The sequence below is a fragment of the Orcinus orca genome, chromosome 2 (assembly GCF_937001465.1).
Source record: "Orcinus orca chromosome 2, mOrcOrc1.1, whole genome shotgun sequence".
NCBI lineage: Eukaryota > Metazoa > Chordata > Mammalia > Artiodactyla > Delphinidae > Orcinus > Orcinus orca.
In genome coordinates, this window is record NC_064560.1 from 27,971,931 (window position 1) to 28,044,019 (window position 72,089).

A 72,089-nucleotide genomic window follows, 5' to 3' on the forward strand; every position below is an offset into this window, starting at 1 on the left:
ATGCTTGATTGAATGGTAGCTCAATATCTACCTTTCCAAGGCACCTCATTTGTGTTTTCATTACTGGCTCTTACCATGTCCCACTTTGAAGCGAGGGTACACATTTCTCCACAACCCCTTCAGCATTTTTGCTTTGCAGAAGTCTTGCTGGTGGCCATTCTGACTAGTGTGAGCTGATAGGTTTTTGTAATTGGGTTTGTATGTCTTTAAAAATACCAAAAATTCATCATTTTACACGCCTTTTTCTTTTCTGTTAAAAATAAAATGTGAGTACAATATATCCCTTGAAATTGTCTTCTTGGAAGGTTGCCCTCTTTTGAATTTTTGGTCAATATTTGACCCCAGGAATTTTTTGGAGGTCAGGTCTCATTACAGAACTGCAGCTGTGGTGCATATTTAGTGGCCATTAGCACTGGGTTTAAAGCTGCTGTTGTAGGAAATGGCCAAAAGGAGGCAGCATTTCTCCATTCCCAAATCTGGTTACTAGGGCAGCACAGCCTATCTGGAAGTCGTGCTCCCAGGTTGTAAATTAGAATGGAATGTGCCAGGAAAAAAACCTGTAAGTTTATATCCCATTATTTCCTGTTCGTTTTGTTAAATTATTTTTAAACCGGGGTAATGATTAGAATATTGTTTGTCCTAGGTGTATACAATCTGGTTCATTTGTACATTACATATATATATATATATACACATAATTATATATACATAAATATATATATACTTATATATATAAATATAAATATGTAATATATTCATGTACAGAAACTCTTCCCATGTAAATTATTGCAGAGTGTTCTGTTGACCTCCCTTGCTATATGGTCAGTCTTTTTGATATATGTATTTAACAGGTATTTGTACACGTATGGTAAACCTTATCTTAATATTCCATTCCCCCCCACCTTTCCTTTTACATAAGAATAGTTTGTTTTCTAACTCTGTGAGTATTTTTCTCTGTGAAAATACAATCATCTGTGTAAGTTGTTAGGGTTAAGGTTAGGGGACGTTTTAGGCTACAGCTTAGGGTACGACAATGGTTTAGCGTTAGCCTACATGTTAGGGTACGGGTTACTGTTAGAGTACGGGTTAGGAATAGGGGACGGGTTACGGTAAGGATTCGGGTAAGGGTTAGGGTTAGGGAACGGGGATGGTTTAGGGTACAGGTTAGGGTATGACAATGGTTTAGGGTTAGCGTAAGTGTTACACTACGTAAGTGTTACACTACGCAAAAGACATTGTTTCATCATTTCCATGGCTAATATTCGATTGTGTACATGTACCAATTCTTTGCCCATTCATCTGTTTTTGAACATTTTGCTTGCATCCATGTCTGGCTATTGTAAGTATCACTGAAGAGCATTTTTGGGTACCTGGGTATTTCTGAATTCTGGTGTTCTTGGGTTACAGGCCCATTAGTGTTTTGGCAGGATCACATAGTAGCTCAATTGATACCTTTTAAAGCCACCTTCATTCTGTTCTGATTAGTGGCTGTTACCAGTTTACATCCCAGCAACAGCATATGAGTGTATCCATTCTCAGAAACCCATTCAGCATTTGTTGTTTGCAGACATTTTTCTCTGATGTGAGCTATTGTGAGCTGATACCTTTTTGTAGTTTAAATTTGCATGTCCCTAATAATTCTTGATGTTGAACATTTTTTCATGTCCCTAAAAAAAACACTGTGAGGAAATTTACCTCTTGAAATTGTCTTCTCCAGATTTTCTACTGTTCTGCATATTAATGTCCATTCCTGACCGTAAGATATTTTTTGAGGGCAGGTGTCATTTAAAGCCCTGAAGTCCTTGTGAATATTAAGTGACCAATAGCACTGGGATTAAAGCTGCTGTTGCGGGAATTGACCACAAGGCGGCAGATTTCTACATTCCCAACTTTGGTTACAAGGACAGGAGAGCCTTCCTGGAAGTTGTGTTCCTAGGTTGCAAATTGCAGTGGAATGTCCCAGGACAAACTCCCAAAAGCTTATGTCTCCTACTTATGTTTGTTTTCTAAATTTATTTTATATTTCTTATTGGAGTAAATTTTTTTTAAACTAGATCCTTCCTCGATCTACAATTTCCCCTTTCTTCTTTGCCTTTAATATTTATTTATTTATTTTTGGCTGTGTTGAGTCTTCGTTTCTGTGCGAGGGCTTCCTCTAGTTGCGGCAAGCGGGGACCACTCTTCATCGAGGTGCGTGGGCCTCTCACTATTGCGGCCTCTCTTGTTGTGGAGCACAGGCTGCATACGTGCAGGCTCAGTAGTTGTGGCTCATGGGCCTAGTTGCTCCGCGACATGTGGGATCCTCCCAGACCAGGGCTCGAACCCATGTCCCCTGCATTGGCAGGCAGATTCTCAACCACTGTGCCACTAGGGAAGCCCCTATTGGAGTAAATTTTATTAGAGTGTTGTGATTCTCTGGATGTACCAATTAGGATCAATTTTTCATACATATATCTGTTCATCATTGGATCCTGTTACCATGTAGGTCATTACAGAGTGTTGAGTAGAGCTCCCTTGGTATTTGGTAGGTGTTTGTATAATTTATATACATTAATGATTATATAATTTGTATATTTTATATATTATAAGTTTATATACTTATAACATATATTAGTGTATGTATGTTAACCCCATAATCCTAATTTACCCATCCTCCCACCTTTCATTTTGGTTAACCATTAGTTTGTTTTATACGTCTCTGAGTGTCTTTTCCTTTGGAAATATGTTCATTGGTAGGAATCTTAAGATAACATCTATAAATTATATCATAGGATATATATCATACACTTTTGACTTCACATAATATGATTATTTCTAGACTCACCTGTAGTCATGAAAAGGACATTGTTCATTTTTTTTGAAAGCTAATCTTCCATTAGGTACATGTACCACTTCTTCTTTGTCCATTCATCTGTTAACTGACATTTTTGATGCTTCCATGTCCTGGCTGTTTTCAGTATTACTTCAGTACAGGTTTGTCAGTGTGTGTCTTCTCGATTCGGTGCTTAGGTGATAGGCCCAGTGGTGGGCGTGTTGGATTGAATGACATCTCAATTTTTACTTTTAAACGCAGCTCCTTTCTGTTCTCATTACCGGATCTTACCACTTTACATCTCACAAGCAGCTAGAGGATACACAGTTCTCTAAAACACCTTCAGCGTTTATTGTTTGTAGACTTTTGGCTGATGGTAGTTGACTTGCGTGAGTTGAAACCTTTTTGTAGGCTAGATTTGCATGAGTCTAATAATTCCTGATGTTGAGCTTTTATCCATTTTCTTTTTTTTTGAAAAATAGTGAGTAAAACTTACCTCTTCATACTATCTCCTTGAAAAATTTGTCAGATTTGAATTTTTTTGGCCATTCCATACCTAAGCACAAGTTTTGATGGCAGGTGTGCTTTACAGCCCAGAGTCCTTGTGAATGTTAAGTGACGGTTACCTGTGGTTTTAAAGCCACTCTTGTGGGAAATGGCACAAGGCGACAGCATTCCTACGTTTCCAATTCTGGGTTTTTGGGCAACAGATCTTTCCTGGAAATCGTGTTTGTAGGCTGCAAATTAGAGTGGAATGTGTCAGGGCAAACGCCCAAGAGCTTATATCTCCATAATTCTTGTTTGTTTTTTTAAATTTAATTTTTATTAATTATAAGAGCAAATTTGAAAAAATTGTTGTGTGTGTTCTCGGTGTACAGAATCTGCCTCATTATATCTATGTATAGATCTATTCATCTTTGGATCCTTTCCCGTGTAGGTTATTACAGAGTGTTGAGTAGACCTCTCTTGGTATTCCATAGCTATTTTGTGATTATATATTTCATATATATTAGTACATGTCTGTTAACCCCCATATCCTAATTCATACATTCCTTATACCTTTCCCTTTGGTTAAACATAATTTGGTTTTCTGAATCTATGAGTGTCCTTCTCTTGGAAATTATTTCATGGGTATCAATTTTTATGTAACACCTATAAGTGATGTAACAGGATATCTGTCTTTTGGTATCTTTCTTACTTCAAGTTGGGTGATTATCTCTAGGTCCTTCTATGGTGGTGTCAACGGCACTGTTCCATGCTTTTCCATGGCTAATATTCCATTGTGTACATGGACGACTTCTTCTTGGTGCCTATTTCTGTTGATGGACATTTTGGCTTCTTCCAGCTCTTGGCTCTGGTACATGTTGCTGCAGTGAAGGATTGCCAGCCTGTGTCTTTTTGATTCAGGTCTACTCAGCTGATAGGCCCATCAGTGGGCCTACCAGATCACATAGTAGCTCAATTTTTACCTTTAAACACACCTCCATTCTGTTCTCAGTACTGGCTGTCACCAGGTTACATCCCATCAGCAGCTAGAGGGTACACAGTTCTCTAAAACCCTTTCAGCATTTATACTATGTAGACTTTTTTGCTGATGATCCTTCTGACGGCTGTGAGGTGAACGTGTTTCTAGACTGGATTTGCATGGCTTTATTAATTCCTGACGTTGAGCATTTCTCCAGGCCTTTTTCTATAAAAAAAAAAGAAACAGAATATAAAATGTGCATAAAATATGCCTCTTGAAATTGTCGTTTTGAAATATGGACGTCTTTTGAGATTTTTGCTCGATTTACGACCCAAGGATTTGTTTTGAGGGCAGGTGTCATTTACAGGCCTGCAATTATTTTGACTATCAAGTAACCATTAGCGCTGCGTTTAGAGCTGCTGTTGTGTAAAACGGCCACAAGGCGACAGCAGTTCTCATTAACCAAATCTGGTTACTAGGGCAACAGAGCCTCAATGGAAGTCCTGTTCTAGGTTGTAAATTAGAATGGAATGGGCCAGGAAAAAGGCCCTTAAGTTTATATCCCACTAAATATTGTTCGTTTCTTAAATTTAATTTTCATTTTTTATCACAGCAAGTGTGATTGCAATGTTTTGCTTGTTCTAGATGTGCAAGATGTGGTTGTTTTCCACATATACATATCTCTTTTCTTCTTTGGATCCTTTTTCCATTTTAGGTTATGACACAAAGTTGAGTAGTCTTCTCTTGGTATTCCGTAGGTCTTCGGTGATTATATACTTCACCTGTGTTTGTATACTCTGTTAACTCTGACATCGTAATGTATCCAATCCTCACACCTTTCCATTGGTGAACCATAAGTTTGTTTAATGAATCTGTGATTGCCTTTCTCTGTGGAAATATCTTCACTGGTATCAATTTTTAGGTAACACCTATAAGTGATATCATAGGATATGTGTCTTTCGCTTTCTGACTTACTACAAGTTGCGTGATTACTTCTAGACCCATCTATGGTGATGCAAATGGCATTCTGTCATTTTTTTCTTGGCTAATATTCCATCTGTACATGGACCAGTTTTTCTTTGTCCACTCACCTGTTGGTGGACTTTTTGGTTGCTTCCCTGTCTTGGCTATTGTAACACTGCTGAAATGCACATTTGCCTGCCTGTGTCTTTCAATTATGTCTTCTTTGGTTATAGGCCCAGGAGAGGGCCTGTTGGATCATATGGTAGCAAAATGTTTACCTTGTAAAGGCGTCTCCATTCTGTTCTCATTAGTGGCTATTACCAGGTTACGTTCCACTTAAATTTGAGGGTATGCCCTTGTCCACAACCCCTTCAGCATTTACTGTTTGTAGTTTTTCTGCTGATGTTTATTCTGACAGGTGTGAGCTGACACCTCTTTGAGGTTGGATTTGCATGCACCTCATAATCCCTTGAAATTGAACTTTCAGGCATGTCCTTTTTTTTTTTCAAGCTGTGAGTAGCGCTTACCTCTTCAAATGGTTTTCTTGAAGTATGTGCCACATTTTGAAATATTTTGTCCATTACCTCCCTGAAGATATTTTGAGGGCAGCTTTCATTTACAGCCCTCCAGTACTTGTGCATATGAAGTGACCATTAGCACAGGTTTTAAAGCTGCTGTGGCAGGTAACGGCCATTGGGCGGCAGTATTTCTCCTTTCCCCATTCTGGGAATTAGGGAAAGAGTCCTTCCTGCCAGTGGTGTTCCTCGGTTATATATTAGAGAGGAATGTGCCTGGATAAACCCCCAAAAGCTGATGTCTCCTTACTTACGTTTGGTTTCTAAATTGAAATTATATATATTTTTTATTGGAGTAATATTCCATTGTGTACATGCACAACTGCTTCTTTGTGCCTTCCTCTGTTGATGGACATTTTTGTTGCTTCCAAGTGTTGGCTGTGGTAAATATTGCAGGAGTGCAGGATTGCCAGCCTGTGTCTTTTTGATTCTCATCCTCTCAGGCGATAGGCCCAGCAGTGGGTATGCTTGATTGAATGGTAGCTCAATATTTACCTTATCAAGGCACCTCCTTTGTCTTTTCATTACTGGTTCTTACCATGTTCCCACTTTGAAACGAGGGTGCGCATTTCTCCACAACCCCTTCAGCATTTATTGTTTGCAGAATTTTTGCTGATGGCCATTCTGACTGGTGTGAGCTGATAGGTTTTTTTAATTTGGATTTGCATGTCTTTACTAATTGCTAATGTTCAGCATTTTCCCATGCCTTGTTTTATTTCTGTTAAACAAAAACAGAAAAAAACTGTGAGTACAATAAATCTCTTGAAGTTGTCTTCTTCTGTCCTCTTTGAATTTTTTGGTCGATTTTTAACCCCAGGATTTTTTTTGAGAGCAGGTATCATTTACAGGCTTGCAACTTGTGTGAATATTTAGTGACCATTACTACTGGCTTTAAAGGTGCTGTTCTGGGAAACGGCCACAAGGTAGCAGCATTTCTCCATTCCCAAATCTGGTTATTAGGGCAGCACATCCTTTCTGGAAGTCGTGTTCCCAGGTGATAAATTAGAATGGAATGTGCCAGGGAAAAACCCCATAAGTTTATATCCCATTATTTCTTGTTCGTTTTTTAAAATTTTTTAAATCGGGGTAATGATTAGAATATTGTTTGTCCTAGGTGTATACAATCTGGTTCATTTGTACATTACATATATATATATATATATATGTATATATGTGTATACATATATACATATATATATATATATATATATACAGATACTCTTCCTATGTAACTTATTGCAGAGTTATCCGTTGACCTCCCTTGCTATATGGTGGGTGTTTTTGATATATGTATTTAATAGGTATTTGTACACGTATGTTAACCTTAATCTTAATTTTCCATACCACCCACCTTTCCATTTAGATAAGAATAGTTTGTTTTCTAAGTCTGTGAGTTTCTTTCCTGTGAAAATACTCTCATTTGTGTCAGTTGTTAGATAACGCCTATAAGTGATATCATACTATATGTCTGTTGCTTTCCGACTTACCTCATGTTCTGTGATTATCTCTAGACTCATCTATGGTACCTAAAAGAGCAGTGTTTCACTGTTTTCCATTGCTAATATTCCATTGTATACATGGACCAATTCTTAATCCATTCATCCATTGATGGACATTTTAGTTGCTTTCGTGTCTTGGGTATTGTGAAAACTCCTGCGGTGAAGCTGTTGCAGCCTGTGCCTTCTCGACTCTGGTCTTCTCAGGTAAGAGGCTCAGCAGTGGGCCTGCTGAATGGAATGCTGGCTCAATTTTTACTTTTAAACGCAGCTCCTTTCTGTTCTCATTATTGGCTCTTACCACTTTACATCTCACCAGCAGCTGGAGGGTACACGGTTCCCTAAAACCCCTTCAGCATTTATTGTTTGTAGACTTTTGATTGATGGTAGTTGACTTACGTGAGTTGAAACCTTTTTGTAGGCTAGATTTGCATGAGTCTAATAATTCTTGATGTTGAGCTTTTATCCATTTTCCTTTTTTAAAAAAAAAGTAGTGAGTAAAACTTACCTCTTCATACTATCTGCTTGAAAAATTTGCCAGTTTTGAATTATTTTGGCCGTTCCATACCTCTGCACAATTTTTGAGGACAGTTGTCCTTTACTGTCCTGAGTCCTTGTGAATGTTAAGTGACCGTTTGCTGTGGTTTGAAAGCCGTTCTTGCGGGAAACGGCCACAAGGCGGCAGCCTTTCTACATTTCCAACTCTGGGTTTTTGGGCAACAGAGCTTTCCTGGAAATCGTGTTTGTAGGCTGCAAATTAGAGTGGAATGTGCCAGGGCAAACCCCCAGGAGCTAATATCTCCTTTTTGTTTGTTTTTTAAAGTTAATTTTTATTATTTATCAGAGAATATTTGAGAAAAATGTGTGTGTTCTAGGTGTACAGAATCTGGTTCATTATACCTATGTATCGATCTATCCATCTTTGGATCCTTTCCCGTGTAGGTTATTACAGAGTGTTGAGTAGACCTCTCTTGGTATTCCATAGGTATTTTTTGATTATATATTTCATATATATTAGTACGTGTCTGTAAACCACCATATCCTAGTTTATACATTCCTTACACTTTTCCATTTGGTTAAACGTAATTTGGTTTTCTGAATCTATGAGTGTCCTTCTCTTGGAAATTATTTCATGGGTATCAATTTTTATGTAACACCTATAAGTGATGTAACAAGATATCTGTCTTTCGGTATCTTTCTTACTTCAAGTTGGGTGATTATCTCTAGATCCTTCTATGGTGGTGCCAATGGCACTGTTCCATGCTTTTCCATGGCTAATATTCCATTGTGTACATGGACGACTTCTTCTTGGTGCCTATTTCTGTTGACGGACATTTTGGTTTCTTCCAGCTCTTGGCTCTGGTACATGTTGCTGCAGTGCAGGATCGCCAGCCTGTGTCTTTTTGATTCAGGTCTACTCAGGTGACAGGCCCATCAGTGGGCCTACCAGATCACATAATAGCTCAATTTTTACCTTTAAACACACCTCCATTCTGTTCTCAGTACTGGCTGTTACCATGTTACACCCCACCAGCTGCTAGAGGGTACACAGTTCTCTAAAACCCCTTCAGCATTTATATTTTGTAGACTTATTTTGCTGATGATCATTCTGACGGCTGTGAGGTGAACGTTTTTGTAGACTGGATTGGCATGGCTTTATTAATTCCTGATGTTGAGCATTCCTCCATGCGCTTTTTTGTATAACAAAAGTAAATACATAAAGAAAAAGAGAATACAAAATGTGCGTAAAATATGGCTCTTGAAATTTTCGTTTTGATATATGCACATCTTTGAGATTTTTGCTCGATTTACGACCCAAGGATTTGTTTTGAGGGCAGGTGTCATTTACAGGCCTGCAATTATTTTGACTATCAAGTAACCATTAGCGCTGGGTTTAGAGCTGCTGTTGTGCGAAACGGCCACAAGGCGGCAGCAGTTCTGCTTTACCTATTCTGGTTACTAGAGCAACAGTGCCTCAGTGGAAGTCATGTTCTAGGTTCTAAATTAGAATGGAATGTGCCAGGAAAAAAACCCTTAAGTTTATATCTGACTACTTCTTGTTCGTTTTTTAAATTTAATTTTCATTTTTTATCACAGCAAGGGTGATTACAATTTTTTGCTTGTTCTAGGTGTGCAAGACGTTGTTGTTTTACATATATACATATATCTATTGTTCTTTGGATCCTTTTCCCATTGTAGGTTATGACACAATGTTGAGTAGTCTTCTCGTGGTATTCCGTAGGTCTATGGTGATTTTTTTTTTCTTCTGTACGCGGGCCTCGCACTGTTGCGGCCTCTCCCGTTGCGGAGCACAGGCTCCGGACGCACAGGCCCAGCGGCCATGGCTCACGGGCCCAGCCGCTCCGCCGCATGTGGGATCTTCCCAGACCGGGGCACGAACCCGTGTCCCCTGCATCGGCAGGCGGACTCTCAACCGCTGCGCCACCAGGGAAGCCCCTATGGTGATTTTATACTTCACCTGTGTTTGTATATCTCTGTTTAACCCAGCATCCTAATGTATCCAATCCTCACACCTTTCCATTGGTGAACCATAAGTTTGTTTAATGAATCTATGATTGCCTTTCTCTGTGGAAATATCTTCACTGGTATCAATTTTTAGGTAACGCCTATAAGTGGTATCGTAGGATACGTGTCTTTCGCTTTCTGACTTACTACAAGTTGCGTGATTACTTCTGGACTCATCTACTGTGCTGCAAATGGCATTGTGTCATTTTCTTCCTTGGCTAATATTCCATCTGTACGTGTACCAGTTCTTCTTTGTCCACTCATCTGTTGGTGGACTTTTTGGTTGCTTCCATGTCTTGGCTATTGTAGTACTGCTGCAATGCACATTTGCCTGCCTGTGTCTTTCCAATTCTGTCTTCTTCGGTTATACGTGCAGGAATGGGCCTGCTGGATCATATGGCAGACAGACGTTTACCTTGTAAAGGCACCTCCATTCTGTTCTCATTAGTGGCTTTTACCAGGTTACGTCCCACTTAAAGATGAGGATATGCACTTTTCCACAACCCATTCAGCATTTATTGTTTGTAGTTTTTCTGCTTATGTTCATTCTGACTGGTGTGAGCTGATACCTCTTTGTGGTTGGATTTGCATGCGTCTCATAATCCCTTGAAATTGAGCTTTCAGGCATGTCCTGTTTTTCTTCAAACTGTGAGTACAGCTTACCTCTTCAAATGGTTTTCTTGAAGTATTTGCCTCATTTTGAAATATTTTGGCCATTACCTCCCTGAAGACATTTTGAGGGCAGGTTTCATTTACAGCCCTCCAGTACTTGTGCATAGGAAGTGATCATAAGCACAGGTTTTAAAGCTGCTGTGGCAGGTAACGGCCATTGGGTGGCAGCATTTCTCTTCTCCCCACTCTGGTAACAAGGGAAACAGACCTTTCTGCCAGTGGTGTTCCTCGGTTATACATTAGAGTGGAATGTGCCCAGATAACTCCGCAAAAGTTGATTTTTCCTTACTTATGTTTGGTTTCTAAATTGAATTTATATTCTTTTTATTGGAGTAATATTCCATTGTGTACACGGACCACTACTTCTTTGTGCATTCCTCTGTTGGCGGACATTTTTGTTGCTTCCAAGTGTTGGCTGCGGTAAATATTCCTGGAGTGCAGGATTGCTAGCATGTGTCTTTTTGATTCATAACCTTTCAGGTGATAGGCAGAGCAGTGGGTATGCTTGATTGAATGGTAGCTCAATATCTACCTTTCCAAGGCACCTCATTTGTGTTTTCATTACTGGCTCTTACCATGTCCCACTTTGAAGCGAGGGTACACATTTCTCCACAACCCCTTCAGCATTTTTGCTTTGCAGAAGTCTTGCTGGTGGCCATTCTGACTAGTGTGAGCTGATAGGTTTTTGTAATTGGGTTTGTATGTCTTTAAAAATACCAAAAATTCATCATTTTACACGCCTTTTTCTTTTCTGTTAAAAATAAAATGTGAGTACAATATATCCCTTGAAATTGTCTTCTTGGAAGGTTGCCCTCTTTTGAATTTTTGGTCAATATTTGACCCCAGGAATTTTTTGGAGGTCAGGTCTCATTACAGAACTGCAGCTGTGGTGCATATTTAGTGGCCATTAGCACTGGGTTTAAAGCTGCTGTTGTAGGAAATGGCCAAAAGGAGGCAGCATTTCTCCATTCCCAAATCTGGTTACTAGGGCAGCACAGCCTATCTGGAAGTCGTGCTCCCAGGTTGTAAATTAGAATGGAATGTGCCAGGAAAAAAACCTGTAAGTTTATATCCCATTATTTCCTGTTCGTTTTGTTAAATTATTTTTAAACCGGGGTAATGATTAGAATATTGTTTGTCCTAGGTGTATACAATCTGGTTCATTTGTACATTACATATATATATATATATACACATAATTATATATACATAAATATATATATACTTATATATATAAATATATATATGTAATATATTCATGTACAGAAACTCTTCCCATGTAAATTATTGCAGAGTGTTCTGTTGACCTCCCTTGCTATATGGTCAGTCTTTTTGATATATGTATTTAACAGGTATTTGTACACGTATGGTAAACCTTATCTTAATATTCCATTCCCCCCCACCTTTCCTTTTACATAAGAATAGTTTGTTTTCTAACTCTGTGAGTATTTTTCTCTGTGAAAATACAATCATCTGTGTAAGTTGTTAGGGTTAAGGTTAGGGGACGTTTTAGGCTACAGCTTAGGGTACGACAATGGTTTAGCGTTAGCCTACATGTTAGGGTACGGGTTACTGTTAGAGTACGGGTTAGGAATAGGGGACGGGTTACGGTAAGGATTCGGGTAAGGGTTAGGGTTAGGGAACGGGGATGGTTTAGGGTACAGGTTAGGGTATGACAATGGTTTAGGGTTAGCGTAAGTGTTACACTACGTAAGTGTTACACTACGCAAAAGACATTGTTTCATCATTTCCATGGCTAATATTCGATTGTGTACATGTACCAATTCTTTGCCCATTCATCTGTTTTTGAACATTTTGCTTGCATCCATGTCTGGCTATTGTAAGTATCACTGAAGAGCATTTTTGGGTACCTGGGTATTTCTGAATTCTGGTGTTCTTGGGTTACAGGCCCATTAGTGTTTTGGCAGGATCACATAGTAGCTCAATTGATACCTTTTAAAGCCACCTTCATTCTGTTCTGATTAGTGGCTGTTACCAGTTTACATCCCAGCAACAGCATATGAGTGTATCCATTCTCAGAAACCCATTCAGCATTTGTTGTTTGCAGACATTTTTCTCTGATGTGAGCTATTGTGAGCTGATACCTTTTTGTAGTTTAAATTTGCATGTCCCTAATAATTCTTGATGTTGAACATTTTTTCATGTCCCTAAAAAAAACACTGTGAGGAAATTTACCTCTTGAAATTGTCTTCTCCAGATTTTCTACTGTTCTGCATATTAATGTCCATTCCTGACCGTAAGATATTTTTTGAGGGCAGGTGTCATTTAAAGCCCTGAAGTCCTTGTGAATATTAAGTGACCAATAGCACTGGGATTAAAGCTGCTGTTGCGGGAATTGACCACAAGGCGGCAGATTTCTACATTCCCAACTTTGGTTACAAGGACAGGAGAGCCTTCCTGGAAGTTGTGTTCCTAGGTTGCAAATTGCAGTGGAATGTCCCAGGACAAACTCCCAAAAGCTTATGTCTCCTACTTATGTTTGTTTTCTAAATTTATTTTATATTTCTTATTGGAGTAAATTTTTTTTAAACTAGATCCTTCCTCGATCTACAATTTCCCCTTTCTTCTTTGCCTTTAATATTTATTTATTTATTTTTGGCTGTGTTGAGTCTTCGTTTCTGTGCGAGGGCTTCCTCTAGTTGCGGCAAGCGGGGACCACTCTTCATCGAGGTGCGTGGGCCTCTCACTATTGCGGCCTCTCTTGTTGTGGAGCACAGGCTGCATACGTGCAGGCTCAGTAGTTGTGGCTCATGGGCCTAGTTGCTCCGCGACATGTGGGATCCTCCCAGACCAGGGCTCGAACCCATGTCCCCTGCATTGGCAGGCAGATTCTCAACCACTGTGCCACTAGGGAAGCCCCTATTGGAGTAAATTTTATTAGAGTGTTGTGATTCTCTGGATGTACCAATTAGGATCAATTTTTCATACATATATCTGTTCATCATTGGATCCTGTTACCATGTAGGTCATTACAGAGTGTTGAGTAGAGCTCCCTTGGTATTTGGTAGGTGTTTGTATAATTTATATACATTAATGATTATATAATTTGTATATTTTATATATTATAAGTTTATATACTTATAACATATATTAGTGTATGTATGTTAACCCCATAATCCTAATTTACCCATCCTCCCACCTTTCATTTTGGTTAACCATTAGTTTGTTTTATACGTCTCTGAGTGTCTTTTCCTTTGGAAATATGTTCATTGGTAGGAATCTTAAGATAACATCTATAAATTATATCATAGGATATATATCATACACTTTTGACTTCACATAATATGATTATTTCTAGACTCACCTGTAGTCATGAAAAGGACATTGTTCATTTTTTTTGAAAGCTAATCTTCCATTAGGTACATGTACCACTTCTTCTTTGTCCATTCATCTGTTAACTGACATTTTTGATGCTTCCATGTCCTGGCTGTTTTCAGTATTACTTCAGTACAGGTTTGTCAGTGTGTGTCTTCTCGATTCGGTGCTTAGGTGATAGGCCCAGTGGTGGGCGTGTTGGATTGAATGACATCTCAATTTTTACTTTTAAACGCAGCTCCTTTCTGTTCTCATTACCGGATCTTACCACTTTACATCTCACAAGCAGCTAGAGGATACACAGTTCTCTAAAACACCTTCAGCGTTTATTGTTTGTAGACTTTTGGCTGATGGTAGTTGACTTGCGTGAGTTGAAACCTTTTTGTAGGCTAGATTTGCATGAGTCTAATAATTCCTGATGTTGAGCTTTTATCCATTTTCTTTTTTTTTGAAAAATAGTGAGTAAAACTTACCTCTTCATACTATCTCCTTGAAAAATTTGTCAGATTTGAATTTTTTTGGCCATTCCATACCTAAGCACAAGTTTTGATGGCAGGTGTGCTTTACAGCCCAGAGTCCTTGTGAATGTTAAGTGACGGTTACCTGTGGTTTTAAAGCCACTCTTGTGGGAAATGGCACAAGGCGACAGCATTCCTACGTTTCCAATTCTGGGTTTTTGGGCAACAGATCTTTCCTGGAAATCGTGTTTGTAGGCTGCAAATTAGAGTGGAATGTGTCAGGGCAAACGCCCAAGAGCTTATATCTCCATAATTCTTGTTTGTTTTTTTAAATTTAATTTTTATTAATTATAAGAGCAAATTTGAAAAAATTGTTGTGTGTGTTCTCGGTGTACAGAATCTGCCTCATTATATCTATGTATAGATCTATTCATCTTTGGATCCTTTCCCGTGTAGGTTATTACAGAGTGTTGAGTAGACCTCTCTTGGTATTCCATAGCTATTTTGTGATTATATATTTCATATATATTAGTACATGTCTGTTAACCCCCATATCCTAATTCATACATTCCTTATACCTTTCCCTTTGGTTAAACATAATTTGGTTTTCTGAATCTATGAGTGTCCTTCTCTTGGAAATTATTTCATGGGTATCAATTTTTATGTAACACCTATAAGTGATGTAACAGGATATCTGTCTTTTGGTATCTTTCTTACTTCAAGTTGGGTGATTATCTCTAGGTCCTTCTATGGTGGTGTCAACGGCACTGTTCCATGCTTTTCCATGGCTAATATTCCATTGTGTACATGGACGACTTCTTCTTGGTGCCTATTTCTGTTGATGGACATTTTGGCTTCTTCCAGCTCTTGGCTCTGGTACATGTTGCTGCAGTGAAGGATTGCCAGCCTGTGTCTTTTTGATTCAGGTCTACTCAGCTGATAGGCCCATCAGTGGGCCTACCAGATCACATAGTAGCTCAATTTTTACCTTTAAACACACCTCCATTCTGTTCTCAGTACTGGCTGTCACCAGGTTACATCCCATCAGCAGCTAGAGGGTACACAGTTCTCTAAAACCCTTTCAGCATTTATACTATGTAGACTTTTTTGCTGATGATCCTTCTGACGGCTGTGAGGTGAACGTGTTTCTAGACTGGATTTGCATGGCTTTATTAATTCCTGACGTTGAGCATTTCTCCAGGCCTTTTTCTATAAAAAAAAAAGAAACAGAATATAAAATGTGCATAAAATATGCCTCTTGAAATTGTCGTTTTGAAATATGGACGTCTTTTGAGATTTTTGCTCGATTTACGACCCAAGGATTTGTTTTGAGGGCAGGTGTCATTTACAGGCCTGCAATTATTTTGACTATCAAGTAACCATTAGCGCTGCGTTTAGAGCTGCTGTTGTGTAAAACGGCCACAAGGCGACAGCAGTTCTCATTAACCAAATCTGGTTACTAGGGCAACAGAGCCTCAATGGAAGTCCTGTTCTAGGTTGTAAATTAGAATGGAATGGGCCAGGAAAAAGGCCCTTAAGTTTATATCCCACTAAATATTGTTCGTTTCTTAAATTTAATTTTCATTTTTTATCACAGCAAGTGTGATTGCAATGTTTTGCTTGTTCTAGGTGTGCAAGATGTGGTTGTTTTCCACATATACATATCTCTTTTCTTCTTTGGATCCTTTTTCCATTTTAGGTTATGACACAAAGTTGAGTAGTCTTCTCTTGGTATTCCGTAGGTCTTCGGTGATTATATACTTCACCTGTGTTTGTATACTCTGTTAACTCTGACATCGTAATGTATCCAATCCTCACACCTTTCCATTGGTGAACCATAAGTTTGTTTAATGAATCTGTGATTGCCTTTCTCTGTGGAAATATCTTCACTGGTATCAATTTTTAGGTAACACCTATAAGTGATATCATAGGATATGTGTCTTTCGCTTTCTGACTTACTACAAGTTGCGTGATTACTTCTAGACCCATCTATGGTGATGCAAATGGCATTCTGTCATTTTTTTCTTGGCTAATATTCCATCTGTACATGGACCAGTTTTTCTTTGTCCACTCACCTGTTGGTGGACTTTTTGGTTGCTTCCCTGTCTTGGCTATTGTAACACTGCTGAAATGCACATTTGCCTGCCTGTGTCTTTCAATTATGTCTTCTTTGGTTATAGGCCCAGGAGAGGGCCTGTTGGATCATATGGTAGCAAAATGTTTACCTTGTAAAGGCGTCTCCATTCTGTTCTCATTAGTGGCTATTACCAGGTTACGTTCCACTTAAATTTGAGGGTATGCCCTTGTCCACAACCCCTTCAGCATTTACTGTTTGTAGTTTTTCTGCTGATGTTTATTCTGACAGGTGTGAGCTGACACCTCTTTGAGGTTGGATTTGCATGCACCTCATAATCCCTTGAAATTGAACTTTCAGGCATGTCCTTTTTTTTTTCAAGCTGTGAGTAGCGCTTACCTCTTCAAATGGTTTTCTTGAAGTATGTGCCACATTTTGAAATATTTTGTCCATTACCTCCCTGAAGATATTTTGAGGGCAGCTTTCATTTACAGCCCTCCAGTACTTGTGCATATGAAGTGACCATTAGCACAGGTTTTAAAGCTGCTGTGGCAGGTAACGGCCATTGGGTGGCAGTATTTCTCCTTTCCCCATTCTGGGAATTAGGGAAAGAGTCCTTCCTGCCAGTGGTGTTCCTCGGTTATATATTAGAGAGGAATGTGCCTGGATAAACCCCCAAAAGCTGATGTCTCCTTACTTACGTTTGGTTTCTAAATTGAAATTATATATATTTTTTATTGGAGTAATATTCCATTGTGTACATGCACAACTGCTTCTTTGTGCCTTCCTCTGTTGATGGACATTTTTGTTGCTTCCAAGTGTTGGCTGTGGTAAATATTGCAGGAGTGCAGGATTGCCAGCCTGTGTCTTTTTGATTCTCATCCTCTCAGGCGATAGGCCCAGCAGTGGGTATGCTTGATTGAATGGTAGCTCAATATTTACCTTATCAAGGCACCTCCTTTGTCTTTTCATTACTGGTTCTTACCATGTTCCCACTTTGAAACGAGGGTGCGCATTTCTCCACAACCCCTTCAGCATTTATTGTTTGCAGAATTTTTGCTGATGGCCATTCTGACTGGTGTGAGCTGATAGGTTTTTTTAATTTGGATTTGCATGTCTTTACTAATTGCTAATGTTCAGCATTTTCCCATGCCTTGTTTTATTTCTGTTAAACAAAAACAGAAAAAAACTGTGAGTACAATAAATCTCTTGAAGTTGTCTTCTTCTGTCCTCTTTGAATTTTTTGGTCGATTTTTAACCCCAGGATTTTTTTTGAGAGCAGGTATCATTTACAGGCTTGCAACTTGTGTGAATATTTAGTGACCATTACTACTGGCTTTAAAGGTGCTGTTCTGGGAAACGGCCACAAGGTAGCAGCATTTCTCCATTCCCAAATCTGGTTATTAGGGCAGCACATCCTTTCTGGAAGTCGTGTTCCCAGGTGATAAATTAGAATGGAATGTGCCAGGGAAAAACCCCATAAGTTTATATCCCATTATTTCTTGTTCGTTTTTTAAAATTTTTTAAATCGGGGTAATGATTAGAATATTGTTTGTCCTAGGTGTATACAATCTGGTTCATTTGTACATTACATATATATATATATATATGTATATATGTGTATACATATATACATATATATATATATATATATACAGATACTCTTCCTATGTAACTTATTGCAGAGTTATCCGTTGACCTCCCTTGCTATATGGTGGGTGTTTTTGATATATGTATTTAATAGGTATTTGTACACGTATGTTAACCTTAATCTTAATTTTCCATACCACCCACCTTTCCATTTAGATAAGAATAGTTTGTTTTCTAAGTCTGTGAGTTTCTTTCCTGTGAAAATACTCTCATTTGTGTCAGTTGTTAGATAACGCCTATAAGTGATATCATACTATATGTCTGTTGCTTTCCGACTTACCTCATGTTCTGTGATTATCTCTAGACTCATCTATGGTACCTAAAAGAGCAGTGTTTCACTGTTTTCCATTGCTAATATTCCATTGTATACATGGACCAATTCTTAATCCATTCATCCATTGATGGACATTTTAGTTGCTTTCGTGTCTTGGGTATTGTGAAAACTCCTGCGGTGAAGCTGTTGCAGCCTGTGCCTTCTCGACTCTGGTCTTCTCAGGTAAGAGGCTCAGCAGTGGGCCTGCTGAATGGAATGCTGGCTCAATTTTTACTTTTAAACGCAGCTCCTTTCTGTTCTCATTATTGGCTCTTACCACTTTACATCTCACCAGCAGCTGGAGGGTACACGGTTCCCTAAAACCCCTTCAGCATTTATTGTTTGTAGACTTTTGATTGATGGTAGTTGACTTGCGTGAGTTGAAACCTTTTTGTAGGCTAGATTTGCATGAGTCTAATAATTCTTGATGTTGAGCTTTTATCCATTTTCCTTTTTTAAAAAAAAAGTAGTGAGTAAAACTTACCTCTTCATACTATCTGCTTGAAAAATTTGCCAGTTTTGAATTATTTTGGCCGTTCCATACCTCTGCACAATTTTTGAGAACAGTTGTCCTTTACTGTCCTGAGTCCTTGTGAATGTTAAGTGACCGTTTGCTGTGGTTTGAAAGCCGTTCTTGCGGGAAACGGCCACAAGGCGGCAGCCTTTCTACATTTCCAACTCTGGGTTTTTGGGCAACAGAGCTTTCCTGGAAATCGTGTTTGTAGGCTGCAAATTAGAGTGGAATGTGCCAGGGCAAACCCCCAGGAGCTAATATCTCCTTACTTCTTGTTTGTTTTTTAAAGTTAATTTTTATTATTTATCAGAGAATATTTGAGAAAAATGTGTGTGTTCTAGGTGTACAGAATCTGGTTCATTATACCTATGTATCGATCTATCCATCTTTGGATCCTTTCCCGTGTAGGTTATTACAGAGTGTTGAGTAGACCTCTCTTGGTATTCCATAGGTATTTTTTGATTATATATTTCATATATATTAGTACGTGTCTGTAAACCACCATATCCTAGTTTATACATTCCTTACACTTTTCCATTTGGTTAAACGTAATTTGGTTTTCTGAATCTATGAGTGTCCTTCTCTTGGAAATTATTTCATGGGTATCAATTTTTATGTAACACCTATAAGTGATGTAACAAGATATCTGTCTTTCGGTATCTTTCTTACTTCAAGTTGGGTGATTATCTCTAGATCCTTCTATGGTGGTGCCAATGGCACTGTTCCATGCTTTTCCATGGCTAATATTCCATTGTGTACATGGACGACTTCTTCTTGGTGCCTATTTCTGTTGACGGACATTTTGGTTTCTTCCAGCTCTTGGCTCTGGTACATGTTGCTGCAGTGCAGGATCGCCAGCCTGTGTCTTTTTGATTCAGGTCTACTCAGGTGACAGGCCCATCAGTGGGCCTACCAGATCACATAATAGCTCAATTTTTACCTTTAAACACACCTCCATTCTGTTCTCAGTACTGGCTGTTACCATGTTACACCCCACCAGCTGCTAGAGGGTACACAGTTCTCTAAAACCCCTTCAGCATTTATATTTTGTAGACTTATTTTGCTGATGATCATTCTGACGGCTGTGAGGTGAACGTTTTTGTAGACTGGATTGGCATGGCTTTATTAATTCCTGATGTTGAGCATTCCTCCATGCCCTTTTTTGTATAACAAAAGTAAATACATAAAGAAAAAGAGAATACAAAATGTGCGTAAAATATGGCTCTTGAAATTTTCGTTTTGATATATGCACATCTTTGAGATTTTTGCTCGATTTACGACCCAAGGATTTGTTTTGAGGGCAGGTGTCATTTACAGGCCTGCAATTATTTTGACTATCAAGTAACCATTAGCGCTGGGTTTAGAGCTGCTGTTGTGCGAAACGGCCACAAGGCGGCAGCAGTTCTGCTTTACCTATTCTGGTTACTAGAGCAACAGTGCCTCAGTGGAAGTCATGTTCTAGGTTCTAAATTAGAATGGAATGTGCCAGGAAAAAAACCCTTAAGTTTATATCTGACTACTTCTTGTTCGTTTTTTAAATTTAATTTTCATTTTTTATCACAGCAAGGGTGATTACAATTTTTTGCTTGTTCTAGGTGTGCAAGACGTTGTTGTTTTACATATATACATATATCTATTGTTCTTTGGATCCTTTTCCCATTGTAGGTTATGACACAATGTTGAGTAGTCTTCTCGTGGTATTCCGTAGGTCTATGGTGATTTTTTTTTTCTTCTGTACGCGGGCCTCGCACTGTTGCGGCCTCTCCCGTTGCGGAGCACAGGCTCCGGACGCACAGGCCCAGCGGCCATGGCTCACGGGCCCAGCCGCTCCGCCGCATGTGGGATCTTCCCAGACCGGGGCACGAACCCGTGTCCCCTGCATCGGCAGGCGGACTCTCAACCGCTGCGCCACCAGGGAAGCCCCTATGGTGATTTTATACTTCACCTGTGTTTGTATATCTCTGTTTAACCCAGCATCCTAATGTATCCAATCCTCACACCTTTCCATTGGTGAACCATAAGTTTGTTTAATGAATCTATGATTGCCTTTCTCTGTGGAAATATCTTCACTGGTATCAATTTTTAGGTAACGCCTATAAGTGGTATCGTAGGATACGTGTCTTTCGCTTTCTGACTTACTACAAGTTGCGTGATTACTTCTGGACTCATCTACTGTGCTGCAAATGGCATTGTGTCATTTTCTTCCTTGGCTAATATTCCATCTGTACGTGTACCAGTTCTTCTTTGTCCACTCATCTGTTGGTGGACTTTTTGGTTGCTTCCATGTCTTGGCTATTGTAGTACTGCTGCAATGCACATTTGCCTGCCTGTGTCTTTCCAATTCTGTCTTCTTCGGTTATACGTGCAGGAATGGGCCTGCTGGATCATATGGCAGACAGACGTTTACCTTGTAAAGGCACCTCCATTCTGTTCTCATTAGTGGCTTTTACCAGGTTACGTCCCACTTAAAGATGAGGATATGCACTTTTCCACAACCCATTCAGCATTTATTGTTTGTAGTTTTTCTGCTTATGTTCATTCTGACTGGTGTGAGCTGATACCTCTTTGTGGTTGGATTTGCATGCGTCTCATAATCCCTTGAAATTGAGCTTTCAGGCATGTCCTGTTTTTCTTCAAACTGTGAGTACAGCTTACCTCTTCAAATGGTTTTCTTGAAGTATTTGCCTCATTTTGAAATATTTTGGCCATTACCTCCCTGAAGACATTTTGAGGGCAGGTTTCATTTACAGCCCTCCAGTACTTGTGCATAGGAAGTGATCATAAGCACAGGTTTTAAAGCTGCTGTGGCAGGTAACGGCCATTGGGTGGCAGCATTTCTCTTCTCCCCACTCTGGTAACAAGGGAAACAGACCTTTCTGCCAGTGGTGTTCCTCGGTTATACATTAGAGTGGAATGTGCCCAGATAACTCCGCAAAAGTTGATTTTTCCTTACTTATGTTTGGTTTCTAAATTGAATTTATATTCTTTTTATTGGAGTAATATTCCATTGTGTACACGGACCACTACTTCTTTGTGCATTCCTCTGTTGGCGGACATTTTTGTTGCTTCCAAGTGTTGGCTGCGGTAAATATTCCTGGAGTGCAGGATTGCTAGCATGTGTCTTTTTGATTCATAACCTTTCAGGTGATAGGCAGAGCAGTGGGTATGCTTGATTGAATGGTAGCTCAATATCTACCTTTCCAAGGCACCTCATTTGTGTTTTCATTACTGGCTCTTACCATGTCCCACTTTGAAGCGAGGGTACACATTTCTCCACAACCCCTTCAGCATTTTTGCTTTGCAGAAGTCTTGCTGGTGGCCATTCTGACTAGTGTGAGCTGATAGGTTTTTGTAATTGGGTTTGTATGTCTTTAAAAATACCAAAAATTCATCATTTTACACGCCTTTTTCTTTTCTGTTAAAAATAAAATGTGAGTACAATATATCCCTTGAAATTGTCTTCTTGGAAGGTTGCCCTCTTTTGAATTTTTGGTCAATATTTGACCCCAGGAATTTTTTGGAGGTCAGGTCTCATTACAGAACTGCAGCTGTGGTGCATATTTAGTGGCCATTAGCACTGGGTTTAAAGCTGCTGTTGTAGGAAATGGCCAAAAGGAGGCAGCATTTCTCCATTCCCAAATCTGGTTACTAGGGCAGCACAGCCTATCTGGAAGTCGTGCTCCCAGGTTGTAAATTAGAATGGAATGTGCCAGGAAAAAAACCTGTAAGTTTATATCCCATTATTTCCTGTTCGTTTTGTTAAATTATTTTTAAACCGGGGTAATGATTAGAATATTGTTTGTCCTAGGTGTATACAATCTGGTTCATTTGTACATTACATATATATATATATATATACACATAATTATATATACATAAATATATATATACTTATATATATAAATATAAATATGTAATATATTCATGTACAGAAACTCTTCCCATGTAAATTATTGCAGAGTGTTCTGTTGACCTCCCTTGCTATATGGTCAGTCTTTTTGATATATGTATTTAACAGGTATTTGTACACGTATGGTAAACCTTATCTTAATATTCCATTCCCCCCCACCTTTCCTTTTACATAAGAATAGTTTGTTTTCTAACTCTGTGAGTATTTTTCTCTGTGAAAATACAATCATCTGTGTAAGTTGTTAGGGTTAAGGTTAGGGGACGTTTTAGGCTACAGCTTAGGGTACGACAATGGTTTAGCGTTAGCCTACATGTTAGGGTACGGGTTACTGTTAGAGTACGGGTTAGGAATAGGGGACGGGTTACGGTAAGGATTCGGGTAAGGGTTAGGGTTAGGGAACGGGGATGGTTTAGGGTACAGGTTAGGGTATGACAATGGTTTAGGGTTAGCGTAAGTGTTACACTACGTAAGTGTTACACTACGCAAAAGACATTGTTTCATCATTTCCATGGCTAATATTCGATTGTGTACATGTACCAATTCTTTGCCCATTCATCTGTTTTTGAACATTTTGCTTGCATCCATGTCTGGCTATTGTAAGTATCACTGAAGAGCATTTTTGGGTACCTGGGTATTTCTGAATTCTGGTGTTCTTGGGTTACAGGCCCATTAGTGTTTTGGCAGGATCACATAGTAGCTCAATTGATACCTTTTAAAGCCACCTTCATTCTGTTCTGATTAGTGGCTGTTACCAGTTTACATCCCAGCAACAGCATATGAGTGTATCCATTCTCAGAAACCCATTCAGCATTTGTTGTTTGCAGACATTTTTCTCTGATGTGAGCTATTGTGAGCTGATACCTTTTTGTAGTTTAAATTTGCATGTCCCTAATAATTCTTGATGTTGAACATTTTTTCATGTCCCTAAAAAAAACACTGTGAGGAAATTTACCTCTTGAAATTGTCTTCTCCAGATTTTCTACTGTTCTGCATATTAATGTCCATTCCTGACCGTAAGATATTTTTTGAGGGCAGGTGTCATTTAAAGCCCTGAAGTCCTTGTGAATATTAAGTGACCAATAGCACTGGGATTAAAGCTGCTGTTGCGGGAATTGACCACAAGGCGGCAGATTTCTACATTCCCAACTTTGGTTACAAGGACAGGAGAGCCTTCCTGGAAGTTGTGTTCCTAGGTTGCAAATTGCAGTGGAATGTCCCAGGACAAACTCCCAAAAGCTTATGTCTCCTACTTATGTTTGTTTTCTAAATTTATTTTATATTTCTTATTGGAGTAAATTTTTTTTAAACTAGATCCTTCCTCGATCTACAATTTCCCCTTTCTTCTTTGCCTTTAATATTTATTTATTTATTTTTGGCTGTGTTGAGTCTTCGTTTCTGTGCGAGGGCTTCCTCTAGTTGCGGCAAGCGGGGACCACTCTTCATCGAGGTGCGTGGGCCTCTCACTATTGCGGCCTCTCTTGTTGTGGAGCACAGGCTGCATACGTGCAGGCTCAGTAGTTGTGGCTCATGGGCCTAGTTGCTCCGCGACATGTGGGATCCTCCCAGACCAGGGCTCGAACCCATGTCCCCTGCATTGGCAGGCAGATTCTCAACCACTGTGCCACTAGGGAAGCCCCTATTGGAGTAAATTTTATTAGAGTGTTGTGATTCTCTGGATGTACCAATTAGGATCAATTTTTCATACATATATCTGTTCATCATTGGATCCTGTTACCATGTAGGTCATTACAGAGTGTTGAGTAGAGCTCCCTTGGTATTTGGTAGGTGTTTGTATAATTTATATACATTAATGATTATATAATTTGTATATTTTATATATTATAAGTTTATATACTTATAACATATATTAGTGTATGTATGTTAACCCCATAATCCTAATTTACCCATCCTCCCACCTTTCATTTTGGTTAACCATTAGTTTGTTTTATACGTCTCTGAGTGTCTTTTCCTTTGGAAATATGTTCATTGGTAGGAATCTTAAGATAACATCTATAAATTATATCATAGGATATATATCATACACTTTTGACTTCACATAATATGATTATTTCTAGACTCACCTGTAGTCATGAAAAGGACATTGTTCATTTTTTTTGAAAGCTAATCTTCCATTAGGTACATGTACCACTTCTTCTTTGTCCATTCATCTGTTAACTGACATTTTTGATGCTTCCATGTCCTGGCTGTTTTCAGTATTACTTCAGTACAGGTTTGTCAGTGTGTGTCTTCTCGATTCGGTGCTTAGGTGATAGGCCCAGTGGTGGGCGTGTTGGATTGAATGACATCTCAATTTTTACTTTTAAACGCAGCTCCTTTCTGTTCTCATTACCGGATCTTACCACTTTACATCTCACAAGCAGCTAGAGGATACACAGTTCTCTAAAACACCTTCAGCGTTTATTGTTTGTAGACTTTTGGCTGATGGTAGTTGACTTGCGTGAGTTGAAACCTTTTTGTAGGCTAGATTTGCATGAGTCTAATAATTCCTGATGTTGAGCTTTTATCCATTTTCTTTTTTTTTGAAAAATAGTGAGTAAAACTTACCTCTTCATACTATCTCCTTGAAAAATTTGTCAGATTTGAATTTTTTTGGCCATTCCATACCTAAGCACAAGTTTTGATGGCAGGTGTGCTTTACAGCCCAGAGTCCTTGTGAATGTTAAGTGACGGTTACCTGTGGTTTTAAAGCCACTCTTGTGGGAAATGGCACAAGGCGACAGCATTCCTACGTTTCCAATTCTGGGTTTTTGGGCAACAGATCTTTCCTGGAAATCGTGTTTGTAGGCTGCAAATTAGAGTGGAATGTGTCAGGGCAAACGCCCAAGAGCTTATATCTCCATAATTCTTGTTTGTTTTTTTAAATTTAATTTTTATTAATTATAAGAGCAAATTTGAAAAAATTGTTGTGTGTGTTCTCGGTGTACAGAATCTGCCTCATTATATCTATGTATAGATCTATTCATCTTTGGATCCTTTCCCGTGTAGGTTATTACAGAGTGTTGAGTAGACCTCTCTTGGTATTCCATAGCTATTTTGTGATTATATATTTCATATATATTAGTACATGTCTGTTAACCCCCATATCCTAATTCATACATTCCTTATACCTTTCCCTTTGGTTAAACATAATTTGGTTTTCTGAATCTATGAGTGTCCTTCTCTTGGAAATTATTTCATGGGTATCAATTTTTATGTAACACCTATAAGTGATGTAACAGGATATCTGTCTTTTGGTATCTTTCTTACTTCAAGTTGGGTGATTATCTCTAGGTCCTTCTATGGTGGTGTCAACGGCACTGTTCCATGCTTTTCCATGGCTAATATTCCATTGTGTACATGGACGACTTCTTCTTGGTGCCTATTTCTGTTGATGGACATTTTGGCTTCTTCCAGCTCTTGGCTCTGGTACATGTTGCTGCAGTGAAGGATTGCCAGCCTGTGTCTTTTTGATTCAGGTCTACTCAGCTGATAGGCCCATCAGTGGGCCTACCAGATCACATAGTAGCTCAATTTTTACCTTTAAACACACCTCCATTCTGTTCTCAGTACTGGCTGTCACCAGGTTACATCCCATCAGCAGCTAGAGGGTACACAGTTCTCTAAAACCCTTTCAGCATTTATACTATGTAGACTTTTTTGCTGATGATCCTTCTGACGGCTGTGAGGTGAACGTGTTTCTAGACTGGATTTGCATGGCTTTATTAATTCCTGACGTTGAGCATTTCTCCAGGCCTTTTTCTATAAAAAAAAAAGAAACAGAATATAAAATGTGCATAAAATATGCCTCTTGAAATTGTCGTTTTGAAATATGGACGTCTTTTGAGATTTTTGCTCGATTTACGACCCAAGGATTTGTTTTGAGGGCAGGTGTCATTTACAAGCCTGCAATTATTTTGACTATCAAGTAACCATTAGCGCTGCGTTTAGAGCTGCTGTTGTGTAAAACGGCCACAAGGCGACAGCAGTTCTCATTAACCAAATCTGGTTACTAGGGCAACAGAGCCTCAATGGAAGTCCTGTTCTAGGTTGTAAATTAGAATGGAATGGGCCAGGAAAAAGCCCCTTAAGTTTATATCCCACTAAATATTGTTCGTTTCTTAAATTTAATTTTCATTTTTTATCACAGCAAGTGTGATTGCAATGTTTTGCTTGTTCTAGGTGTGCAAGATGTGGTTGTTTTCCACATATACATATCTCTTTTCTTCTTTGGATCCTTTTTCCATTTTAGGTTATGACACAAAGTTGAGTAGTCTTCTCTTGGTATTCCGTAGGTCTTCGGTGATTATATACTTCACCTGTGTTTGTATACTCTGTTAACTCTGACATCGTAATGTATCCAATCCTCACACCTTTCCATTGGTGAACCATAAGTTTGTTTAATGAATCTGTGATTGCCTTTCTCTGTGGAAATATCTTCACTGGTATCAATTTTTAGGTAACACCTATAAGTGATATCATAGGATATGTGTCTTTCGCTTTCTGACTTACTACAAGTTGCGTGATTACTTCTAGACCCATCTATGGTGATGCAAATGGCATTCTGTCATTTTTTTCTTGGCTAATATTCCATCTGTACATGGACCAGTTTTTCTTTGTCCACTCACCTGTTGGTGGACTTTTTGGTTGCTTCCCTGTCTTGGCTATTGTAACACTGCTGAAATGCACATTTGCCTGCCTGTATCTTTCAATTATGTCTTCTTTGGTTATAGGCCCAGGAGAGGGCCTGTTGGATCATATGGTAGCAAAATGTTTACCTTGTAAAGGCGTCTCCATTCTGTTCTCATTAGTGGCTATTACCAGGTTACGTTCCACTTAAATTTGAGGGTATGCCCTTGTCCACAACCCCTTCAGCATTTACTGTTTGTAGTTTTTCTGCTGATGTTTATTCTGACAGGTGTGAGCTGACACCTCTTTGAGGTTGGATTTGCATGCACCTCATAATCCCTTGAAATTGAACTTTCAGGCATGTCCTTTTTTTTTTCAAGCTGTGAGTAGCGCTTACCTCTTCAAATGGTTTTCTTGAAGTATGTGCCACATTTTGAAATATTTTGTCCATTACCTCCCTGAAGATATTTTGAGGGCAGCTTTCATTTACAGCCCTCCAGTACTTGTGCATATGAAGTGACCATTAGCACAGGTTTTAAAGCTGCTGTGGCAGGTAACGGCCATTGGGTGGCAGTATTTCTCCTTTCCCCATTCTGGGAATTAGGGAAAGAGTCCTTCCTGCCAGTGGTGTTCCTCGGTTATATATTAGAGAGGAATGTGCCTGGATAAACCCCCAAAAGCTGATGTCTCCTTACTTATGTTTGGTTTCTAAATTGAAATTATATATATTTTTTATTGGAGTAATATTCCATTGTGTACATGCACAACTGCTTCTTTGTGCCTTCCTCTGTTGATGGACATTTTTGTTGCTTCCAAGTGTTGGCTGTGGTAAATATTGCAGGAGTGCAGGATTGCCAGCCTGTGTCTTTTTGATTCTCATCCTCTCAGGCGATAGGCCCAGCAGTGGGTATGCTTGATTGAATGGTAGCTCAATATTTACCTTATCAAGGCACCTCCTTTGTCTTTTCATTACTGGTTCTTACCATGTTCCCACTTTGAAACGAGGGTGCGCATTTCTCCACAACCCCTTCAGCATTTATTGTTTGCAGAATTTTTGCTGATGGCCATTCTGACTGGTGTGAGCTGATAGGTTTTTTTAATTTGGATTTGCATGTCTTTACTAATTGCTAATGTTCAGCATTTTCCCATGCCTTGTTTTATTTCTGTTAAACAAAAACAGAAAAAAACTGTGAGTACAATAAATCTCTTGAAGTTGTCTTCTTCTGTCCTCTTTGAATTTTTTGGTCGATTTTTAACCCCAGGATTTTTTTTGAGAGCAGGTATCATTTACAGGCTTGCAACTTGTGTGAATATTTAGTGACCATTACTACTGGCTTTAAAGGTGCTGTTCTGGGAAACGGCCACAAGGTAGCAGCATTTCTCCATTCCCAAATCTGGTTATTAGGGCAGCACATCCTTTCTGGAAGTCGTGTTCCCAGGTGATAAATTAGAATGGAATGTGCCAGGGAAAAACCCCATAAGTTTATATCCCATTATTTCTTGTTCGTTTTTTAAAATTTTTTAAATCGGGGTAATGATTAGAATATTGTTTGTCCTAGGTGTATACAATCTGGTTCATTTGTACATTACATATATATATATATATATGTATATATGTGTATACATATATACATATATATATATATATATATACAGATACTCTTCCTATGTAACTTATTGCAGAGTTATCCGTTGACCTCCCTTGCTATATGGTGGGTGTTTTTGATATATGTATTTAATAGGTATTTGTACACGTATGTTAACCTTAATCTTAATTTTCCATACCACCCACCTTTCCATTTAGATAAGAATAGTTTGTTTTCTAAGTCTGTGAGTTTCTTTCCTGTGAAAATACTCTCATTTGTGTCAGTTGTTAGATAACGCCTATAAGTGATATCATACTATATGTCTGTTGCTTTCCGACTTACCTCATGTTCTGTGATTATCTCTAGACTCATCTATGGTACCTAAAAGAGCAGTGTTTCACTGTTTTCCATTGCTAATATTCCATTGTATACATGGACCAATTCTTAATCCATTCATCCATTGATGGACATTTTAGTTGCTTTCGTGTCTTGGGTATTGTGAAAACTCCTGCGGTGAAGCTGTTGCAGCCTGTGCCTTCTCGACTCTGGTCTTCTCAGGTAAGAGGCTCAGCAGTGGGCCTGCTGAATGGAATGCTGGCTCAATTTTTACTTTTAAACGCAGCTCCTTTCTGTTCTCATTATTGGCTCTTACCACTTTACATCTCACCAGCAGCTGGAGGGTACACGGTTCCCTAAAACCCCTTCAGCATTTATTGTTTGTAGACTTTTGATTGATGGTAGTTGACTTGCGTGAGTTGAAACCTTTTTGTAGGCTAGATTTGCATGAGTCTAATAATTCTTGATGTTGAGCTTTTATCCATTTTCCTTTTTTAAAAAAAAAGTAGTGAGTAAAACTTACCTCTTCATACTATCTGCTTGAAAAATTTGCCAGTTTTGAATTATTTTGGCCGTTCCATACCTCTGCACAATTTTTGAGAACAGTTGTCCTTTACTGTCCTGAGTCCTTGTGAATGTTAAGTGACCGTTTGCTGTGGTTTGAAAGCCGTTCTTGTGGGAAACGGCCACAAGGCGGCAGCCTTTCTACATTTCCAACTCTGGGTTTTTGGGCAACAGAGCTTTCCTGGAAATCGTGTTTGTAGGCTGCAAATTAGAGTGGAATGTGCCAGGGCAAACCCCCAGGAGCTAATATCTCCTTACTTCTTGTTTGTTTTTTAAAGTTAATTTTTATTATTTATCAGAGAATATTTGAGAAAAATGTGTGTGTTCTAGGTGTACAGAATCTGGTTCATTATACCTATGTATCGATCTATCCATCTTTGGATCCTTTCCCGTGTAGGTTATTACAGAGTGTTGAGTAGACCTCTCTTGGTATTCCATAGGTATTTTTTGATTATATATTTCATATATATTAGTACGTGTCTGTAAACCACCATATCCTAGTTTATACATTCCTTACACTTTTCCATTTGGTTAAACGTAATTTGGTTTTCTGAATCTATGAGTGTCCTTCTCTTGGAAATTATTTCATGGGTATCAATTTTTATGTAACACCTATAAGTGATGTAACAAGATATCTGTCTTTCGGTATCTTTCTTACTTCAAGTTGGGTGATTATCTCTAGATCCTTCTATGGTGGTGCCAATGGCACTGTTCCATGCTTTTCCATGGCTAATATTCCATTGTGTACATGGACGACTTCTTCTTGGTGCCTATTTCTGTTGACGGACATTTTGGTTTCTTCCAGCTCTTGGCTCTGGTACATGTTGCTGCAGTGCAGGATCGCCAGCCTGTGTCTTTTTGATTCAGGTCTACTCAGGTGACAGGCCCATCAGTGGGCCTACCAGATCACATAATAGCTCAATTTTTACCTTTAAACACACCTCCATTCTGTTCTCAGTACTGGCTGTTACCATGTTACACCCCACCAGCTGCTAGAGGGTACACAGTTCTCTAAAACCCCTTCAGCATTTATATTTTGTAGACTTATTTTGCTGATGATCATTCTGACGGCTGTGAGGTGAACGTTTTTGTAGACTGGATTGGCATGGCTTTATTAATTCCTGATGTTGAGCATTCCTCCATGCCCTTTTTTGTATAACAAAAGTAAATACATAAAGAAAAAGAGAATACAAAATGTGCGTAAAATATGGCTCTTGAAATTTTCGTTTTGATATATGCACATCTTTGAGATTTTTGCTCGATTTACGACCCAAGGATTTGTTTTGAGGGCAGGTGTCATTTACAGGCCTGCAATTATTTTGACTATCAAGTAACCATTAGCGCTGGGTTTAGAGCTGCTGTTGTGCGAAACGGCCACAAGGCGGCAGCAGTTCTGCTTTACCTATTCTGGTTACTAGAGCAACAGTGCCTCAGTGGAAGTCATGTTCTAGGTTCTAAATTAGAATGGAATGTGCCAGGAAAAAAACCCTTAAGTTTATATCTGACTACTTCTTGTTCGTTTTTTAAATTTAATTTTCATTTTTTATCACAGCAAGGGTGATTACAATTTTTTGCTTGTTCTAGGTGTGCAAGACGTTGTTGTTTTACATATATACATATATCTATTGTTCTTTGGATCCTTTTCCCATTGTAGGTTATGACACAATGTTGAGTAGTCTTCTCGTGGTATTCCGTAGGTCTATGGTGATTTTTTTTTTCTTCTGTACGCGGGCCTCGCACTGTTGCGGCCTCTCCCGTTGCGGAGCACAGGCTCCGGACGCACAGGCCCAGCGGCCATGGCTCACGGGCCCAGCCGCTCCGCCGCATGTGGGATCTTCCCAGACCGGGGCACGAACCCGTGTCCCCTGCATCGGCAGGCGGACTCTCAACCGCTGCGCCACCAGGGAAGCCCCTATGGTGATTTTATACTTCACCTGTGTTTGTATATCTCTGTTTAACCCAGCATCCTAATGTATCCAATCCTCACACCTTTCCATTGGTGAACCATAAGTTTGTTTAATGAATCTATGATTGCCTTTCTCTGTGGAAATATCTTCACTGGTATCAATTTTTAGGTAACGCCTATAAGTGGTATCGTAGGATACGTGTCTTTCGCTTTCTGACTTACTACAAGTTGCGTGATTACTTCTGGACTCATCTACTGTGCTGCAAATGGCATTGTGTCATTTTCCTCCTTGGCTAATATTCCATCTGTACGTGTACCAGTTCTTCTTTGTCCACTCATCTGTTGGTGGACTTTTTGGTTGCTTCCATGTCTTGGCTATTGTAGTACTGCTGCAATGCACATTTGCCTGCCTGTGTCTTTCCAATTCTGTCTTCTTCGGTTATACGTGCAGGAATGGGCCTGCTGGATCATATGGCAGACAGACGTTTACCTTGTAAAGGCACCTCCATTCTGTTCTCATTAGTGGCTTTTACCAGGTTACGTCCCACTTAAAGATGAGGATATGCACTTTTCCACAACCCATTCAGCATTTATTGTTTGTAGTTTTTCTGCTTATGTTCATTCTGACTGGTGTGAGCTGATACCTCTTTGTGGTTGGATTTGCATGCGTCTCATAATCCCTTGAAATTGAGCTTTCAGGCATGTCCTGTTTTTCTTCAAACTGTGAGTACAGCTTACCTCTTCAAATGGTTTTCTTGAAGTATTTGCCTCATTTTGAAATATTTTGGCCATTACCTCCCTGAAGACATTTTGAGGGCAGGTTTCATTTACAGCCCTCCAGTACTTGTGCATAGGAAGTGATCATAAGCACAGGTTTTAAAGCTGCTGTGGCAGGTAACGGCCATTGGGTGGCAGCATTTCTCTTCTCCCCACTCTGGTAACAAGGGAAACAGACCTTTCTGCCAGTGGTGTTCCTCGGTTATACATTAGAGTGGAATGTGCCCAGATAACTCCGCAAAAGTTGATTTTTCCTTACTTATGTTTGGTTTCTAAATTGAATTTATATTCTTTTTATTGGAGTAATATTCCATTGTGTACACGGACCACTACTTCTTTGTGCATTCCTCTGTTGGCGGACATTTTTGTTGCTTCCAAGTGTTGGCTGCGGTAAATATTCCTGGAGTGCAGGATTGCTAGCATGTGTCTTTTTGATTCATAACCTTTCAGGTGATAGGCAGAGCAGTGGGTATGCTTGATTGAATGGTAGCTCAATATCTACCTTTCCAAGGCACCTCATTTGTGTTTTCATTACTGGCTCTTACCATGTCCCACTTTGAAGCGAGGGTACACATTTCTCCACAACCCCTTCAGCATTTTTGCTTTGCAGAAGTCTTGCTGGTGGCCATTCTGACTAGTGTGAGCTGATAGGTTTTTGTAATTGGGTTTGTATGTCTTTAAAAATACCAAAAATTCATCATTTTACACGCCTTTTTCTTTTCTGTTAAAAATAAAATGTGAGTACAATATATCCCTTGAAATTGTCTTCTTGGAAGGTTGCCCTCTTTTGAATTTTTGGTCAATATTTGACCCCAGGAATTTTTTGGAGGTCAGGTCTCATTACAGAACTGCAGCTGTGGTGCATATTTAGTGGCCATTAGCACTGGGTTTAAAGCTGCTGTTGTAGGAAATGGCCAAAAGGAGGCAGCATTTCTCCATTCCCAAATCTGGTTACTAGGGCAGCACAGCCTATCTGGAAGTCGTGCTCCCAGGTTGTAAATTAGAATGGAATGTGCCAGGAAAAAAACCTGTAAGTTTATATCCCATTATTTCCTGTTCGTTTTGTTAAATTATTTTTAAACCGGGGTAATGATTAGAATATTGTTTGTCCTAGGTGTATACAATCTGGTTCATTTGTACATTACATATATATATATATATACACATAATTATATATACATAAATATATATATACTTATATATATAAATATAAATATGTAATATATTCATGTACAGAAACTCTTCCCATGTAAATTATTGCAGAGTGTTCTGTTGACCTCCCTTGCTATATGGTCAGTCTTTTTGATATATGTATTTAACAGGTATTTGTACACGTATGGTAAACCTTATCTTAATATTCCATTCCCCCCCACCTTTCCTTTTACATAAGAATAGTTTGTTTTCTAACTCTGTGAGTATTTTTCTCTGTGAAAATACAATCATCTGTGTAAGTTGTTAGGGTTAAGGTTAGGGGACGTTTTAGGCTACAGCTTAGGGTACGACAATGGTTTAGCGTTAGCCTACATGTTAGGGTACGGGTTACTGTTAGAGTACGGGTTAGGAATAGGGGACGGGTTACGGTAAGGATTCGGGTAAGGGTTAGGGTTAGGGAACGGGGATGGTTTAGGGTACAGGTTAGGGTATGACAATGGTTTAGGGTTAGCGTAAGTGTTACACTACGTAAGTGTTACACTACGCAAAAGACATTGTTTCATCATTTCCATGGCTAATATTCGATTGTGTACATGTACCAATTCTTTGCCCATTCATCTGTTTTTGAACATTTTGCTTGCATCCATGTCTGGCTATTGTAAGTATCACTGAAGAGCATTTTTGGGTACCTGGGTATTTCTGAATTCTGGTGTTCTTGGGTTACAGGCCCATTAGTGTTTTGGCAGGATCACATAGTAGCTCAATTGATACCTTTTAAAGCCACCTTCATTCTGTTCTGATTAGTGGCTGTTACCAGTTTACATCCCAGCAACAGCATATGAGTGTATCCATTCTCAGAAACCCATTCAGCATTTGTTGTTTGCAGACATTTTTCTCTGATGTGAGCTATTGTGAGCTGATACCTTTTTGTAGTTTAAATTTGCATGTCCCTAATAATTCTTGATGTTGAACATTTTTTCATGTCCCTAAAAAAAACACTGTGAGGAAATTTACCTCTTGAAATTGTCTTCTCCAGATTTTCTACTCTTCTGCATATTAATGTCCATTCCTGACCGTAAGATATTTTTTGAGGGCAGGTGTCATTTAAAGCCCTGAAGTCCTTGTGAATATTAAGTGACCAATAGCACTGGGATTAAAGCTGCTGTTGCGGGAATTGACCACAAGGCGGCAGATTTCTACATTCCCAACTTTGGTTACAAGGACAGGAGAGCCTTCCTGGAAGTTGTGTTCCTAGGTTGCAAATTGCAGTGGAATGTCCCAGGACAAACTCCCAAAAGCTTATGTCTCCTACTTATGTTTGTTTTCTAAATTTATTTTATATTTCTTATTGGAGTAAATTTTTTTTAAACTAGATCCTTCCTCGATCTACAATTTCCCCTTTCTTCTTTGCCTTTAATATTTATTTATTTATTTTTGGCTGTGTTGAGTCTTCGTTTCTGTGCGAGGGCTTCCTCTAGTTGCGGCAAGCGGGGACCACTCTTCATCGAGGTGCGTGGGCCTCTCACTATTGCGGCCTCTCTTGTTGTGGAGCACAGGCTGCATACGTGCAGGCTCAGTAGTTGTGGCTCATGGGCCTAGTTGCTCCGCGACATGTGGGATCCTCCCAGACCAGGGCTCGAACCCATGTCCCCTGCATTGGCAGGCAGATTCTCAACCACTGTGCCACTAGGGAAGCCCCTATTGGAGTAAATTTTATTAGAGTGTTGTGATTCTCTGGATTTACCAATTAGGATCAATTTTTCATACATATATCTGTTCATCATTGGATCCTGTTACCATGTAGGTCATTACAGAGTGTTGAGTAGAGCTCCCTTGGTATTTGGTAGGTGTTTGTATAATTTACATACATTAATGATTATATAATTTGTATATTTTATATATTATAAGTTTATATACTTATAACATATATTAGTGTATGTATGTTAACCCCATAATCCTAATTTACCCATCCTCCCACCTTTCATTTTGGTTAACCATTAGTTTGTTTTATACGTCTCTGAGTGTCTTTTCCTTTGGAAATATGTTCATTGGTAGGAATCTTAAGATAACATCTATAAATTATATCATAGGATATATATCATACACTTTTGACTTCACATAATATGATTATTTCTAGACTCACCTGTAGTCATGAAAAGGACATTGTTCATTTTTTTTGAAAGCTAATCTTCCATTAGGTACATGTACCACTTCTTCTTTGTCCATTCATCTGTTAACTGACATTTTTGATGCTTCCATGTCCTGGCTGTTTTCAGTATTACTTCAGTACAGGTTTGTCAGTGTGTGTCTTCTCGATTCGGTGCTTAGGTGATAGGCCCAGTGGTGGGCGTGTTGGATTGAATGACATCTCAATTTTTACTTTTAAACGCAGCTCCTTTCTGTTCTCATTACCGGATCTTACCACTTTACATCTCACAAGCAGCTAGAGGATACACAGTTCTCTAAAACACCTTCAGCGTTTATTGTTTGTAGACTTTTGGCTGATGGTAGTTGACTTGCGTGAGTTGAAACCTTTTTGTAGGCTAGATTTGCATGAGTCTAATAATTCCTGATGTTGAGCTTTTATCCATTTTCTTTTTTTTTGAAAAATAGTGAGTAAAACTTACCTCTTCATACTATCTCCTTGAAAAATTTGTCAGATTTGAATTTTTTTGGCCATTCCATACCTAAGCACAAGTTTTGATGGCAGGTGTGCTTTACAGCCCAGAGTCCTTGTGAATGTTAAGTGACGGTTACCTGTGGTTTTAAAGCCACTCTTGTGGGAAATGGCACAAGGCGACAGCATTCCTACGTTTCCAATTCTGGGTTTTTGGGCAACAGATCTTTCCTGGAAATCGTGTTTGTAGGCTGCAAATTAGAGTGGAATGTGTCAGGGCAAACGCCCAAGAGCTTATATCTCCATAATTCTTGTTTGTTTTTTTAAATTTAATTTTTATTAATTATAAGAGCAAATTTGAAAAAATTGTTGTGTGTGTTCTCGGTGTACAGAATCTGCCTCATTATATCTATGTATAGATCTATTCATCTTTGGATCCTTTCCCGTGTAGGTTATTACAGAGTGTTGAGTAGACCTCTCTTGGTATTCCATAGCTATTTTGTGATTATATATTTCATATATATTAGTACATGTCTGTTAACCCCCGTATCCTAATTCATACATTCCTTATACCTTTCCCTTTGGTTAAACATAATTTGGTTTTCTGAATCTATGAGTGTCCTTCTCTTGGAAATTATTTCATGGGTATCAATTTTTATGTAACACCTATAAGTGATGTAACAGGATATCTGTCTTTTGGTATCTTTCTTACTTCAAGTTGGGTGATTATCTCTAGGTCCTTCTATGGTGGTGTCAACGGCACTGTTCCATGCTTTTCCATGGCTAATATTCCATTGTGTACATGGACGACTTCTTCTTGGTGCCTATTTCTGTTGATGGACATTTTGGCTTCTTCCAGCTCTTGGCTCTGGTACATGTTGCTGCAGTGAAGGATTGCCAGCCTGTGTCTTTTTGATTCAGGTCTACTCAGCTGATAGGCCCATCAGTGGGCCTACCAGATCACATAGTAGCTCAATTTTTACCTTTAAACACACCTCCATTCTGTTCTCAGTACTGGCTGTCACCAGGTTACATCCCATCAGCAGCTAGAGGGTACACAGTTCTCTAAAACCCTTTCAGCATTTATACTATGTAGACTTTTTTGCTGATGATCCTTCTGACGGCTGTGAGGTGAACGTGTTTCTAGACTGGATTTGCATGGCTTTATTAATTCCTGACGTTGAGCATTTCTCCAGGCCTTTTTCTATAAAAAAAAAGAAACAGAATATAAAATGTGCATAAAATATGCCTCTTGAAATTGTCGTTTTGAAATATGGACGTCTTTTGAGATTTTTGCTCGATTTACGACCCAAGGATTTGTTTTGAGGGCAGGTGTCATTTACAGGCCTGCAATTATTTTGACTATCAAGTAACCATTAGCGCTGCGTTTAGAGCTGCTGTTGTGTAAAACGGCCACAAGGCGACAGCAGTTCTCATTAACCAAATCTGGTTACTAGGGCAACAGAGCCTCAATGGAAGTCCTGTTCTAGGTTGTAAATTAGAATGGAATGGGCCAGGAAAAAGCCCCTTAAGTTTATATCCCACTAAATATTGTTCGTTTCTTAAATTTAATTTTCATTTTTTATCACAGCAAGTGTGATTGCAATGTTTTGCTTGTTCTAGGTGTGCAAGATGTGGTTGTTTTCCACATATACATATCTCTTTTCTTCTTTGGATCCTTTTTCCATTTTAGGTTATGACACAAAGTTGAGTAGTCTTCTCTTGGTATTCCGTAGGTCTTCGGTGATTATATACTTCACCTGTGTTTGTATACTCTGTTAACTCTGACATCGTAATGTATCCAATCCTCACACCTTTCCATTGGTGAACCATAAGTTTGTTTAATGAATCTGTGATTGCCTTTCTCTGTGGAAATATCTTCACTGGTATCAATTTTTAGGTAACACCTATAAGTGATATCATAGGATATGTGTCTTTCGCTTTCTGACTTACTACAAGTTGCGTGATTACTTCTAGACCCGTCTATGGTGATGCAAATGGCATTCTGTCATTTTTTTCTTGGCTAATATTCCATCTGTACATGGACCAGTTTTTCTTTGTCCACTCACCTGTTGGTGGACTTTTTGGTTGCTTCCCTGTCTTGGCTATTGTAACACTGCTGAAATGCACATTTGCCTGCCTGTGTCTTTCAATTATGTCTTCTTTGGTTATAGGCCCAGGAGAGGGCCTGTTGGATCATATGGTAGCAAAATGTTTACCTTGTAAAGGCGTCTCCATTCTGTTCTCATTAGTGGCTATTACCAGGTTACGTTCCACTTAAATTTGAGGGTATGCCCTTGTCCACAACCCCTTCAGCATTTACTGTTTGTAGTTTTTCTGCTGATGTTTATTCTGACAGGTGTGAGCTGACACCTCTTTGAGGTTGGATTTGCATGCACCTCATAATCCCTTGAAATTGAACTTTCAGGCATGTCCTTTTTTTTTTTCAAGCTGTGAGTAGCGCTTACCTCTTCAAATGGTTTTCTTGAAGTATGTGCCACATTTTGAAATATTTTGTCCATTACCTCCCTGAAGATATTTTGAGGGCAGCTTTCATTTACAGCCCTCCAGTACTTGTGCATATGAAGTGACCATTAGCACAGGTTTTAAAGCTGCTGTGGCAGGTAACGGCCATTGGGCGGCAGTATTTCTCCTTTCCCCATTCTGGGAATTAGGGAAAGAGTCCTTCCTGCCAGTGGTGTTCCTCGGTTATATATTAGAGAGGAATGTGCCTGGATAAACCCCCAAAAGCTGATGTCTCCTTACTTACGTTTGGTTTCTAAATTGAAATTATATATATTTTTTATTGGAGTAATATTCCATTGTGTACATGCACAACTGCTTCTTTGTGCCTTCCTCTGTTGATGGACATTTTTGTTGCTTCCAAGTGTTGGCTGTGGTAAATATTGCAGGAGTGCAGGATTGCCAGCCTGTGTCTTTTTGATTCTCATCCTCTCAGGCGATAGGCCCAGCAGTGGGTATGCTTGATTGAATGGTAGCTCAATATTTACCTTATCAAGGCACCTCCTTTGTCTTTTCATTACTGGTTCTTACCATGTTCCCACTTTGAAACGAGGGTGCGCATTTCTCCACAACCCCTTCAGCATTTATTGTTTGCAGAATTTTTGCTGATGGCCATTCTGACTGGTGTGAGCTGATAGGTTTTTTTAATTTGGATTTGCATGTCTTTACTAATTGCTAATGTTCAGCATTTTCCCATGCCTTGTTTTATTTCTGTTAAACAAAAACAGAAAAAAACTGTGAGTACAATAAATCTCTTGAAGTTGTCTTCTTCTGTCCTCTTTGAATTTTTTGGTCGATTTTTAACCCCAGGATTTTTTTTGAGAGCAGGTATCATTTACAGGCTTGCAACTTGTGTGAATATTTAGTGACCATTACTACTGGCTTTAAAGGTGCTGTTCTGGGAAACGGCCACAAGGTAGCAGCATTTCTCCATTCCCAAATCTGGTTATTAGGGCAGCACATCCTTTCTGGAAGTCGTGTTCCCAGGTGATAAATTAGAATGGAATGTGCCAGGGAAAAACCCCATAAGTTTATATCCCATTATTTCTTGTTCGTTTTTTAAAATTTTTTAAATCGGGGTAATGATTAGAATATTGTTTGTCCTAGGTGTATACAATCTGGTTCATTTGTACATTACATATATATATATATATATATATATATGTATATATGTGTATACATATATACATATATATATATATATATATATATATATACAGATACTCTTCCTATGTAACTTATTGCAGATTTATCCGTTGACCTCCCTTGCTATATGGTGGGTGTTTTTGATATATGTATTTGATAGGTATTTGTACATGTATGTTAACCTTAATCTTAATTTTCCATACCACCCACCTTTCCATTTAGATAAGAATAGTTTGTTTTCTGAGTCTGTGAGTTTCTTTCCTGTGAAAATACTCTCATTTGTGTCAGTTGTTAGATAACGCCTATAAGTGATATCATACTATATGTCTGTTGCTTTCCGACTTACCTCATGTTCTGTGATTATCTCTAGACTCATCTATGGTACCTAAAAGAGCAGTGTTTCACTGTTTTCCATTGCTAATATTCCATTGTATACATGGACCAATTCTTAATCCATTCATCCATTGATGGACATTTTAGTTGCTTTCGTGTCTTGGGTATTGTGAAAACTCCTGCGGTGAAGCTGTTGCAGCCTGTGCCTTCTCGACTCTGGTCTTCTCAGGTAAGAGGCTCAGCAGTGGGCCTGCTGAATGGAATGCTGGCTCAATTTTTACTTTTAAACGCAGCTCCTTTCTGTTCTCATTATTGGCTCTTACCACTTTACATCTCACCAGCAGCTGGAGGGTACACGGTTCCCTAAAACCCCTTCAGCATTTATTGTTTGTAGACTTTTGATTGATGGTAGTTGACTTGCGTGAGTTGAAACCTTTTTGTAGGCTAGATTTGCATGAGTCTAATAATTCTTGATGTTGAGCTTTTATCCATTTTCCTTTTTTTAAAAAAAAGTAGTGAGTAAAACTTACCTCTTCATACTATCTGCTTGAAAAATTTGCCAGTTTTGAATTATGTTGGCCGTTCCATACCTCTGCACAATTTTTGAGGACAGTTGTCCTTTACTGTCCTGAGTCCTTGTGAATGTTAAGTGACCGTTTGCTGTGGTTTGAAAGCCGTTCTTGCGGGAAACGGCCACAAGGCGGCAGCCTTTCTACATTTCCAACTCTGGGTTTTTGGGCAACAGAGCTTTCCTGGAAATCGTGTTTGTAGGCTGCAAATTAGAGTGGAATGTGCCAGGGCAAACCCCCAGGAGCTAATATCTCCTTACTTCTTGTTTGTTTTTTAAAGTTAATTTTTATTATTTATCAGAGAATATTTGAGAAAAATGTGTGTGTTCTAGGTGTACAGAATCTGGTTCATTATACCTATGTATCGATCTATCCATCTTTGGATCCTTTCCCGTGTAGGTTATTACAGAGTGTTGAGTAGACCTCTCTTGGTATTCCATAGGTATTTTTTGATTATATATTTCATATATATTAGTACGTGTCTGTAAACCACCATATCCTAGTTTATACATTCCTTACACTTTTCCATTTGGTTAAACGTAATTTGGTTTTCTGAATCTATGAGTGTCCTTCTCTTGGAAATTATTTCATGGGTATCAATTTTTATGTAACACCTATAAGTGATGTAACAAGATATCTGTCTTTCGGTATCTTTCTTACTTCAAGTTGGGTGATTATCTCTAGAACCTTCTATGGTGGTGCCAATGGCACTGTTCCATGCTTTTCCATGGCTAATATTCCATTGTGTACATGGACGACTTCTTCTTGGTGCCTATTTCTGTTGACGGACATTTTGGTTTCTTCCAGCTCTTGGCTCTGGTACATGTTGCTGCAGTGCAGGATCGCCAGCCTGTGTCTTTTTGATTCAGGTCTACTCAGGTGACAGGCCCATCAGTGGGCCTACCAGATCACATAATAGCTCAATTTTTACCTTTAAACACACCTCCATTCTGTTCTCAGTACTGGCTGTTACCATGTTACACCCCACCAGCTGCTAGAGGGTACACAGTTCTCTAAAACCCCTTCAGCATTTATATTTTGTAGACTTATTTTGCTGATGATCATTCTGACGGCTGTGAGGTGAACGTTTTTGTAGACTGGATTGGCATGGCTTTATTAATTCCTGATGTTGAGCATTCCTCCATGCCCTTTTTTATATAACAAAAGTAAATACATAAAGAAAAAGAGAATACAAAATGTGCGTAAAATATGGCTCTTGAAATTTTCGTTTTGATATATGCACATCTTTGAGATTTTTGCTCGATTTACGACCCAAGGATTTGTTTGGAGGGCAGGTGTCATTTACAGGCCTGCAATTATTTTGACTATCAAGTAACCATTAGCGCTGGGTTTAGAGCTGCTGTTGTGCGAAACGGCCACAAGGCGGCAGCAGTTCTGCTTTACCTATTCTGGTTACTAGAGCAACAGTGCCTCAGTGGAAGTCATGTTCTAGGTTCTAAATTAGAATGGAATGTGCCAGGAAAAAAACCCTTAAGTTTATATCTGACTACTTCTTGTTCGTTTTTTAAATTTAATTTTCATTTTTTATCACAGCAAGGGTGATTACAATTTTTTGCTTGTTCTAGGTGTGCAAGACGTTGTTGTTTTACATATATACATATATCTATTGTTCTTTGGATCCTTTTCCCATTGTAGGTTATGACACAATGTTGAGTAGTCTTCTCGTGGTATTCCGTAGGTCTATGGTGATTTTTTTTTTTCTTCTGTACGCGGGCCTCGCACTGTTGCGGCCTCTCCCGTTGCGGAGCACAGGCTCCGGACGCACAGGCCCAGCGGCCATGGCTCACGGGCCCAGCCGCTCCGCCGCATGTGGGATCTTCCCAGACCGGGGCACGAACCCGTGTCCCCTGCATCGGCAGGCGGACTCTCAACCGCTGCGCCACCAGGGAAGCCCCTATGGTGATTTCATACTTCACCTGTGTTTGTATATCTCTGTTTAACCCAGCATCCTAATGTATCCAATCCTCACACCTTTCCATTGGTGAACCATAAGTTTGTTTAATGAATCTATGATTGCCTTTCTCTGTGGAAATATCTTCACTGGTATCAATTTTTAGGTAACGCCTATAAGTGGTATCGTAGGATACGTGTCTTTCGCTTTCTGACTTACTACAAGTTGCGTGATTACTTCTGGACTCATCTACTGTGCTGCAAATGGCATTGTGTCATTTTCCTCCTTGGCTAATATTCCATCTGTACGTGTACCAGTTCTTCTTTGTCCACTCATCTGTTGGTGGACTTTTTGGTTGCTTCCATGTCTTGGCTATTGTAGTACTGCTGCAATGCACATTTGCCTGCCTGTGTCTTTCCAATTCTGTCTTCTTCGGTTATACGTGCAGGAATGGGCCTGCTGGATCATATGGCAGACAGACGTTTACCTTGTAAAGGCACCTCCATTCTGTTCTCATTAGTGGCTTTTACCAGGTTACGTCCCACTTAAAGATGAGGATATGCACTTTTCCACAACCCATTCAGCATTTATTGTTTGTAGTTTTTCTGCTTATGTTCATTCTGACTGGTGTGAGCTGATACCTCTTTGTGGTTGGATTTGCATGCGTCTCATAATCCCTTGAAATTGAGCTTTCAGGCATGTCCTGTTTTTCTTCAAACTGTGAGTACAGCTTACCTCTTCAAATGGTTTTCTTGAAGTATTTGCCTCATTTTGAAATATTTTGGCCATTACCTCCCTGAAGACATTTTGAGGGCAGGTTTCATTTACAGCCCTCCAGTACTTGTGCATAGGAAGTGATCATAAGCACAGGTTTTAAAGCTGCTGTGGCAGGTAACGGCCATTGGGTGGCAGCATTTCTCTTCTCCCCACTCTGGTAACAAGGGAAACAGACCTTTCTGCCAGTGGTTTTCCTCGGTTATACATTAGAGTGGAATGTGCCCAGATAACTCCGCAAAAGTTGATTTTTCCTTACTTATGTTTGGTTTCTAAATTGAATTTATATTCTTTTTATTGGAGTAATATTCCATTGTGTACACGGACCACTACTTCTTTGTGCATTCCTCTGTTGGTGGACATTTTTGTTGCTTCCAAGTGTTGGCTGCGGTAAATATTCCTGGAGTGCAGGATTGCTAGCATGTGTCTTTTTGATTCATAACCTTTCAGGTGATAGGCAGAGCAGTGGGTATGCTTGATTGAATGGTAGCTCAATATCTACCTTTCCAAGGCACCTCATTTGTGTTTTCATTACTGGCTCTTACCATGTCCCACTTTGAAGCGAGGGTACACATTTCTCCACAACCCCTTCAGCATTTTTGCTTTGCAGAAGTCTTGCTGGTGGCCATTCTGACTAGTGTGAGCTGATAGGTTTTTGTAATTGGGTTTGTATGTCTTTAAAAATACCAAAAATTCATCATTTTACACGCCTTTTTCTTTTCTGTTAAAAATAAAATGTGAGTACAATATATCCCTTGAAATTGTCTTCTTGGAAGGTTGCCCTCTTTTGAATTTTTGGTCAATATTTGACCCCAGGAATTTTTTGGAGGTCAGGTCTCATTACAGAACTGCAGCTGTGGTGCATATTTAGTGGCCATTAGCACTGAGTTTAAAGCTGCTGTTGTAGGAAATGGCCAAAAGGAGGCAGCATTTCTCCATTCCCAAATCTGGTTACTAGGGCAGCAGAGCCTATCTGGAAGTCGTGCTCCCAGGTTGTAAATTAGAATGGAATGTGCCAGGAAAAAAACCTGTAAGTTTATATCCCATTATTTCCTGTTCGTTTTGTTAAATTATTTTTAAACCGGGGTAATGATTAGAATATTGTTTGTCCTAGGTGTATACAATCTGGTTCATTTGTACATTACATATATATATATATATATACACATAATTATATATACATAAATATATATATACTTATATATATAAATATATATATGTAATATATTCATGTACAGAAACTCTTCCCATGTAAATTATTGCAGAGTGTTCTGTTGACCTCCCTTGCTATATGGTCAGTCTTTTTGATATATGTATTTAACAGGTATTTGTACACGTATGGTAAACCTTATCTTAATATTCCATTCCCCCCCACCTTTCCTTTTACATAAGAATAGTTTGTTTTCTAACTCTGTGAGTATTTTTCTCTGTGAAAATACAATCATCTGTGTAAGTTGTTAGGGTTAAGGTTAGGGGACGTTTTAGGCTACAGCTTAGGGTACGACAATGGTTTAGCGTTAGCCTACATGTTAGGGTACGGGTTACTGTTAGAGTACGGGTTAGGAATAGGGGATTCGGGTAAGGGTTAGGGTTAGGGAACGGGGATGGTTTAGGGTACAGGTTAGGGTATGACAATGGTTTAGGGTTAGCGTAAGTGTTACACTACGTAAGTGTTACACTACGCAAAAGACATTGTTTCATCATTTCCATGGCTAATATTCGATTGTGTACATGTACCAATTCTTTGCCCATTCATCTGTTTTTGAACATTTTGCTTGCATCCATGTCTGGCTATTGTAAGTATCACTGAAGAGCATTTTTGGGTACCTGGGTATTTCTGAATTCTGGTGTTCTTGGGTTACAGGCCCATTAGTGTTTTGGCAGGATCACATAGTAGCTCAATTGATACCTTTTAAAGCCACCTTCATTCTGTTCTGATTAGTGGCTGTTACCAGTTTACATCCCAGCAACAGCATATGAGTGTATCCATTCTCAGAAACCCATTCAGCATTTGTTGTTTGCAGACATTTTTCTCTGATGTGAGCTATTGTGAGCTGATACCTTTTTGTAGTTTAAATTTGCATGTCCCTAATAATTCTTGATGTTGAACATTTTTTCATGTCCCTAAAAAAAACACTGTGAGGAAATTTACCTCTTGAAATTGTCTTCTCCAGATTTTCTACTGTTCTGCATATTAATGTCCATTCCTGACCGTAAGATATTTTTTGAGGGCAGGTGTCATTTAAAGCCCTGAAGTCCTTGTGAATATTAAGTGACCAATAGCACTGGGATTAAAGCTGCTGTTGCGGGAATTGACCACAAGGCGGCAGATTTCTACATTCCCAACTTTGGTTACAAGGACAGGAGAGCCTTCCTGGAAGTTGTGTTCCTAGGTTGCAAATTGCAGTGGAATGTCCCAGGACAAACTCCCAAAAGCTTATGTCTCCTACTTATGTTTGTTTTCTAAATTTATTTTATATTTCTTATTGGAGTAAATTTTTTTTAAACTAGATCCTTCCTCGATCTACAATTTCCCCTTTCTTCTTTGCCTTTAATATTTATTTATTTATTTTTGGCTGTGTTGAGTCTTCGTTTCTGTGCGAGGGCTTCCTCTAGTTGCGGCAAGCGGGGACCACTCTTCATCGAGGTGCGTGGGCCTCTCACTATTGCGGCCTCTCTTGTTGTGGAGCACAGGCTGCATACGTGCAGGCTCAGTAGTTGTGGCTCATGGGCCTAGTTGCTCCGCGACATGTGGGATCCTCCCAGACCAGGGCTCGAACCCATGTCCCCTGCATTGGCAGGCAGATTCTCAACCACTGTGCCACTAGGGAAGCCCCTATTGGAGTAAATTTTATTAGAGTGTTGTGATTCTCTGGATGTACCAATTAGGATCAATTTTTCATACATATATCTGTTCATCATTGGATCCTGTTACCATGTAGGTCATTACAGAGTGTTGAGTAGAGCTCCCTTGGTATTTGGTAGGTGTTTGTATAATTTATATACATTAATGATTATATAATTTGTATATTTTATATATTATAAGTTTATATACTTATAACATATATTAGTGTATGTATGTTAACCCCATAATCCTAATTTACCCATCCTCCCACCTTTCATTTTGGTTAACCATTAGTTTGTTTTATACGTCTCTGAGTGTCTTTTCCTTTGGAAATATGTTCATTGGTAGGAATCTTAAGATAACATCTATAAATTATATCATAGGATATATATCATACACTTTTGACTTCACATAATATGATTATTTCTAGACTCACCTGTAGTCATGAAAAGGACATTGTTCATTTTTTTTGAAAGCTAATCTTCCATTAGGTACATGTACCACTTCTTCTTTGTCCATTCATCTGTTAACTGACATTTTTGATGCTTCCATGTCCTGGCTGTTTTCAGTATTACTTCAGTACAGGTTTGTCAGTGTGTGTCTTCTCGATTCGGTGCTTAGGTGATAGGCCCAGTGGTGGGCGTGTTGGATTGAATGACATCTCAATTTTTACTTTTAAACGCAGCTCCTTTCTGTTCTCATTACCGGATCTTACCACTTTACATCTCACAAGCAGCTAGAGGATACACAGTTCTCTAAAACACCTTCAGCGTTTATTGTTTGTAGACTTTTGGCTGATGGTAGTTGACTTGCGTGAGTTGAAACCTTTTTGTAGGCTAGATTTGCATGAGTCTAATAATTCCTGATGTTGAGCTTTTATCCATTTTCTTTTTTTTTGAAAAATAGTGAGTAAAACTTACCTCTTCATACTATCTCCTTGAAAAATTTGTCAGATTTGAATTTTTTTGGCCATTCCATACCTAAGCACAAGTTTTGATGGCAGGTGTGCTTTACAGCCCAGAGTCCTTGTGAATGTTAAGTGACGGTTACCTGTGGTTTTAAAGCCACTCTTGTGGGAAATGGCACAAGGCGACAGCATTCCTACGTTTCCAATTCTGGGTTTTTGGGCAACAGATCTTTCCTGGAAATCGTGTTTGTAGGCTGCAAATTAGAGTGGAATGTGTCAGGGCAAACGCCCAAGAGCTTATATCTCCATAATTCTTGTTTGTTTTTTTAAATTTAATTTTTATTAATTATAAGAGCAAATTTGAAAAAATTGTTGTGTGTGTTCTCGGTGTACAGAATCTGCCTCATTATATCTATGTATAGATCTATTCATCTTTGGATCCTTTCCCGTGTAGGTTATTACAGAGTGTTGAGTAGACCTCTCTTGGTATTCCATAGCTATTTTGTGATTATATATTTCATATATATTAGTACATGTCTGTTAACCCCCATATCCTAATTCATACATTCCTTATACCTTTCCCTTTGGTTAAACATAATTTGGTTTTCTGAATCTATGAGTGTCCTTCTCTTGGAAATTATTTCATGGGTATCAATTTTTATGTAACACCTATAAGTGATGTAACAGGATATCTGTCTTTTGGTATCTTTCTTACTTCAAGTTGGGTGATTATCTCTAGGTCCTTCTATGGTGGTGTCAACGGCACTGTTCCATGCTTTTCCATGGCTAATATTCCATTGTGTACATGGACGACTTCTTCTTGGTGCCTATTTCTGTTGATGGACATTTTGGCTTCTTCCAGCTCTTGGCTCTGGTACATGTTGCTGCAGTGAAGGATTGCCAGCCTGTGTCTTTTTGATTCAGGTCTACTCAGCTGATAGGCCCATCAGTGGGCCTACCAGATCACATAGTAGCTCAATTTTTACCTTTAAACACACCTCCATTCTGTTCTCAGTACTGGCTGTCACCAGGTTACATCCCATCAGCAGCTAGAGGGTACACAGTTCTCTAAAACCCTTTCAGCATTTATACTATGTAGACTTTTTTGCTGATGATCCTTCTGACGGCTGTGAGGTGAACGTGTTTCTAGACTGGATTTGCATGGCTTTATTAATTCCTGACGTTGAGCATTTCTCCAGGCCTTTTTCTATAAAAAAAAAAAGAAACAGAATATAAAATGTGCATAAAATATGCCTCTTGAAATTGTCGTTTTGAAATATGGACGTCTTTTGAGATTTTTGCTCGATTTACGACCCAAGGATTTGTTTTGAGGGCAGGTGTCATTTACAGGCCTGCAATTATTTTGACTATCAAGTAACCATTAGCGCTGCGTTTAGAGCTGCTGTTGTGTAAAACAGCCACAAGGCGACAGCAGTTCTCATTAACCAAATCTGGTTACTAGGGCAACAGAGCCTCAATGGAAGTCCTGTTCTAGGTTGTAAATTAGAATGGAATGGGCCAGGAAAAAGCCCCTTAAGTTTATATCCCACTAAATATTGTTCGTTTCTTAAATTTAATTTTCATTTTTTATCACAGCAAGTGTGATTGCAATGTTTTGCTTGTTCTAGGTGTGCAAGATGTGGTTGTTTTCCACATATACATATCTCTTTTCTTCTTTGGATCCTTTTTCCATTTTAGGTTATGACACAAAGTTGAGTAGTCTTCTCTTGGTATTCCGTAGGTCTTCGGTGATTATATACTTCACCTGTGTTTGTATACTCTGTTAACTCTGACATCGTAATGTATCCAATCCTCACACCTTTCCATTGGTGAACCATAAGTTTGTTTAATGAATCTGTGATTGCCTTTCTCTGTGGAAATATCTTCACTGGTATCAATTTTTAGGTAACACCTATAAGTGATATCATAGGATATGTGTCTTTCGCTTTCTGACTTACTACAAGTTGCGTGATTACTTCTAGACCCATCTATGGTGATGCAAATGGCATTCTGTCATTTTTTTCTTGGCTAATATTCCATCTGTACATGGACCAGTTTTTCTTTGTCCACTCACCTGTTGGTGGACTTTTTGGTTGCTTCCCTGTCTTGGCTATTGTAACACTGCTGAAATGCACATTTGCCTGCCTGTGTCTTTCAATTATGTCTTCTTTGGTTATAGGCCCAGGAGAGGGCCTGTTGGATCATATGGTAGCAAAATGTTTACCTTGTAAAGGCGTCTCCATTCTGTTCTCATTAGTGGCTATTACCAGGTTACGTTCCACTTAAATTTGAGGGTATGCCCTTGTCCACAACCCCTTCAGCATTTACTGTTTGTAGTTTTTCTGCTGATGTTTATTCTGACAGGTGTGAGCTGACACCTCTTTGAGGTTGGATTTGCATGCACCTCATAATCCCTTGAAATTGAACTTTCAGGCATGTCCTTTTTTTTTTTCAAGCTGTGAGTAGCGCTTACCTCTTCAAATGGTTTTCTTGAAGTATGTGCCACATTTTGAAATATTTTGTCCATTACCTCCCTGAAGATATTTTGAGGGCAGCTTTCATTTACAGCCCTCCAGTACTTGTGCATATGAAGTGACCATTAGCACAGGTTTTAAAGCTGCTGTGGCAGGTAACGGCCATTGGGTGGCAGTATTTCTCCTTTCCCCATTCTGGGAATTAGGGAAAGAGTCCTTCCTGCCAGTGGTGTTCCTCGGTTATATATTAGAGAGGAATGTGCCTGGATAAACCCCCAAAAGCTGATGTCTCCTTACTTACGTTTGGTTTCTAAATTGAAATTATATATATTTTTTATTGGAGTAATATTCCATTGTGTACATGGACAACTTCTTCTTTGTGCCTTCCTCTGTTGATGGACATTTTTGTTGCTTCCAAGTGTTGGCTGTGGTAAATATTGCAGGAGTGCAGGATTGCCAGCCTGTGTCTTTTTGATTCTCATCCTCTCAGGCGATAGGCCCAGCAGTGGGTATGCTTGATTGAATGGTAGCTCAATATTTACCTTATCAAGGCACCTCCTTTGTCTTTTCATTACTGGTTCTTACCATGTTCCCACTTTGAAACGAGGGTGCGCATTTCTCCACAACCCCTTCAGCATTTATTGTTTGCAGAATTTTTGCTGATGGCCATTCTGACTGGTGTGAGCTGATAGGTTTTTTTAATTTGGATTTGCATGTCTTTACTAATTGCTAATGTTCAGCATTTTCCCATGCCTTGTTTTATTTCTGTTAAACAAAAACAGAAAAAAACTGTGAGTACAATAAATCTCTTGAAGTTGTCTTCTTCTGTCCTCTTTGAATTTTTTGGTCGATTTTTAACCCCAGGATTTTTTTTGAGAGCAGGTATCATTTACAGGCTTGCAACTTGTGTGAATATTTAGTGACCATTACTACTGGCTTTAAAGGTGCTGTTCTGGGAAACGGCCACAAGGTAGCAGCATTTCTCCATTCCCAAATCTGGTTATTAGGGCAGCACATCCTTTCTGGAAGTCGTGTTCCCAGGTGATAAATTAGAATGGAATGTGCCAGGGAAAAACCCCATAAGTTTATATCCCATTATTTCTTGTTCGTTTTTTAAAATTTTTTAAATCGGGGTAATGATTAGAATATTGTTTGTCCTAGGTGTATACAATCTGGTTCATTTGTACATTATATATATATATATATATATATATATATATGTATATATGTGTATACATATATACATATATATATATATATATATATATACAGATACTCTTCCTATGTAACTTATTGCAGATTTATCCGTTGACCTCCCTTGCTATATGGTGGGTGTTTTTGATATATGTATTTGATAGGTATTTGTACATGTATGTTAACCTTAATCTTAATTTTCCATACCACCCACCTTTCCATTTAGATAAGAATAGTTTGTTTTCTAAGTCTGTGAGTTTCTTTCCTGTGAAAATACTCTCATTTGTGTCAGTTGTTAGATAACGCCTATAAGTGATATCATACTATATGTCTGTTGCTTTCCGACTTACCTCATGTTCTGTGATTATCTCTAGACTCATCTATGGTACCTAAAAGAGCAGTGTTTCACTGTTTTCCATTGCTAATATTCCATTGTATACATGGACCAATTCTTAATCCATTCATCCATTGATGGACATTTTAGTTGCTTTCGTGTCTTGGGTATTGTGAAAACTCCTGCGGTGAAGCTGTTGCAGCCTGTGCCTTCTCGACTCTGGTCTTCTCAGGTAAGAGGCTCAGCAGTGGGCCTGCTGAATGGAATGCTGGCTCAATTTTTACTTTTAAACGCAGCTCCTTTCTGTTCTCATTATTGGCTCTTACCACTTTACATCTCACCAGCAGCTGGAGGGTACACGGTTCCCTAAAACCCCTTCAGCATTTATTGTTTGTAGACTTTTGATTGATGGTAGTTGACTTGCGTGAGTTGAAACCTTTTTGTAGGCTAGATTTGCATGAGTCTAATAATTCTTGATGTTGAGCTTTTATCCATTTTCCTTTTTTTAAAAAAAAGTAGTGAGTAAAACTTACCTCTTCATACTATCTGCTTGAAAAATTTGCCAGTTTTGAATTATGTTGGCCGTTCCATACCTCTGCACAATTTTTGAGGACAGTTGTCCTTTACTGTCCTGAGTCCTTGTGAATGTTAAGTGACCGTTTGCTGTGGTTTGAAAGCCGTTCTTGCGGGAAACGGCCACAAGGCGGCAGCCTTTCTACATTTCCAACTCTGGGTTTTTGGGCAACAGAGCTTTCCTGGAAATCGTGTTTGTAGGCTGCAAATTAGAGTGGAATGTGCCAGGGCAAACCCCCAGGAGCTAATATCTCCTTACTTCTTGTTTGTTTTTTAAAGTTAATTTTTATTATTTATCAGAGAATATTTGAGAAAAATGTGTGTGTTCTAGGTGTACAGAATCTGGTTCATTATACCTATGTATCGATCTATCCATCTTTGGATCCTTTCCCGTGTAGGTTATTACAGAGTGTTGAGTAGACCTCTCTTGGTATTCCATAGGTATTTTTTGATTATATATTTCATATATATTAGTACGTGTCTGTAAACCACCATATCCTAGTTTATACATTCCTTACACTTTTCCATTTGGTTAAACGTAATTTGGTTTTCTGAATCTATGAGTGTCCTTCTCTTGGAAATTATTTCATGGGTATCAATTTTTATGTAACACCTATAAGTGATGTAACAAGATATCTGTCTTTCGGTATCTTTCTTACTTCAAGTTGGGTGATTATCTCTAGATCCTTCTATGGTGGTGCCAATGGCACTGTTCCATGCTTTTCCATGGCTAATATTCCATTGTGTACATGGACGACTTCTTCTTGGTGCCTATTTCTGTTGACGGACATTTTGGTTTCTTCCAGCTCTTGGCTCTGGTACATGTTGCTGCAGTGCAGGATCGCCAGCCTGTGTCTTTTTGATTCAGGTCTACTCAGGTGACAGGCCCATCAGTGGGCCTACCAGATCACATAATAGCTCAATTTTTACCTTTAAACACACCTCCATTCTGTTCTCAGTACTGGCTGTTACCATGTTACACCCCACCAGCTGCTAGAGGGTACACAGTTCTCTAAAACCCCTTCAGCATTTATATTTTGTAGACTTATTTTGCTGATGATCATTCTGACGGCTGTGAGGTGAACGTTTTTGTAGACTGGATTGGCATGGCTTTATTAATTCCTGATGTTGAGCATTCCTCCATGCCCTTTTTTATATAACAAAAGTAAATACATAAAGAAAAAGAGAATACAAAATGTGCGTAAAATATGGCTCTTGAAATTTTCGTTTTGATATATGCACATCTTTGAGATTTTTGCTCGATTTACGACCCAAGGATTTGTTTGGAGGGCAGGTGTCATTTACAGGCCTGCAATTATTTTGACTATCAAGTAACCATTAGCGCTGGGTTTAGAGCTGCTGTTGTGCGAAACGGCCACAAGGCGGCAGCAGTTCTGCTTTACCTATTCTGGTTACTAGAGCAACAGTGCCTCAGTGGAAGTCATGTTCTAGGTTCTAAATTAGAATGGAATGTGCCAGGGAAAAAACCCTTAAGTTTATATCTGACTACTTCTTGTTCGTTTTTTAAATTTAATTTTCATTTTTTATCACAGCAAGGGTGATTACAATTTTTTGCTTGTTCTAGGTGTGCAAGACGTTGTTGTTTTACATATATACATATATCTATTGTTCTTTGGATCCTTTTCCCATTGTAGGTTATGACACAATGTTGAGTAGTCTTCTCGTGGTATTCCGTAGGTCTATGGTGATTTTTTTTTTTCTTCTGTACGCGGGCCTCGCACTGTTGCGGCCTCTCCCGTTGCGGAGCACAGGCTCCGGACGCACAGGCCCAGCGGCCATGGCTCACGGGCCCAGCCGCTCCGCCGCATGTGGGATCTTCCCAGACCGGGGCACGAACCCGTGTCCCCTGCATCGGCAGGCGGACTCTCAACCGCTGCGCCACCAGGGAAGCCCCTATGGTGATTTCATACTTCACCTGTGTTTGTATATCTCTGTTTAACCCAGCATCCTAATGTATCCAATCCTCACACCTTTCCATTGGTGAACCATAAGTTTGTTTAATGAATCTATGATTGCCTTTCTCTGTGGAAATATCTTCACTGGTATCAATTTTTAGGTAACGCCTATAAGTGGTATCGTAGGATACGTGTCTTTCGCTTTCTGACTTACTACAAGTTGCGTGATTACTTCTGGACTCATCTACTGTGCTGCAAATGGCATTGTGTCATTTTCCTCCTTGGCTAATATTCCATCTGTACGTGTACCAGTTCTTCTTTGTCCACTCATCTGTTGGTGGACTTTTTGGTTGCTTCCATGTCTTGGCTATTGTAGTACTGCTGCAATGCACATTTGCCTGCCTGTGTCTTTCCAATTCTGTCTTCTTCGGTTATACGTGCAGGAATGGGCCTGCTGGATCATATGGCAGACAGACGTTTACCTTGTAAAGGCACCTCCATTCTGTTCTCATTAGTGGCTTTTACCAGGTTACGTCCCACTTAAAGATGAGGATATGCACTTTTCCACAACCCATTCAGCATTTATTGTTTGTAGTTTTTCTGCTTATGTTTATTCTGACTGGTGTGAGCTGATACCTCTTTGTGGTTGGATTTGCATGCGTCTCATAATCCCTTGAAATTGAGCTTTCAGGCATGTCCTGTTTTTCTTCAAACTGTGAGTACAGCTTACCTCTTCAAATGGTTTTCTTGAAGTATTTGCCTCATTTTGAAATATTTTGGCCATTACCTCCCTGAAGACATTTTGAGGGCAGGTTTCATTTACAGCCCTCCAGTACTTGTGCATAGGAAGTGATCATAAGCACAGGTTTTAAAGCTGCTGTGGCAGGTAACGGCCATTGGGTGGCAGCATTTCTCTTCTCCCCACTCTGGTAACAAGGGAAACAGACCTTTCTGCCAGTGGTTTTCCTCGGTTATACATTAGAGTGGAATGTGCCCAGATAACTCCGCAAAAGTTGATTTTTCCTTACTTATGTTTGGTTTCTAAATTGAATTTATATTCTTTTTATTGGAGTAATATTCCATTGTGTACACGGACCACTACTTCTTTGTGCATTCCTCTGTTGGCGGACATTTTTGTTGCTTCCAAGTGTTGGCTGCGGTAAATATTCCTGGAGTGCAGGATTGCTAGCATGTGTCTTTTTGATTCATAACCTTTCAGGTGATAGGCAGAGCAGTGGGTATGCTTGATTGAATGGTAGCTCAATATCTACCTTTCCAAGGCACCTCATTTGTGTTTTCATTACTGGCTCTTACCATGTCCCACTTTGAAGCGAGGGTACACATTTCTCCACAACCCCTTCAGCATTTTTGCTTTGCAGAAGTCTTGCTGGTGGCCATTCTGACTAGTGTGAGCTGATAGGTTTTTGTAATTGGGTTTGTATGTCTTTAAAAATACCAAAAATTCATCATTTTACACGCCTTTTTCTTTTCTGTTAAAAATAAAATGTGAGTACAATATATCCCTTGAAATTGTCTTCTTGGAAGGTTGCCCTCTTTTGAATTTTTGGTCAATATTTGACCCCAGGAATTTTTTGGAGGTCAGGTCTCATTACAGAACTGCAGCTGTGGTGCATATTTAGTGGCCATTAGCACTGAGTTTAAAGCTGCTGTTGTAGGAAATGGCCAAAAGGAGGCAGCATTTCTCCATTCCCAAATCTGGTTACTAGGGCAGCAGAGCCTATCTGGAAGTCGTGCTCCCAGGTTGTAAATTAGAATGGAATGTGCCAGGAAAAAAACCTGTAAGTTTATATCCCATTATTTCCTGTTCGTTTTGTTAAATTATTTTTAAACCGGGGTAATGATTAGAATATTGTTTGTCCTAGGTGTATACAATCTGGTTCATTTGTACATTACATATATATATATATATATACACATAATTATATATACATAAATATATATATACTTATATATATAAATATATATATGTAATATATTCATGTACAGAAACTCTTCCCATGTAAATTATTGCAGAGTGTTCTGTTGACCTCCCTTGCTATATGGTCAGTCTTTTTGATATATGTATTTAACAGGTATTTGTACACGTATGGTAAACCTTATCTTAATATTCCATTCCCCCCCACCTTTCCTTTTACATAAGAATAGTTTGTTTTCTAACTCTGTGAGTATTTTTCTCTGTGAAAATACAATCATCTGTGTAAGTTGTTAGGGTTAAGGTTAGGGGACGTTTTAGGCTACAGCTTAGGGTACGACAATGGTTTAGCGTTAGCCTACATGTTAGGGTACGGGTTACTGTTAGAGTACGGGTTAGGAATAGGGGATTCGGGTAAGGGTTAGGGTTAGGGAACGGGGATGGTTTAGGGTACAGGTTAGGGTATGACAATGGTTTAGGGTTAGCGTAAGTGTTACACTACGTAAGTGTTACACTACGCAAAAGACATTGTTTCATCATTTCCATGGCTAATATTCGATTGTGTACATGTACCAATTCTTTGCCCATTCATCTGTTTTTGAACATTTTGCTTGCATCCATGTCTGGCTATTGTAAGTATCACTGAAGAGCATTTTTGGGTACCTGGGTATTTCTGAATTCTGGTGTTCTTGGGTTACAGGCCCATTAGTGTTTTGGCAGGATCACATAGTAGCTCAATTGATACCTTTTAAAGCCACCTTCATTCTGTTCTGATTAGTGGCTGTTACCAGTTTACATCCCAGCAACAGCATATGAGTGTATCCATTCTCAGAAACCCATTCAGCATTTGTTGTTTGCAGACATTTTTCTCTGATGTGAGCTATTGTGAGCTGATACCTTTTTGTAGTTTAAATTTGCATGTCCCTAATAATTCTTGATGTTGAACATTTTTTCATGTCCCTAAAAAAAACACTGTGAGGAAATTTACCTCTTGAAATTGTCTTCTCCAGATTTTCTACTGTTCTGCATATTAATGTCCATTCCTGACCGTAAGATATTTTTTGAGGGCAGGTGTCATTTAAAGCCCTGAAGTCCTTGTGAATATTAAGTGACCAATAGCACTGGGATTAAAGCTGCTGTTGCGGGAATTGACCACAAGGCGGCAGATTTCTACATTCCCAACTTTGGTTACAAGGACAGGAGAGCCTTCCTGGAAGTTGTGTTCCTAGGTTGCAAATTGCAGTGGAATGTCCCAGGACAAACTCCCAAAAGCTTATGTCTCCTACTTATGTTTGTTTTCTAAATTTATTTTATATTTCTTATTGGAGTAAATTTTTTTTAAACTAGATCCTTCCTCGATCTACAATTTCCCCTTTCTTCTTTGCCTTTAATATTTATTTATTTATTTTTGGCTGTGTTGAGTCTTCGTTTCTGTGCGAGGGCTTCCTCTAGTTGCGGCAAGCGGGGACCACTCTTCATCGAGGTGCGTGGGCCTCTCACTATTGCGGCCTCTCTTGTTGTGGAGCACAGGCTGCATACGTGCAGGCTCAGTAGTTGTGGCTCATGGGCCTAGTTGCTCCGCGACATGTGGGATCCTCCCAGACCAGGGCTCGAACCCATGTCCCCTGCATTGGCAGGCAGATTCTCAACCACTGTGCCACTAGGGAAGCCCCTATTGGAGTAAATTTTATTAGAGTGTTGTGATTCTCTGGATGTACCAATTAGGATCAATTTTTCATACATATATCTGTTCATCATTGGATCCTGTTACCATGTAGGTCATTACAGAGTGTTGAGTAGAGCTCCCTTGGTATTTGGTAGGTGTTTGTATAATTTATATACATTAATGATTATATAATTTGTATATTTTATATATTATAAGTTTATATACTTATAACATATATTAGTGTATGTATGTTAACCCCATAATCCTAATTTACCCATCCTCCCACCTTTCATTTTGGTTAACCATTAGTTTGTTTTATACGTCTCTGAGTGTCTTTTCCTTTGGAAATATGTTCATTGGTAGGAATCTTAAGATAACATCTATAAATTATATCATAGGATATATATCATACACTTTTGACTTCACATAATATGATTATTTCTAGACTCACCTGTAGTCATGAAAAGGACATTGTTCATTTTTTTTGAAAGCTAATCTTCCATTAGGTACATGTACCACTTCTTCTTTGTCCATTCATCTGTTAACTGACATTTTTGATGCTTCCATGTCCTGGCTGTTTTCAGTATTACTTCAGTACAGGTTTGTCAGTGTGTGTCTTCTCGATTCGGTGCTTAGGTGATAGGCCCAGTGGTGGGCGTGTTGGATTGAATGACATCTCAATTTTTACTTTTAAACGCAGCTCCTTTCTGTTCTCATTACCGGATCTTACCACTTTACATCTCACAAGCAGCTAGAGGATACACAGTTCTCTAAAACACCTTCAGCGTTTATTGTTTGTAGACTTTTGGCTGATGGTAGTTGACTTGCGTGAGTTGAAACCTTTTTGTAGGCTAGATTTGCATGAGTCTAATAATTCCTGATGTTGAGCTTTTATCCATTTTCTTTTTTTTTGAAAAATAGTGAGTAAAACTTACCTCTTCATACTATCTCCTTGAAAAATTTGTCAGATTTGAATTTTTTTGGCCATTCCATACCTAAGCACAAGTTTTGATGGCAGGTGTGCTTTACAGCCCAGAGTCCTTGTGAATGTTAAGTGACGGTTACCTGTGGTTTTAAAGCCACTCTTGTGGGAAATGGCACAAGGCGACAGCATTCCTACGTTTCCAATTCTGGGTTTTTGGGCAACAGATCTTTCCTGGAAATCGTGTTTGTAGGCTGCAAATTAGAGTGGAATGTGTCAGGGCAAACGCCCAAGAGCTTATATCTCCATAATTCTTGTTTGTTTTTTTAAATTTAATTTTTATTAATTATAAGAGCAAATTTGAAAAAATTGTTGTGTGTGTTCTCGGTGTACAGAATCTGCCTCATTATATCTATGTATAGATCTATTCATCTTTGGATCCTTTCCCGTGTAGGATATTACAGAGTGTTGAGTAGACATCTCTTGGTATTCCATAGCTATTTTGTGATTATATATTTCATATATATTAGTACATGTCTGTTAACCCCCATATCCTAATTCATACATTCCTTATACCTTTCCCTTTGGTTAAACATAATTTGGTTTTCTGAATCTATGAGTGTCCTTCTCTTGGAAATTATTTCATGGGTACCAATTTTTATGTAACACCTATAAGTGATGTAACAGGATATCTGTCTTTTGGTATCTTTCTTACTTCAAGTTGGGTGATTATCTCTAGGTCCTTCTATGGTGGTGTCAACGGCACTGTTCCATGCTTTTCCATGGCTAATATTCCATTGTGTACATGGACGACTTCTTCTTGGTGCCTATTTCTGTTGACGGACATTTTGGCTTCTTCCAGCTCTTGGCTCTGGTACATGTTGCTGCAGTGAAGGATTGCCAGCCTGTGTCTTTTTGATTCAGGTCTACTCAGCTGATAGGCCCATCAGTGGGCCTACCAGATCACATAGTAGCTCAATTTTTACCTTTAAACACACCTCCATTCTGTTCTCAGTACTGGCTGTCACCAGGTTACATCCCATCAGCAGCTAGAGGGTACACAGTTCTCTAAAACCCTTTCAGCATTTATACTATGTAGACTTTTTTGCTGATGATCCTTCTGACGGCTGTGAGGTGAACGTGTTTCTAGACTGGATTTGCATGGCTTTATTAATTCCTGACGTTGAGCATTTCTCCAGGCCTTTTTCTATAAAAAAAAAAAGAAACAGAATATAAAATGTGCATAAAATATGCCTCTTGAAATTGTCGTTTTGAAATATGGACGTCTTTTGAGATTTTTGCTCGATTTACGACCCAAGGATTTGTTTTGAGGGCAGGTGTCATTTACAGGCCTGCAATTATTTTGACTATCAAGTAACCATTAGCGCTGCGTTTAGAGCTGCTGTTGTGTAAAACAGCCACAAGGCGACAGCAGTTCTCATTAACCAAATCTGGTTACTAGGGCAACAGAGCCTCAATGGAAGTCCTGTTCTAGGTTGTAAATTAGAATGGAATGGGCCAGGAAAAAGGCCCTTAAGTTTATATCCCACTAAATATTGTTCGTTTCTTAAATTTAATTTTCATTTTTTATCACAGCAAGTGTGATTGCAATGTTTTGCTTGTTCTAGGTGTGCAAGATGTGGTTGTTTTCCACATATACATATCTCTTTTCTTCTTTGGATCCTTTTTCCATTTTAGGTTATGACACAAAGTTGAGTAGTCTTCTCTTGGTATTCCGTAGGTCTTCGGTGATTATATACTTCACCTGTGTTTGTATACTCTGTTAACTCTGACATCGTAATGTATCCAATCCTCACACCTTTCCATTGGTGAACCATAAGTTTGTTTAATGAATCTGTGATTGCCTTTCTCTGTGGAAATATCTTCACTGGTATCAATTTTTAGGTAACACCTATAAGTGATATCATAGGATATGTGTCTTTCGCTTTCTGACTTACTACAAGTTGCGTGATTACTTCTAGACCCGTCTATGGTGATGCAAATGGCATTCTGTCATTTTTTTCTTGGCTAATATTCCATCTGTACATGGACCAGTTTTTCTTTGTCCACTCACCTGTTGGTGGACTTTTTGGTTGCTTCCCTGTCTTGGCTATTGTAACACTGCTGAAATGCACATTTGCCTGCCTGTGTCTTTCAATTATGTCTTCTTTGGTTATAGGCCCAGGAGAGGGCCTGTTGGATCATATGGTAGCAAAATGTTTACCTTGTAAAGGCGTCTCCATTCTGTTCTCATTAGTGGCTATTACCAGGTTACGTTCCACTTAAATTTGAGGGTATGCCCTTGTCCACAACCCCTTCAGCATTTACTGTTTGTAGTTTTTCTGCTGATGTTTATTCTGACAGGTGTGAGCTGACACCTCTTTGAGGTTGGATTTGCATGCACCTCATAATCCCTTGAAATTGAACTTTCAGGCATGTCCTTTTTTTTTTTCAAGCTGTGAGTAGCGCTTACCTCTTCAAATGGTTTTCTTGAAGTATGTGCCACATTTTGAAATATTTTGTCCATTACCTCCCTGAAGATATTTTGAGGGCAGCTTTCATTTACAGCCCTCCAGTACTTGTGCATATGAAGTGACCATTAGCACAGGTTTTAAAGCTGCTGTGGCAGGTAACGGCCATTGGGTGGCAGTATTTCTCCTTTCCCCATTCTGGGAATTAGGGAAAGAGTCCTTCCTGCCAGTGGTGTTCCTCGGTTATATATTAGAGAGGAATGTGCCTGGATAAACCCCCAAAAGCTGATGTCTCCTTACTTACGTTTGGTTTCTAAATTGAAATTATATATATTTTTTATTGGAGTAATATTCCATTGTGTACATGCACAACTGCTTCTTTGTGCCTTCCTCTGTTGATGGACATTTTTGTTGCTTCCAAGTGTTGGCTGTGGTAAATATTGCAGGAGTGCAGGATTGCCAGCCTGTGTCTTTTTGATTCTCATCCTCTCAGGCGATAGGCCCAGCAGTGGGTATGCTTGATTGAATGGTAGCTCAATATTTACCTTATCAAGGCACCTCCTTTGTCTTTTCATTACTGGTTCTTACCATGTTCCCACTTTGAAACGAGGGTGCGCATTTCTCCACAACCCCTTCAGCATTTATTGTTTGCAGAATTTTTGCTGATGGCCATTCTGACTGGTGTGAGCTGATAGGTTTTTTTAATTTGGATTTGCATGTCTTTACTAATTGCTAATGTTCAGCATTTTCCCATGCCTTGTTTTATTTCTGTTAAACAAAAACAGAAAAAAACTGTGAGTACAATAAGTCTCTTGAAGTTGTCTTCTTCTGTCCTCTTTGAATTTTTTGGTCGATTTTTAACCCCAGGATTTTTTTTGAGAGCAGGTATCATTTACAGGCTTGCAACTTGTGTGAATATTTAGTGACCATTACTACTGGCTTTAAAGGTGCTGTTCTGGGAAACGGCCACAAGGTAGCAGCATTTCTCCATTCCCAAATCTGGTTATTAGGGCAGCACATCCTTTCTGGAAGTCGTGTTCCCAGGTGATAAATTAGAATGGAATGTGCCAGGGAAAAACCCCATAAGTTTATATCCCATTATTTCTTGTTCGTTTTTTAAAATTTTTTAAATCGGGGTAATGATTAGAATATTGTTTGTCCTAGGTGTATACAATCTGGTTCATTTGTACATTTTATATATATATATATATATATATATATATATATGTATATATGTGTATACATATATACATATATATATATATATATACAGATACTCTTCCTATGTAACTTATTGCAGATTTATCCGTTGACCTCCCTTGCTATATGGTGGGTGTTTTTGATATATGTATTTAATAGGTATTTGTACACGTATGTTAACCTTAATCTTAATTTTCCATACCACCCACCTTTCCATTTAGATAAGAATAGTTTGTTTTCTAAGTCTGTGAGTTTCTTTCCTGTGAAAATACTCTCATTTGTGTCAGTTGTTAGATAACGCCTATAAGTGATATCATACTATATGTCTGTTGCTTTCCGACTTACCTCATGTTCTGTGATTATCTCTAGACTCATCTATGGTACCTAAAAGAGCAGTGTTTCACTGTTTTCCATTGCTAATATTCCATTGTATACATGGACCAATTCTTAATCCATTCATCCATTGATGGACATTTTAGTTGCTTTCGTGTCTTGGGTATTGTGAAAACTCCTGCGGTGAAGCTGTTGCAGCCTGTGCCTTCTCGACTCTGGTCTTCTCAGGTAAGAGGCTCAGCAGTGGGCCTGCTGAATGGAATGCTGGCTCAATTTTTACTTTTAAACGCAGCTCCTTTCTGTTCTCATTATTGGCTCTTACCACTTTACATCTCACCAGCAGCTGGAGGGTACACGGTTCCCTAAAACCCCTTCAGCATTTATTGTTTGTAGACTTTTGATTGATGGTAGTTGACTTGCGTGAGTTGAAACCTTTTTGTAGGCTAGATTTGCATGAGTCTAATAATTCCTGATGTTGAGCTTTTATCCATTTTCCTTTTTTAAAAAAAAAGTAGTGAGTAAAACTTACCTCTTCATACTATCTGCTTGAAAAATTTGCCAGTTTTGAATTATTTTGGCCATTCCATACCTCTGCACAATTTTTGAGGACAGTTGTCCTTTACTGTCCTGAGTCCTTGTGAATGTTAAGTGACCGTTTGCTGTGGTTTGAAAGCCGTTCTTGCGGGAAACGGCCACAAGGCGGCAGCCTTTCTACATTTCCAACTCTGGGTTTTTGGGCAACAGAGCTTTCCTGGAAATCGTGTTTGTAGGCTGCAAATTAGAGTGGAATGTGCCAGGGCAAACCCCCAGGAGCTAATATCTCCTTACTTCTTGTTTGTTTTTTAAAGTTAATTTTTATTATTTATCAGAGAATATTTGAGAAAAATGTGTGTGTTCTAGGTGTACAGAATCTGGTTCATTATACCTATGTATCGATCTATCCATCTTTGGATCCTTTCCCGTGTAGGTTATTACAGAGTGTTGAGTAGACCTCTCTTGGTATTCCATAGGTATTTTTTGATTATATATTTCATATATATTAGTACGTGTCTGTAAACCACCATATCCTAGTTTATACATTCCTTACACTTTTCCATTTGGTTAAACGTAATTTGGTTTTCTGAATCTATGAGTGTCCTTCTCTTGGAAATTATTTCATGGGTATCAATTTTTATGTAACACCTATAAGTGATGTAACAAGATATCTGTCTTTCGGTATCTTTCTTACTTCAAGTTGGGTGATTATCTCTAGATCCTTCTATGGTGGTGCCAATGGCACTGTTCCATGCTTTTCCATGGCTAATATTCCATTGTGTACATGGACGACTTCTTCTTGGTGCCTATTTCTGTTGACGGACATTTTGGTTTCTTCCAGCTCTTGGCTCTGGTACATGTTGCTGCAGTGCAGGATCGCCAGCCTGTGTCTTTTTGATTCAGGTCTACTCAGGTGACAGGCCCATCAGTGGGCCTACCAGATCACATAATAGCTCAATTTTTACCTTTAAACACACCTCCATTCTGTTCTCAGTACTGGCTGTTACCATGTTACACCCCACCAGCTGCTAGAGGGTACACAGTTCTCTAAAACCCCTTCAGCATTTATATTTTGTAGACTTATTTTGCTGATGATCATTCTGACGGCTGTGAGGTGAACGTTTTTGTAGACTGGATTGGCATGGCTTTATTAATTCCTGATGTTGAGCATTCCTCCATGCCCTTTTTTGTATAACAAAAGTAAATACATAAAGAAAAAGAGAATACAAAATGTGCGTAAAATATGGCTCTTGAAATTTTCGTTTTGATATATGCACATCTTTGAGATTTTTGCTCGATTTACGACCCAAGGATTTGTTTTGAGGGCAGGTGTCATTTACAGGCCTGCAATTATTTTGACTATCAAGTAACCATTAGCGCTGGGTTTAGAGCTGCTGTTGTGCGAAACGGCCACAAGGCGGCAGCAGTTCTGCTTTACCTATTCTGGTTACTAGAGCAACAGTGCCTCAGTGGAAGTCATGTTCTAGGTTCTAAATTAGAATGGAATGTGCCAGGAAAAAAACCCTTAAGTTTATATCTGACTACTTCTTGTTCGTTTTTTAAATTTAATTTTCATTTTTTATCACAGCAAGGGTGATTACAATTTTTTGCTTGTTCTAGGTGTGCAAGACGTTGTTGTTTTACATATATACATATATCTATTGTTCTTTGGATCCTTTTCCCATTGTAGGTTATGACACAATGTTGAGTAGTCTTCTCGTGGTATTCCGTAGGTCTATGGTGATTTTTTTTTTTCTTCTGTACGTGGGCCTCGCACTGTTGCGGCCTCTCCCGTTGCGGAGCACAGGCTCCGGACGCACAGGCCCAGCGGCCATGGCTCACGGGCCCAGCCGCTCCGCCGCATGTGGGATCTTCCCAGACCGGGGCACGAACCCGTGTCCCCTGCATCGGCAGGCGGACTCTCAACCGCTGCGCCACCAGGGAAGCCCCTATGGTGATTTCATACTTCACCTGTGTTTGTATATCTCTGTTTAACCCAGCATCCTAATGTATCCAATCCTCACACCTTTCCATTGGTGAACCATAAGTTTGTTTAATGAATCTATGATTGCCTTTCTCTGTGGAAATATCTTCACTGGTATCAATTTTTAGGTAACGCCTATAAGTGGTATCGTAGGATACGTGTCTTTCGCTTTCTGACTTACTACAAGTTGCGTGATTACTTCTGGACTCATCTACTGTGCTGCAAATGGCATTGTGTCATTTTCCTCCTTGGCTAATATTCCATCTGTACGTGTACCAGTTCTTCTTTGTCCACTCATCTGTTGGTGGACTTTTTGGTTGCTTCCATGTCTTGGCTATTGTAGTACTGCTGCAATGCACATTTGCCTGCCTGTGTCTTTCCAATTCTGTCTTCTTCGGTTATACGTGCAGGAATGGGCCTGCTGGATCATATGGCAGACAGACGTTTACCTTGTAAAGGCACCTCCATTCTGTTCTCATTAGTGGCTTTTACCAGGTTACGTCCCACTTAAAGATGAGGATATGCACTTTTCCACAACCCATTCAGCATTTATTGTTTGTAGTTTTTCTGCTTATGTTCATTCTGACTGGTGTGAGCTGATACCTCTTTGTGGTTGGATTTGCATGTGTCTCATAATCCCTTGAAATTGAGCTTTCAGGCATGTCCTGTTTTTCTTCAAACTGTGAGTACAGCTTACCTCTTCAAATGGTTTTCTTGAAGTATTTGCCTCATTTTGAAATATTTTGGCCATTACCTCCCTGAAGACATTTTGAGGGCAGGTTTCATTTACAGCCCTCCAGTACTTGTGCATAGGAAGTGATCATAAGCACAGGTTTTAAAGCTGCTGTGGCAGGTAACGGCCATTGGGTGGCAGCATTTCTCTTCTCCCCACTCTGGTAACAAGGGAAACAGACCTTTCTGCCAGTGGTGTTCCTCGGTTATACATTAGAGTGGAATGTGCCCAGATAACTCCGCAAAAGTTGATTTTTCCTTACTTATGTTTGGTTTCTAAATTGAATTTATATTCTTTTTATTGGAGTAATATTCCATTGTGTACACGGACCACTACTTCTTTGTGCATTCCTCTGTTGGCGGACATTTTTGTTGCTTCCAGGTGTTGGCTGCGGTAAATATTCCTGGAGTGCAGGATTGCTAGCATGTGTCTTTTTGATTCATAACCTTTCAGGTGATAGGCAGAGCAGTGGGTATGCTTGATTGAATGGTAGCTCAATATCTACCTTTCCAAGGCACCTCATTTGTGTTTTCATTACTGGCTCTTACCATGTCCCACTTTGAAGCGAGGGGACACATTTCTCCACAACCCCTTCAGCATTTTTGCTTTGCAGAAGTCTTGCTGGTGGCCATTCTGACTAGTGTGAGCTGATAGGTTTTTGTAATTGGGTTTGTATGTCTTTAAAAATACCAAAAATTCATCATTTTACACGCCTTTTTCTTTTCTGTTAAAAATAAAATGTGAGTACAATATATCCCTTGAAATTGTCTTCTTGGAAGGTTGCCCTCTTTTGAATTTTTGGTCAGTATTTGACCCCAGGAATTTTTTGGAGGTCAGGTCTCATTACAGAACTGCAGCTGTGGTGCATATTTAGTGGCCATTAGCACTGGGTTTAAAGCTGCTGTTGTAGGAAATGGCCAAAAGGAGGCAGCATTTCTCCATTCCCAAATCTGGTTACTAGGGCAGCAGAGCCTATCTGGAAGTCGTGCTCCCAGGTTGTAAATTAGAATGGAATGTGCCAGGAAAAAAACCCGTAAGTTTATATCCCATTATTTCCTGTTCGTTTTGTTAAATTATTTTTAAACCGGGGTAATGATTAGAATATTGTTTGTCTTAGGTGTATACAATCTGGTTCATTTGTACATTACATATATATATATATATATATATACACATAATTATATATACATAAATATATATATACTTATATATATAAATATATATATGTAATATATTCATGTACAGAAACTCTTCCCATGTAAATTATTGCAGAGTGTTCTGTTGACCTCCCTTGCTATATGGTCAGTCTTTTTGATATATGTATTTAACAGGTATTTGTACACGTATGGTAAACCTTATCTTAATATTCCATTCCCCCCCACCTTTCCTTTTACATAAGAATAGTTTGTTTTCTAACTCTGTGAGTATTTTTCTCTGTGAAAATACAATCATCTGTGTAAGTTGTTAGGGTTAAGGTTAGGGGACGTTTTAGGCTACAGCTTAGGGTACGACAATGGTTTAGCGTTAGCCTACATGTTAGGGTACGGGTTACTGTTAGAGTACGGGTTAGGAATAGGGGACGGGTTACGGTAAGGATTCGGGTAAGGGTTAGGGTTAGGGAATGGGGATGGTTTAGGGTACAGGTTAGGGTATGACAATGGTTTAGGGTTAGCGTAAGTGTTACACTACGTAAGTGTTACACTACGCAAAAGACATTGTTTCATCATTTCCATGGCTAATATTCGATTGTGTACATGTACCAATTCTTTGCCCATTCATCTGTTTTTGAACATTTTGCTTGCATCCATGTCTGGCTATTGTAAGTATCACTGAAGAGCATTTTTGGGTACCTGGGTATTTCTGAATTCTGGTGTTCTTGGGTTACAGGCCCATTAGTGTTTTGGCAGGATCACATAGTAGCTCAATTGATACCTTTTAAAGCCACCTTCATTCTGTTCTGATTAGTGGCTGTTACCAGTTTACATCCCAGCAACAGCATATGAGTGTATCCATTCTCAGAAACCCATTCAGCATTTGTTGTTTGCAGACATTTTTCTCTGATGTGAGCTATTGTGAGCTGATACCTTTTTGTAGTTTAAATTTGCATGTCCCTAATAATTCTTGATGTTGAACATTTTTTCATGTCCCTAAAAAAAACACTGTGAGGAAATTTACCTCTTGAAATTGTCTTCTCCAGATTTTCTACTGTTCTGCATATTAATGTCCATTCCTGACCGTAAGATATTTTTTGAGGGCAGGTGTCATTTAAAGCCCTGAAGTCCTTGTGAATATTAAGTGACCAATAGCACTGGGATTAAAGCTGCTGTTGCGGGAATTGACCACAAGGCGGCAGATTTCTACATTCCCAACTTTGGTTACAAGGACAGGAGAGCCTTCCTGGAAGTTGTGTTCCTAGGTTGCAAATTGCAGTGGAATGTCCCAGGACAAACTCCCAAAAGCTTATGTCTCCTACTTATGTTTGTTTTCTAAATTTATTTTATATTTCTTATTGGAGTAAATTTTTTTTAAACTAGATCCTTCCTCGATCTACAATTTCCCCTTTCTTCTTTGCCTTTAATATTTATTTATTTATTTTTGGCTGTGTTGAGTCTTCGTTTCTGTGCGAGGGCTTCCTCTAGTTGCGGCAAGCGGGGACCACTCTTCATCGAGGTGCGTGGGCCTCTCACTATTGCGGCCTCTCTTGTTGTGGAGCACAGGCTGCATACGTGCAGGCTCAGTAGTTGTGGCTCATGGGCCTAGTTGCTCCGCGACATGTGGGATCCTCCCAGACCAGGGCTCGAACCCATGTCCCCTGCATTGGCAGGCAGATTCTCAACCACTGTGCCACTAGGGAAGCCCCTATTGGAGTAAATTTTATTAGAGTGTTGTGATTCTCTGGATGTACCAATTAGGATCAATTTTTCATACATATATCTGTTCATCATTGGATCCTGTTACCATGTAGGTCATTAAAGAGTGTTGAGTAGAGCTCCCTTGGTATTTGGTAGGTGTTTGTATAATTTATATACATTAATGATTATATAATTTGTATATTTTATATATTATAAGTTTATATACTTATAACATATATTAGTGTATGTATGTTAACCCCATAATCCTAATTTACCCATCCTCCCACCTTTCATTTTGGTTAACCATTAGTTTGTTTTATACGTCTCTGAGTGTCTTTTCCTTTGGAAATATGTTCATTGGTAGGAATCTTAAGATAACATCTATAAATTATATCATAGGATATATATCATACACTTTTGACTTCACATAATATGATTATTTCTAGACTCACCTGTAGTCATGAAAAGGACATTGTTCATTTTTTTTGAAAGCTAATCTTCCATTAGGTACATGTACCACTTCTTCTTTGTCCATTCATCTGTTAACTGACATTTTTGATGCTTCCATGTCCTGGCTGTTTTCAGTATTACTTCAGTACAGGTTTGTCAGTGTGTGTCTTCTCGATTCGGTGCTTAGGTGATAGGCCCAGTGGTGGGCGTGTTGGATTGAATGACATCTCAATTTTTACTTTTAAACGCAGCTCCTTTCTGTTCTCATTACCGGATCTTACCACTTTACATCTCACAAGCAGCTAGAGGATACACAGTTCTCTAAAACACCTTCAGCGTTTATTGTTTGTAGACTTTTGGCTGATGGTAGTTGACTTGCGTGAGCTGAAACCTTTTTGTAGGCTAGATTTGCATGAGTCTAATAATTCCTGATGTTGAGCTTTTATCCATTTTCTTTTTTTTTGAAAAATAGTGAGTAAAACTTACCTCTTCATACTATCTCCTTGAAAAATTTGTCAGATTTGAATTTTTTTGGCCATTCCATACCTAAGCACAAGTTTTGATGGCAGGTGTGCTTTACAGCCCAGAGTCCTTGTGAATGTTAAGTGACGGTTACCTGTGGTTTTAAAGCCACTCTTGTGGGAAATGGCACAAGGCGACAGCATTCCTACGTTTCCAATTCTGGGTTTTTGGGCAACAGATCTTTCCTGGAAATCGTGTTTGTAGGCTGCAAATTAGAGTGGAATGTGTCAGGGCAAACGCCCAAGAGCTTATATCTCCATAATTCTTGTTTGTTTTTTTAAATTTAATTTTTATTAATTATAAGAGCAAATTTGAAAAAATTGTTGTGTGTGTTCTCGGTGTACAGAATCTGCCTCATTATATCTATGTATAGATCTATTCATCTTTGGATCCTTTCCCGTGTAGGTTATTACAGAGTGTTGAGTAGACCTCTCTTGGTATTCCATAGCTATTTTGTGATTATATATTTCATATATATTAGTACATGTCTGTTAACCCCCGTATCCTAATTCATACATTCCTTATACCTTTCCCTTTGGTTAAACATAATTTGGTTTTCTGAATCTATGAGTGTCCTTCTCTTGGAAATTATTTCATGGGTATCAATTTTTATGTAACACCTATAAGTGATGTAACAGGATATCTGTCTTTTGGTATCTTTCTTACTTCAAGTTGGGTGATTATCTCTAGGTCCTTCTATGGTGGTGTCAACGGCACTGTTCCATGCTTTTCCATGGCTAATATTCCATTGTGTACATGGACGACTTCTTCTTGGTGCCTATTTCTGTTGATGGACATTTTGGCTTCTTCCAGCTCTTGGCTCTGGTACATGTTGCTGCAGTGAAGGATTGCCAGCCTGTGTCTTTTTGATTCAGGTCTACTCAGCTGATAGGCCCATCAGTGGGCCTACCAGATCACATAGTAGCTCAATTTTTACCTTTAAACACACCTCCATTCTGTTCTCAGTACTGGCTGTCACCAGGTTACATCCCATCAGCAGCTAGAGGGTACACAGTTCTCTAAAACCCTTTCAGCATTTATACTATGTAGACTTTTTTGCTGATGATCCTTCTGACGGCTGTGAGGTGAACGTGTTTCTAGACTGGATTTGCATGGCTTTATTAATTCCTGACGTTGAGCATTTCTCCAGGCCTTTTTCTATAAAAAAAAAAGAAACAGAATATAAAATGTGCATAAAATATGCCTCTTGAAATTGTCGTTTTGAAATATGGACGTCTTTTGAGATTTTTGCTCGATTTACGACCCAAGGATTTGTTTTGAGGGCAGGTGTCATTTACAGGCCTGCAATTATTTTGACTATCAAGTAACCATTAGCGCTGCGTTTAGAGCTGCTGTTGTGTAAAACGGCCACAAGGCGACAGCAGTTCTCATTAACCAAATCTGGTTACTAGGGCAACAGAGCCTCAATGGAAGTCCTGTTCTAGGTTGTAAATTAGAATGGAATGGGCCAGGAAAAAGGCCCTTAAGTTTATATCCCACTAAATATTGTTCGTTTCTTAAATTTAATTTTCATTTTTTATCACAGCAAGTGTGATTGCAATGTTTTGCTTGTTCTAGGTGTGCAAGATGTGGTTGTTTTCCACATATACATATCTCTTTTCTTCTTTGGATCCTTTTTCCATTTTAGGTTATGACACAAAGTTGAGTAGTCTTCTCTTGGTATTCCGTAGGTCTTCGGTGATTATATACTTCACCTGTGTTTGTATACTCTGTTAACTCTGACATCGTAATGTATCCAATCCTCACACCTTTCCATTGGTGAACCATAAGTTTGTTTAATGAATCTGTGATTGCCTTTCTCTGTGGAAATATCTTCACTGGTATCAATTTTTAGGTAACACCTATAAGTGATATCATAGGATATGTGTCTTTCGCTTTCTGACTTACTACAAGTTGCGTGATTACTTCTAGACCCATCTATGGTGATGCAAATGGCATTCTGTCATTTTTTTCTTGGCTAATATTCCATCTGTACATGGACCAGTTTTTCTTTGTCCACTCACCTGTTGGTGGACTTTTTGGTTGCTTCCCTGTCTTGGCTATTGTAACACTGCTGAAATGCACATTTGCCTGCCTGTGTCTTTCAATTATGTCTTCTTTGGTTATAGGCCCAGGAGAGGGCCTGTTGGATCATATGGTAGCAAAATGTTTACCTTGTAAAGGCGTCTCCATTCTGTTCTCATTAGTGGCTATTACCAGGTTACGTTCCACTTAAATTTGAGGGTATGCCCTTGTCCACAACCCCTTCAGCATTTACTGTTTGTAGTTTTTCTGCTGATGTTTATTCTGACAGGTGTGAGCTGACACCTCTTTGAGGTTGGATTTGCATGCACCTCATAATCCCTTGAAATTGAACTTTCAGGCATGTCCTTTTTTTTTTTCAAGCTGTGAGTAGCGCTTACCTCTTCAAATGGTTTTCTTGAAGTATGTGCCACATTTTGAAATATTTTGTCCATTACCTCCCTGAAGATATTTTGAGGGCAGCTTTCATTTACAGCCCTCCAGTACTTGTGCATATGAAGTGACCATTAGCACAGGTTTTAAAGCTGCTGTGGCAGGTAACGGCCATTGGGTGGCAGTATTTCTCCTTTCCCCATTCTGGGAATTAGGGAAAGAGTCCTTCCTGCCAGTGGTGTTCCT